Here is a 72,089-nt window from a genome sequence, read left to right on the forward strand (position 1 = left end):
TCAGTAAATGCAAAAAAGGTAAAGAACATTGATAGGAATGTGCACATAGTGTGGGTTTGTTTGGTGCTACTCAGTACTTTGTATCTTTAATTGAATATTATAGTATGTTTAAAAACCCATCTGTAATAATAAGTGACCATATCTAAATTCAATTTTTTTTTCTAGCTATGTCTAGTGATTTTATTATAAATACATGTAATCAACTGCATGTTATGTGCCGTTTCAATGTTTAGATTTAAAAAAGTATAAATTCTAAAAGTATGAATTGCTATTGAATATAAACCTTTCATAGATACCAGGACTAAATTTGGTATACGCCAGACGCGCGTTTCTACCACAAAAGACCCATCAGTGACGCTCGAAGATCAACATTTAAAATAAAACATTGTCACTGTTTAACATATACCACATATATTGCAGATTAATTTTTAATACACTGCCTAATCTGTAGGCTAAACGTAATTTGTTGTTTTTTTGTGAATAACTAGTTAATGTTTACTTTTTAAGATAAGTAACGTTTATACATTTTCTATGACTCTCCAAAGTCATTATTATCTTTCTTTCACAAACGATTGTGTTGCATTTGAGTTTGTAAATTTAAACATTGGAAAAATGTTTGCCTCTCCATTCAATATAATATGTAGGTATGAGTCTGTTTTTTTCAGGACTCTAGCTGCTATTGCCTATCTCATCCTCATCAACCTAAAATCAATGGTGATATAAATGACTGCAGGATGCAATGTACCAACGCCAGCTACACTCCTTGTAGCTCCGGTCGGTCAGCCCTGGTGTTTACATTTGTTGAAGGTAAACATCAATATGATTGAAGTTGCATTTCAGTCACTCATTTTTTATTTAATTTTACTCTTTTGATTTTTATCAATTTAACTCGATACTCAACATCTTCAACACCGTTGAAATTAATTTAATGTTGTTCTTCAATAGTTACATGTATACTTTTTATTTTATTTGCAGATTTAAGCACGAACCCAACAAAAAAGTACATAGAAAACGAGTGTCTTACAACAACCAAAGACAAAAGCAAGTTTGTTGTCAGTGACTGCAATGAAGACAATTTATATGGATGTAACAATAATTCATGTGAGGTCTATGTATTATTATTATTTATCGTAATAGTAATATAACCTTGCGTATTCAACAATCTTGAACATTCTTGGTTTTCACATTTTTGTGATTGTTATTGGGACAGGTTAATCCAAATTGGACGCACCATATTAATAAACTTTCCTTTAAATGAGAAATGCCAGTCTCCTCTAGTATTTGTGGACTATAAGTCACCGATTACATCATCAGATCAGTCGTCATTGCTTTAGTACTTACATAATTCATGACTTATATTCCTAATTAATATGTCGATAAATTGAGAAACTATTTTTAAACTTAGGTCCAACTCCATTACTCAAGGTTGATCTACGATGAATTTAGTAATACTTTTAATAGTCATTTGTTGGATAATCCATGTCTTTGTACGTCTTTTGACATCAAATATTGTGTTCTGATCGCCCCTGAAAAGAATTTTTAACGCGATGAGATGGTATGGACGAATTTTCATTTGTGGAAAATACCAAGATAATATCATTAGAAAAGTAACGCGTCACGCGTCTTCAATTGAAAAGTATTACATATTGTTAGTGAGTCAGTTTGAGGTTTTTAAAGAAATGGCACTCATGTTCATTTTCTGTGTTACATACTTCTGTTTGTAAAACCCATCATCGTATCAACGATTGTATGGAGTTGATAATAAATGAATGAATATGATTGAATTTAAAATTTGTTTGATAGTTTGATACATTGTATATACATTTGATTCTTTAATGCTTATTGTAGTTGTTACAATAAAACTATCTTGGTATGCATATCAAGAAAAATGCTTGGAAGACAAAAGTTTCATACTGTACCAAAAAGATACAATACCAAAAAAGGCTGCTGCAGAAAAATATTATTGGACTCCGATTTTTAGAACACATACAGTTGTTACTGGTAATTTTGAAATATATTTGTTGTATAGTTTTGCATACTATTGTCTAATATGTTACTAAGGCAGTTGCTTATTTCTGACCTGATCTGTTTGATATATATCATAATTCAGCTAGCTGAACCTTCCATGACAGTTGTGTATGGTTTATTTATAAACACATATTTGAGAGGGCAAATAAATTGAACGTATTTTGGTAACGTGACAAAGACAGGGGACAATCAGTCAAAATCTGTTTAAGCATATACACATAAATACAAACATAACTGAATTCAAAAATTGAAACAAACGATGGGAATAGAGTACTCAAATTATTCTTCTATATTTTTCTTTCTCAATCTTCTGTGAATAAACAATGCCTATCATTCTTTTTTTTTATTTTTATTTCTAAATCTACTGTGGATAAATATGCCAAACCATTCTTAGATATATTTTTTTCTCTCAATCTATTGTGAATAAAATATTCAAATCAAACTCCGATATTTTTCTGTCAATCATAATGCAATGGTTGTCAGTGCTGCCATTAACATGTAATTATCATAAATAAAAATATTTTTTTGGATTAATCTTTTGATTTTTTTAGTGGTGATTACAGTTGTTGTGATGCAAATTTTATGCACCATTCTGTTAAGGACGACACCAATCGATGTAGGAGAAAAAAAAACTTAAATCAAATAGGGTTTTTTTTGGAAGGGGGGGGGGGGTGAAACTTCTGCAAGTTTTGTATATCTAAAATCGATTTTTACATATATCCCTATTGGTCATAAATTTTTGTCAAATTACGTTATGAGGGTGGGGAGCAGTGAATAAACTATGTGAATCCATTTCTTTTTATCCTACATTAAACTTTCGATGTCGTGTCTTAGACCGATAATATTTTTTTTGATGAATATGAAGTAATATAACATAAATAGATTGTTAAGTATAAAACACGAATCATGATTATTATCAGTTTTTTCATAGCTTAAAAAAATCACGATTTTCAGTGAAGGAAACAAGATTCTGCTCATCTGTCGTGTGGCTCATGGCATATAAAAATGCGATGATAATAATATTTTCAAATGTGCAGGTAAACTTACCAAAGAAGATGGAGAATCGTGTCTTGCAGTGTCGACAGTGGAAACGAACAATTATTTAACTGTGGAAAATTGTACTACTAGGTTGCCATTCTTATGTTCAGAAAAAGGTAAGTGCTTTTTGAATTTCCTACCATGTTTCGAAATTGTTAGCCCAACTTTTGTATGTTAAGTGTTATTACTGTTAGTCTTATATAATCCATTTATAGGCACTGCTAATTCAATTTATTTAATTATTTGTTTTGTTAATCATCAATTTACAATTAAAACGCTGCGTTAAGCTAGCAGTGACTATTTCGAAATTGAAATAAACTTGCGTTTTATCTTGATATAATGATTCAAACCAGTAATTGATATGCAGATAATGTACGGATCATGACTTTTATATTCCCCTTAATAAATTTTCTATGACTAAAAAAAATATAAAGAAGAAAGTTTACAATTATGTATACTTATGATATTTAATTAAATATATCAATTGTAAATCATGACTATTTAGTAGTGTCAACGTATTTGTATTATAGAAATGATGTTTTTTTTATGAAACTGAAATCCATTTGAGATAATGTAGACAAAAAGTTATTTAAAATAACTTAGAAGTATTTCCTCAAATTGTAACATTACGTTTTTTCGTTCATTATGTCGTGCCGTTTTATGTCAGAGTTATTACGAAGAAGTATCAGGGAAATTTAAGCAATAACAAACGTGCTATTACTATGGTTTTGTAATCAGTAGATCAAATTCATAAAATCTATTACCGTAAACCAACTGATTTTCGCGGATACTTTATTTCGCGTTTTCCTCTTTCTTGTCGACTTCACGATTTTCTAATTGACTTGATGTAGTTTGGTAAGGATAGATGCAAGATTTATATATTCGCGACGGTTTATTTTCGCGTTATTTTTTCTACTCGCGAAAGTCGCGAAAATTAATCGCTCGCGAAAATAAGTTGGTTTACAGTGTATTACCATACACATACACATTCATGGTCCGTCTTTTGCACTAATTCATTAAGATGGTGTAGGTGTACTGATCAATATTTGAGTCTGAGATGTTAAATTTTAATTTCTTAGTTGTAATTGGCTTCAAACTTAACTAAGAGTATTCTCTGTGTATTTTTGTGACTGGGATGTATTAGTACCTTGCTACTGCCTCTCTGTGTTTCTTTTCTTAGAAGTATTTTTTTCTTGAAAGTATTTTCATCTGATTTTTATATATAGTTTGTACTTCTGTTGTACTGTTACACCACTATCCAATGTTAGGGAAGAGCTGGCGCCTTCAAAATAGTTAAACTACGCGCAACATTCTGTAAGTGCTTTTCCCAAGTCGGGAACATTGGTCAGTGGTTGTGGTTTGTTTCGTTATATCATATTTGTTTTTTGTTCATTATTCTGTACGTAAAGTAGTGACATTTTGTCATATCGGGTGTTTTGGAAGGCCGTACGTTGAACTTTAGTTTTAATACATGTGTCATTTGTTCTCTTGTAGAAATTAGTCTCATTGGTTTGTCATACTACATCTTGTTATATGTCTATGTATTCCCGTAAAAATTATTGCAGCTTTACTTTGTCGCGAGGGCTCTTTATATTTGATGTGTTTTCCTCGGTTTTTGATTTTAAACCGGCAGAGCATTTATTCAACGAACCAATACTCATACACTATATACATTTCGAATCAGCATACAATAACCTTAACACCAGATGTCGTCTTCTTTATATCGGAAGTCGGATTTCATCTCCCTTTTTTAAAGAAAAAATTTCTATAAACCATATATTTTCGAATCAGTGGGAATAAAGCTATCTATAGCGTAAATGACATTTTGTTAATTAACAGTAGGAAATTATCTCCCATACACACAAGGAAAGGTATATAAAGCATATATTTTAAAAATCGATGCAAAGAAAGTTATCATATAAGTCTTGAAATAATATATGCCTCCAATGTTGAGTACAAATATATATACAACCATATATTTTCAGAATCGATAAAAAGAAACATATGACTGTACAACAATAGAAGCTTTGAAAAAACCACAAATAGGTTCTCATTAACTATCTACAAATATAATGTTGAAAGACCTTCAATTCATCACGGAGCATTTTTTTTTATATACATATACATTTCTTTGAACATTATATGCACGAAATATGATTAGAAATTGGTTCAAAACAAGATTTAAACTAATTTGTTGGGGAACAGATGTTCGTGTAAGGAACAGACAATATAAAGAGATAATGAAATAAACTTTCTTCATATATTATATCCATGCAAAATGTAGTTTAAGTGTTTTTAAAGTGTTTCTTATGTTTTTAGTTAAAAGAAACGCATTCGATAACAGTACACCCAATAAAAGTCCACGCTTCGTAACTCTTCCTTTAGCTGGTAAGTTGTTATGCAGGTGTATACAAAATGGCAAAGGGGATTATTGAATGATAATCGAATACAATGAAAACAACTACTTGGTTGGGTTTAGCGTCATATTTAAAAAAAAAACAAAAAAAAACCAATGATTTCTAAAAGAACGAAATCTAGTTAGTGAAATGATATAAATAAACTTGATTTTTTTTAAAAAGACGTTAATTAGCTTCAGAATTGAATTAACAACCATATAAACAAATTAATTGAATCCAGTGGTACTTTTCAGTTTTAAGGTAGCTGAGGTTCAGTTTATGAACGAAAGAATATTTGAATACCTTGGCAAAATGTAGATTATAACATTAAGTTTTTAATATTGTAAAAAGTACGAGTCATTAGGCTATTTTTTAACCAACATGTCATGCACAATTGTTAGATTTAGTATATATTATACATAACCACTTTTGTAAGAATAGAAAAAAATATAAACAACAGATCCTGATAGAAGATTATCACAAGATAGCTTATTGCTTAAAGAAATGATAAAAAGGAATCAAAAACAAAAAGACAATCTGTTCTTTGGATAATTCGTATAAGTATCTTCATAGGATATATTCATAATTAATAATTGAAAGAGAAAAAATACTTTTGTTTGTAATCACATTCCACGTAGCTGTCCTCCTGCAGATTAAAGGTTGATGTATACGTGAGCTCTGCAGTGTATTCAATATATTTTGTAACAGTGGATACAGCGACATAAATATTCTTCAAATAGTTGATGATTTGAAAGACAAAATTTTAAGATTTTTTTTACTTGTAGATTGACTACTGTAGTAATCAGTCTTTCACCATTAACAATTAGAATTGCTAAAAGTCAACTACCGTATTTCATTCTCTAATTTAAGTGTCGCTTCTGCGAATACAATCGCAAATCGAACCGTAATTTGAATTAGTATAATTTATAATTTCATTTAGGAGGATGGTGCTTCTTGTCTCAGTATGGCCTGAAGATGCATGTTCCCTAAAAGATAATTTAATGTTATAGTCAATTCCACTTGAAAGTATTCAAATATATCTAAAGGAAAACAAACCATTATGTTTTTAATTCTACCTCGTTATTCATTCTCAGTTACAAAAATAACTATATTGTGTTTTTTTCTAGTGATTATTGCTGCTGGGATTTTCATCGTACTGCTCGTGATGATTATTATATATTTATTCTTCAAAATGTGAGTATTATAACGACAGATTAAGGATTATTATATAGAATCAGTTTTTTGTTTGAACTAATAATGATAATAAACAAAAAATAGAAAAAGGTTAGCCGACACCAAACACATTGCATATTCGGAAAAAGGGACAAATAAGATAATTTCGAATCCTCTAGGTTTGAGGATTTGACACTTAATTATGATTTAATTCAATGTCATGTTTTTGTGGAATGAAAGAAAAGTTTGATTGAATGCACATAGCATGATATTCATGGTATTTGTATTAACTATTGATGATGAGAATATTAGATATTTGGCTGGTCCAAGTAGTATATACTTTAAAAACCGCTAAACCGCATATAGCTTCAATGAATACAATTTCATTCTTTGAGAAATGTGAGAAAACGTTAGGCTTGACTTAAGGTTCATGTCAAGAAGGTGTTAATCATTTCTTAATTGTCGATTGTATACATGTTTGAGAATAGTTTAATATACTCCTAATTGTATCAACCAAGTTTAAACATCCTATTTTTAACGTTTTGCATTCGTCATTGAAAAAATGCCCTCCAATTTGAATTTGTTCCTAATAATAATCAACATATGGTCTTTATATTCAGGTTACTTAGCAAAGACACTGCACAAGTAAAGAATGCTTTAAGTGTAGATAATACATGGATATAGTGTTCTTCAATGTTAACTTCAGCATGTTTGTTTTTACGTGTTATTTTTTTATATCAGGAAAAAGAGAAGAGAACCTTTTTTAAATTATTCAAATGAAATGAAAGATGGATTCCCACGCGCTTCACTACCACCCAATAAAGTAGGACTCCGCGATACTTACATTGATGCAAGTGACGCTCCCAAAAGACCTGGAGCTGGAAGTTACAATGATGTTTACGATGATGTACACAAAGGTTTTATCATCAAAGAATAACTTATATGACAACCTACTTCTTAAGAATATTGACGTTTCAATAGGGAATGTTTAACTTTTCCAGTTATATATACTAACCATCAAGACAAATAAGTATCTCGTAATGTTTTTAAAATTATTTTTGTTGTTTGTTGTTGTCATTTTAGGTTGTATTTCTGTAAATATTGACAATACATTTTCCCATAGGAACCCCCTTTACGGCTAAAGTTGTACCATTTTTACTATGAAGTTTTGAAAAAAAAATCATATACTAGAATGCAAAGTTCATATGCATTACCTTTTTTTCAAATGTCAAAATACAGGGCTATGTGGATTATTTTCAACGTGCATATGCTCCGAACTGCTGAAAGAGTTTAAAATAACACAGAATTTCTTAAATATCCCTACTTCGACTGTAGGGTTACCATAGATTTTAATATAAACAATATTCACATGTATATTTTCTGGCAACTTTCCCAAGTTATGTTATTCTGAGATGCAATCTACACATCAGAAAAGGAACCAGTATGTAAACAAAATTATTTTTCTTTGAATATTCTAAATCTCCCCCCAAAAAGCGTGGTTTGAGAAACATCTGTATTTACAAAGTGCAACCTATAATTGTTATCAAAGGTCAAAAGATAATAAATAATAACTAATAATTAGATCATTAAATATTGTTTTATTGGTATTAATACTAATTGGTTATCATCAGTTAATTAAAAGAAATATAAATGTTATTTTTATATGCATGAATCTTCAATCGGTCGATACCATTAGCTTGGCATTGTAAAAGGTCATGTTTATCTCTGACTGTTAATGACGTCTTTACACTAAATTAATTGGATTTTGGATATGTGCTGATTGATAATTTAGATGCATGATTTTTTGGAGTCTTTCAACTGACGCTGTCAATAACTGCGAGTACTATCGGATCATTACTTAGTGTCTTATTTGCTGTTAGATATCCAAGTACCCGGCCACGTCCACTCGGTATTTTTGTTAGATGTATTTCTATTTGTATCCATCTGATGCGTTTAACCTTTTTTCAACTGTTTTTTTTAAGTTCGTTCTTATGTTGTACTGCTACATCACTGTCCTAGGTTAGGGGAGGTTTGGGATCCCGCTTACAGGTTTAACCTAGCCACATTCTCTCTATATGTGCCTGTCCCAAGTCAGGAGCCTGTAATTCAGTGGTTTGTCGTTTATTGGTGTGTTACATATTTGTTTTTCGCTCATTTTTTACACTGAATTTCGTTCATTTTTTACACTAAATTAATTGGATTTTAGATGTTTCCTAGTAGTATGTATTCCAGAATCATTTTGGATGTGTCCTAGGTTAGGGAGGTTTAGGATCCCGCTGACAGGTTTAACCCCGCCACATTCTCTCTATATGTGCCTGTCCCAAGTCAGGAGCCTGTAATTCAGTGGTTGTCGTTTATTGGTGTGTAACATATTTGTTTTTCATTCATTTTTTATATGTAAACTAGGCCGTTAGTTTTCTCGTTTGAATTGTTTAACTTTTGGCTTTTCGAGGCCTTTTAAACATGTTTTGATTCGAGCATCACTGATGAGTCTTTTTTTGGACGAAACGCGCGTCTGGCGTAATTTAAATTTTAATCCTGGTATCTATGATGAGTTTATTTTATAGCTGACTTTACAGTATGGGCTTTGTTCATTGTTGAAGGCCGCACGGTAACCTACAGTTTTTCAGCTAATTTCTCTGTCATTTGATCTCCTGTGGAAAGTAATCTTATTGCCAATTATACCATATCTTCGTTCTTATATTTGTTTTCTAATGAATATGCAATGTAAATGACCAAATAAGAAACGAGAAATATCTTGTGGTTTTATGTTCAAACTCGTCTAAATTAGCATCAATGTCATTGTATTTAATATTTTAGAAACTATTTTACATTATTTCGCTTTAAGAGTTTTTATTAACATTTACCTGATCTGATTTTTCCGATATCTTATAGAATGCTTATCAGTTAAATAAAACTATAAATATGTTCATTGTCTTATTTCTATGTAATTGGGTTTAAAAAAGAAATACAGTTTTTTTAAATGAAAGATACTAGTAATAAGAATAGAAGTTATTAATACTATTTGATTTCGTACCAGGAAAACATGAAATGTCAAGTATACCTCAATGAGACAGCAATGATATCTTTATGGCAACATACATTCTTAAAACAGAAAGGTATAGAAATAAGACGATGTGATATGAGTGCCAATGAGGCAACTACTCTCCAAGCAAGTCACAGTGTGTAAAAAAATAACCATTATAGATCGAAGTACGGTTGTGAACACGGAGTTTTGGTTCACACCGAACACCAAGCTATAAAGAGCCAACAAATTACTAGTGTTAAACAATTCAAACAGGAAAACAAATGTGCCTGTTCCAAGTCAGGAGCATGTAATTCAGTGCTTGTCTTTTGTTAATGTGTTACATATTTGATTTTCTTTCATTTCTTGTACATAAATAAGGCCGTTAGTTTTCTCGTTTGAATTGTTGTCTCATTGGCAATCATACCACATCTTTTTCTTTTACATATCATCTAAGAGAAACACTTATGAACAAGATACATAATTCACTTCAATTAAATGTTCATGACTTTATCAAAAACAAATCAGTGAACAACTCCCCCTCTAAAAACAATATGGATGCTGCAACTTTATGGGTTGTATACTAAGTTTGATGAAATCTAATATGGAGTTACGGAGGAGTCGCGAATCTATAAAGGGTACCCTAGATTTAAATATGTTTTAAAGGATGCAAAAACAATATGAGTTATATAATTTATGATCTATGATACTAAATCCGTAAGGATGGAATTATGATTGAGTTTCATATGATGAAGACCTGAACTTGCAATCAATTAAATTGCGGTCTGGAGCTGACGTTTCAGTAACTGCTAATATTCCTTTATTAATTTATGTATCATAGTCATCGGACTCGGACTCTTTTAAATTGAGTTTTACTCTGCGCATCACTGTGTGTTTCTTTTTTTCTAAATTGACTAGATGTATAGGTTTGAGATCTAACAAAAACATGCACCCGACTGCATTTTTGCGCCTATACTAATTCAGGAGGGTTTGGCCTTTGTTAGTCTAGTATGTTTGTTTAATTTTAGTTCATTAATATGTTTTGGAGTTTAGTATGACGGCCATTTCCACTAAACTAGTACATTTCTTTATTCAGGGCCATCGCTGAGGCCTACATCTAGGTGCAGGATTTTCTTGTTGCGTTGAAGACCGAATGGTGGCCATTGGCTGTTATCTGCAAATGATCGGGTTGTCGTCTCTTTGACATAATCCCTATTTCCATTCAAAATTTTATTATAAAGTTATACTTACCAACAAATACGTTTCTATTACAAATTTGTAAAACTGCAATATTTTTGGGCCAAAAAGGGGTTTTATTGGTCTTACTTCTTTGACTTGGGTTTTCTTTGATGAATTTGGATATTTTTATTTCATGTATCATGTGTATTGGCTGTTTCTTTATATATATTTTTCATTTCATGTACTAGTATCATGTGTATTGGCTGTTTCTTTATATAACTGTTATCCTTTGAACTTCTCATACTCTGCCCGATTTAATTTATATTATTTGCACGTACCGGTTACTAATCAAAGTAATGTTTTAGTAAAACGAATAATAATGGAACACAATAATAGAAACAGTAAATCTGCTGATGCACAGTGTTAACCAAACCAGTATGCTTTCATAGATATAAGAAGATGTGGTGTGAGTGCCAATTAAACAACTCTCCATCCAAATAATAATTTAAAAAGTAAACCATTATAGGTTAAAGTACGGCCTTCAACACGGAGCCTTGGCTCACACCGAACAACAAGCTATAAGGGGCCCCACAATTACTAGTGTAAAACCATTCAAACGGGAAAACCAACGGTTTAATCTATATAAATGTTCACATATAATAGTTTATGATTGTGAATCTTGAAATCAGCAACACCAGCAAATATGTAGAATTTTATTTGAATAAAATACACAAGGAAATATAACATATTTCGCTTTTCCATAAATAGACACTACAATAACATCCTTTTCCTATTTGAAATTCAAGTGATTATTAAATATGTTTCCGATTACACTATGGAATGAAACTCGATCAGTCATGAAATATTGAACAATAGGAACACGTGTATATACACTTCCCATTTTTGACATTCCGTTGGCAGAACAATAAATATGTCTGAAAACAAGTTTTATCATTTGTCCCTGGATTTTTACTTGCCTTAAGCAGCATGATGGGTGCCAATGGGACAAAAGGATATGTTTCGATTTTACTGCAGTTTTCTATATTGAATGTTTTATTTCAGTTCTTGGGTGTTCAATATGTAACTGTTCTCTTTCTAATAATATAAATTCGGTCATGAACTAAATATATCATTTGTGCTTTCCGGATATTAGTTAAAGTAATGCTTTCTCGGTAAAACGAAAAACATTTAAAACTATTTGCTTTGATGGAGTGCAAAAGCACTTGTATGAATAACCAATAGTTGTGTACGATTAAAATCAAATCATAGGAGAGGAGATTGTTACCCTTCTGGAGTGCCTAAAATCATCCTTGTTTTTGTTTGTGTCTGTCGTCTGTAATTTGAATATTGTTAGCAATGTGAATGGCTTATAATTGTTTCATTAAAACAACAGAGGCAGTGAAGTTAACAAAAATTTGCAAATTGAATACATCTTGAAATAAAGAGAAAACTATAGAAAACAGAAAAATGTTGATTTTTTTTTATTATTCTGTACAAACGTTACTCATGCTTTAGTTACAGTTTGTACTCAATCAAAGGTTCTCAGTTCAACATTCCAAAGTCAAGTATTAAAATAAATTGTATGGCCAGTCGCATGTTCTTATTGCTTGGTTCCAGACAAGACTCCCATAACATGACATTTTCACAGGTCTCCCCCATACACATTGATAGTAAACATGCTTGTCGCATGAATCTGCATAGAATGCTTCATGATTACATGGCGTTGGACCTAAAATGATGTCTAATGTAATAATATGTTGATGCATTTCTAATCATTACTGGAATACATCCACGGGTATTAAATAACATTATGTTAATTTTTTTTTTAAATTGCGATTTCAAATTAATAAGAACATAGATACAAATAGTAATAAACTAAAAAAGTAACATTAAATATTTAAGAATTGACCTTTACACTTTACATGGTCTGTCTGAATATTAATTAATATTTTCAATAATTCTGATAGTAAAGTGCTTTGATTTGTTGACACATTTTATGAATCTTTTATTGATTGATGTTTGAACTCTTGTTTTCTTTAGGTATGTGATGCTGTGTTCATGTCTGATCCGCATAATTATATTATTACATTGAATAGCACTTGGCCAAACAGATGATGCGATTAAATTTTTGTTGACACTGGTTAAAAGTTAAAGACGAACTGTGTCAATGCTTTCAACTTCAATTCAAATATAGATTCCAGAAAAGATAAACCTAATCTAGGATGCCAAAATACACCTTCAAACTAGGAAGAGCATATGTATGACGACAATATATTCAGTTGTACTTTGCGAGTTGTTGCAAGAAGGCACATATTGACAAAAACAAAACACTGCATAAATGCACCTGCTGGTATATGTATAAAAAATGTATCATTAGAATGAGTGGAGTTGTATGCGCGTGTAGTCACATGCTAATGATTTGTAAAAAAAACTACATTCTAATACAAATATAATGGTCTATAAATTAGATTAAGCTTTAAAAGCTAATGAAAAGAATATATATAACGATTACGCTTACCATTCATGCCACATTTACTAGTTTGCTTAGTTATTGGTGATTGAGTTGTCTGTCTGGGTGGTTTGGTTGTTCGTTTTGCAGGCACCTTGGGAGTAACTACAATAAGAAACAATTTTGCTCTTCAAAAGCTTTGAAATTTTACAAAGTATTGAATTTGCTATTGTTTATGATAGTAACACGTCACCTCTTTCTATCAAAATTAACATTACGGACAAGAAGACGTTAATACAAACACTGGCAGAAATTCAAAGTAACATCTAACAGGGATATCCGTAATTACAGTTCCGGACATCAGTTTAACCCCAGTGATGACAGAAATGTGTAGATAATATCAAATGTGAAGCTCGAATCGTTCTAGATCAATCTTGCTATGTTTGGGAAAATCTAATCTATTTACTAGTACCAATCAGGTATCAATATCGGTGTTGTATTATTCATGGCTCTTACTAATATTACTCGGTTTGACTCAATATTTTTGATAATAAGGACTGCAACCGATGCTTAATCCTGTACATGCATTTGAACACAGTCTATCTAAGGACGATATTATTTATTTTCCATGGTATGCGACTACTTATCATTGTTACACTTTTTTTTATATTTTCTATTGTATCAAAAATATTGATGAAGAGTTAAATAGTGATCTTTTTTTCTTAGGCAAATAATCTCCAACCATAACTTGGAAAAAAAATAATGTATAAATTGTGTGCGTTGACTGCGCTTTACTGGGTTATCCTTTATTAGCAATAGTCAAACAAAGAAAAATAAAAAGTAAAATGTAGGGAGCTTTATATATATGACAAAAAAAAACTAAAAATTAAATGGTAATTTCAGCTGAGGTCAGCTTTCCACGACGGAGTATGAACCTTATTTCCCAGTGAGTTATTAATTTTTCAAAGGGGAATTTAATCAATGAAAATATATTATTTGACGCAAATTTGCCACTGCTGGTTTGAATTTACAAATATATATATTTCTGAACATCTGGGTATTTTTATTCCTAAAATGAAAAGGATCACTAGTCGTACATGAAGTCTAAATGATGTATTTATAATTACCTGGTTTAGGATGAGGACGAAATCCTGATGTTTTAAGTTGATGTGTTACAGCTGATATCAATGGGTAATTGCCTTCTTGACATGCATTCCCTGTGAAGTCGTCCAAATCAAGAGCCCAAAACATAGCACCTCCTAGTCCTTTCTCTTTGATATACTGAGCCTGAAAATTGTTATTTTTCAATTATGATATTGTTTATTTGTAAATTCCTTTCTCAAAAGAGGAATTCGTATGATCACATTCGTTTTAAGGGAAGGGGAATTGTCACTGTTTATGTACGAGTATTACCATCTTATATCGCGTATCTAAAAGAAAAATAAACAATCGGGAAAAAAGAACGACAAAAATGCAAAGTTAGTTTATATTCAACCTACATAAAAACCATTTATTAATTACTCATCCATTGTTACGGTAGCGGCTTTGTTAAAAATGTTCATTTTGAATCATTTTAATATATTGATAAGTCATGTTTTTGTGAGAGAAAAAAAAACAATTTACCGACTGCCTTATACAAAGTTGGCAATTAACAGATTTTTATGTTTTTGTATGCGACAAAACGTCTGACATGATTCTTACTCACTTTAATCGTAACACTTCGAACATTGTCGTATCCCACCCACTGATCTCCAGAATATGCATATGGAACTTTATGTTCATCATTCCATACTGTTGTCCATCCGCTTGAACAAATCTGAAATATAAAGGATGACTGTCCTCATGTTGTTTTTGACTTTCCTATTGTATATTTATCTGAAATGTTGTTCCAGGTGAATATATTTTTTGCTGATTTGTTTTCACTACATTTGCCACATTAACCTTCCATTCAGTAAAATCAGTAATAATATGATTATAGAATATGAATCTACGTATCTATTTGAATACCTCTGACGATTCTTAAAGATCATATATTCGTTGTACAAAGTTATATCAAAGGTTACAGATTTATAATTCAATACGCCAGACGCGCGTTTCGTATACATCAGACTCATCAGTGACGCTCACATCAAAATAGTTATAAAGTCAAACACGTACAAAGTTGAAGAGCATTAAGGACTCAAAATTGATGCTGCAATATAGAATACGTGCAGCCGTTAGTAATAGAGTAAAATGCAATAATTAGTTAGTTCATAATGAATCTGCAAAGGATTGTTAGTAATTCAAAGCTTGTCTTATTGTATAATTGAGACAATTGTTTAAAATGTTGATGTGTTTCAGTGATTGTAACAACACATTTGAGCTTATTCATAATAATGTACGTCCCAATCCAGGTTATTTTTAATACATATATCAACAACATATATTTCAAATTTATGCTAGCAAATACAACAATCTGTAGGTCACATGTCAATTCTTGATTTTAGCATTTTGATTGATATGAAAAAAAGGAGATATGACCAACAACCACTACAGTCGACTCGACGTAGTGAAGTCCAGTATTAATACAATTAATAAAGACTTGTAACACAGTGAGGTTGGGTTTTTTTTCACACACATTATCCTTAGTTCAAAATACACGTACCTCAAAATGTAAAAAAATACATTTACAAAAATGTAGGTTTTATGATGTGCAAATCATATATTTATTCTATTTGTTGATTAATTTTTTTTTAATGAAATATATCGTGAAGAGTAAAAACCTCATAGTAGCTTAGAAATCCCTTTCCCCGAGTATATTTTCCCGGAGAACCTCCACCAGAAGTTGCTGCACCGAATCCATTATTTGAGGAACTCGACAACCTAAATGATCTACCAAAAGTGCTAATGCCAAGAACAAGTTTTTCTTTTGGAGTTCCATTATCTATCCAATATTGTACAGCCCAGTCCTATAATATAAAAGAAAAAAAAATTCCAAAAAAAGAATCAAGTTGTTGTTACTTACACATGATGTTCTACCAACAATCTGTCTACATACCTTTCTGATATTTAAAAAAAAAATTGTAGTTACAGCTATGTTAAAGTTTGAATTAAGGGGACAACTGCTATTATAAGAGGATGATAATTTTCACTGTTATTCCAAAAAATACATACAATTTAGAATTCATTTCAACAGATTTTTTTAAAGTTTATAATTCGGTCGCATCACAATTGATTTATATATTTACTAAAAGTAAAATTAATATCTGTTTTTACAGTATGTTCTTATGGAAGTATCTTGAGATAAAAAAAAATATAATGAGCAGATGTTATATCTAACGTAATTTGATAAAAAGTCAACTTGAATTTGTTGAATGTTCTATCGGCATATCATTGATCTTCATTCTTGTTTAAATTATTTCAACTCTGTTTGTTAAACCATAACTTTATCGGAGTAAACAAAAATTTAAAAAAATCTGCCATTAAATTATTTGTTGTTGTATTATTATATCACTGCACATACCTGATTAAGCGTTCGTTCGGCACCTGTTTCGTCCTGTCTAGGATAAAGTGGACTTATGTGGCCGGTTTTCCTATCATCTTGACCATGAAAATCATACGCCATTAAATTGATAAAGTCCAAATCCCTGTAATGGAGTAAAATTCAGAATTCTTTTCATCAATTTATTGGTATTAAATTATAAGCTATAAACTTCTTATGAATACTGCATGTGAGCTATAGGATTCCATTATTATAGGAAACAGATTCGAAAGATCCAAAAAACGTTATAACAATCCCGTCTTCTTTTTTAACGAATGTGACCTACCTTATTAGACAAGTTACCGGGTTTATACTAACATGAGCAACATGACGGGTGCCACATTTGGGGCATTATCTGCTTACCCTTTTTGGAACCCCTGTTTTGTGGTAGGGTTCGTGTTGCTATTACCTTAGTTTTATATGTGTTTTGTGCATACCCAATCCCCTTCTATGTGTTATATTGCGAGAAGTATATAAAAAGATACATAGAAGATTTTTTTTCCGGCTTGAAACAGAAACAAATATTTTTTTTAAATAAACTATTGTGTAAATAGATAAATTCATTTTGATTAAATTATGCACATACATATTATATTGTATTAAATTGCTGCAATGCAAATATGTTTCATGGAGAAACCTTTAAATGCTAATGAAATTATGAAAATATTTGAAAAAGTGCCATATATCAAGAGGTGCTTGTTAATATTATGGTTTGTAAAATCAAATAGCAACATTGCTCAGGTCAAAGGTTATTTCAAAAGGGGATGTCCATAAAAATTGACAAAATCAAACGCTATCAATTAATGGAACAAGTGAAAAACAACTGCTATATTCCTGACTTGTAAACTTTAATGCGGCTTTGGAACAAAGGTATTGTCTTTCCCATGCTAATTCCTTGACATCGTGTTGCCTTGTTTATCATTCATTGAGAATATTTTGAAATAGGGCCTTTTAAAATATAAAGTTATGGTAGATAGATCGACCATGCTGCATTTTTAAACATTTCCATTTCATAAAGACAGAGATTCAAAACAAGAAAAAGTTCAGCGATATTAAGTTTTCGTCAGATAAAAAAACCAAGTATAAGAGAAATATTGAATGTTTCTCATTAAAAGCGATTCAACTTACCCCACTATTTTAGAAATCTCGTAAGCTGAATCTATTTTTTCTTTTCCAGCGGCAACGGCTGCAGTTAATAATAATCTTTCTCTTCCAGTTGATTGAGCCTCATTTTCAAACTTCATTCTCAGAATCTGTAAAACATCAGTTTCACCTTAACATATATGAATCGAACAGTTGGTTAGAAGAAATACAGAGGTAAATAAAATTGAGAATGGAAACTGGGAATGTGTCAAAGAGACAACAACCCGACCAAATAAAAAACAACAGCAGAAGGTCACCAACAGATCTTCAATGTAGCGAGAAATTCCCGCACCCGGAGGAGAGGTAAAGCCTATATGTCCGCTGTATAAGTTAACCTACAGGGGTATATATATAAAAAAAAATCCGCTGAACATTTTAATCGCGTTCTATTGTTAAAAATCAATGATCACATTTAGTGTTTAATACACAGCTATACATTCAATGACATTTTTCTGATAAAGTTTGTGGTTTGTGCTTTTTGAAAAATTCATAGGGTTAAAGTAATTATTTTGACAACATTATATGATAATAAAATGAGCCAAACTAATTTTTGCTAAATTGCTTTGTACCACCTTAAATCATGATTAGACAGATACCGATAATTGTAAGGAAATAATCTAGTGTAAGCTTGTTAAAAAATAAATGAACGGTACAGTAAAATCTTTAAAGACAAAGGTAAAGGAAAAATGATAACTATTTTAAGGTAGATAAATAATTGACTTGGTGAACACAAACCACTATTATTAACTATATAATAATAATACATACATTAACAAGTTTTGTAAACCTTTGTTTATCTTCGGGTGGACTTCCTCTATTTCCTGGATATTCCCAATCTAAATCTAACCCATCAAAATTATTCTTTCTGAGGAAGTCAATGGAATTTCTAACAAACGTTTCAATATCGTTTTCATTTTTAACCATGGCTGTAAATGGCCTAGTTCCATGGTTCCATCCTCCAATGGCAAGCAGAATTTTCAAATCTGGATTCTTTGCTTTTACTGCCATTGTCCTTTCATACATGCCTGTTTCAATCAAATTATAATTTGCAATTTCCATATGACATAATTTAAGAATACATTGATACATTGTTGTCTACCCTATGGTCGGGTTGTTGTCGCTTTGACACACTCCCCATTTCCTTTCTCAATTTTATTATTAACATAGAATTAGGCTTTTTTGAAACTTATTAACATCATTTAAATGATAAAGTTCGTTGAATAAATTTCCGTTACAAAAAGTATATCTAACAGTGCCATAAAAGCGGGATGTTTTGGCTAGTCACGGACCAGGTTCAACACTCCATTTTATTTCTTCAAACGTCCTGTACCAAATCAGGATAATGGCCATTGTTATATTATAGTTCGTTTCTGTGTTAAATTTTAACTTTGTGTTTCTGTTTTGTCGAAGTTCTCTTATATTTGATGTGTTTTACTTTCAGATTTAGTGTGTAACCCGGTTTTATTATTTTTCTCAATCGATTTATAAATTTCGAACAGCGGTATACTAATGATGCCTTTATTTATGTAAAGGTACTAAAAAGGGATGCAACTCTCTCTTTGGGATATATAACTTATTCTTCGCTTTCATCGGCATTTTACACATTTGGGTTTCAAATTTTTGTCTCAAACGTTCTCGATAAAGGTCTTTTACTGACGAAAAGTTCATAAAAAGTGTTGTCTCAATTTAGACAACGATAAGTAGTTTAACTGTTCTGATTATCGTCCGTTTTTTATACTCGTACATGTTTCATATTTTTGGTTTGCCAAACATCTTTTTAAAGGACGTACCTGGTGTATCTGGGCGCAGGACATTTTAGGGGAAAATTTTGAAATACTAGGGGACATTTTAGCGCCGACATTAGAGCTCAATTTAGCCCTGGATTATTCCGTTCACCTGTATTTTCGATAGCTCATTTTAGCGAAAACTTACCGGTGGAATAATACTCACTTAGCATTGGTCAGGGGTGTCGTAGAATTCAAAGCGAGAAAATAATGGTTCTGCGTCGTTCCGTGCCAATTATAATGAGCAATTTTATTGTTGTTACACAGCTATTTGGATTTTTCTTGATAGTATTATCAAATTGCAAACAACAACATATATAAAGATACGATGCATAGACGACTGTGCTACACAATCTAGACACGATAAAGAGAAAGAACAGTTTATGATTTAATTCAACAGTATTGTACAGTTGGTATATTCAGAGCTCATTACGTACCTTCTCTAGGATATATATTCCAGGCTAGAACGGACTTTTAGCATTTGATTTAATCTTTTAGTTCTATAGTTTGATGAACATCATATGTTTTATAATGTACTTTCTCGAGTAATTTAAAGCTTTTTTATTTATTGTACATTATAATGGGTTAAAGATATTCGCTAAAATGGGCATTGACAATTTTAATTTTCGTTAAAATGGAATAAAAATAAGGCGCCAAAATTGGTTCTATTTTGGCACTGAAACGTCCGATTTCTTTCGCTCAAATGTCCTCCGCCGATATATGTTACTACAGGAGCACACGTTTTGTGCGAACTGAAATAATTTCATAATTATTTGTCTATGCTGTACTTTTTACCTTTTGACCATGATGTGTTTTCGTCATTCTCTTCATACGGCTTGATCATAAGTCCACTAACTTTTCCGAAAGAATACATAATATGCGTACAGAGAAATGGGTCAATACTTTCTGGGAAAAATTTATAAGGATTCGGCCGGTACTGTGACCAGTTTGTGTAATAGCAAACTCTTTTGTACTCTGCCATTGCCTCACCTGTGAAAATGTAAGACAAAACAGAATTAAGCGCTTAAAACAGATGGAATATATGTTTCTCTTAATTCTTCTTTTATGGCAATTTTATAATTTGGTAAACAATCGGGTTTCTATAATATACGGTACACTTCGTGTTTTTTTGTGTGTATTTAATTGGATGTTTATTCATGCACGCATACAATACCGGGTCACTTGATATCGTTTTCGGTAATATCGGACCACATTGCGAAAGCTTTGGTTTAAGTGCTACCTGCTGTGGAAAAAAATGATTTTTGTTTGTTATTTGTGGCATTGCCCTACAAAAAAAATTGTATAGTGTTTTATTCAAACCTGAAATTTCCACAATAACTATACGAAATAAACTAGGTCCTTAGCGTCTTATATCGTTTTGTCCAATTTTGTTTTCCGAATCCGCTCACACCCTATCAGTTGAAAAATGAAGTATCGAAAATGAGTATCGCATTATATAAATTGCTTTCAGACGCAAACCCTTCTTTATCAAATTATAGAGCACAAGTTACAGGAATTATGTGTAAAAATTGTTATTTAGAAAAATAGAAATCAGTGGAGCCGAGAAAAAAGAATCGAAAACAAAGAAATAAAACCTTACCAATTCCGTTCAGTACGAAAACTGCAATGAGGAGAGCCAGCATGCTATTCCTTTTGATCATCTAAAAAAAAAAGAGTTGTATGTGAGGGTTTCAGCAAATAATAACACGTTCCATTATCCGTAAAAAAAAATCTGCTACTCTTGTTTTTTACTTTTTGTACAGATATAAGGAACTCTCTAGTTTTATCCATGCAGTGCCAATAAAACATTTGCATGCTAACCCCTATTGTTTTTTTTTCTTCATAATTTTATATTTATACTAGAAACTACAGAAGAGTATTAGCTCCACAAAACGTGTTCCTATGTTTGCCTTGTAACGCAAACTTTTGTTTTATTTGATTTCGTATTTAAGATTCAAAGAAAACAGCAGTTATAAATGGGGGAGGCTGTATATATTAAAATTTATCACCTTTGTAGTTATTGCAAAGTAAAATGCTTGAATAATTAGAACATTGCATTGACTAATAAAGAACAGAATAATATAAGAAGATGTAAAATATGTGTACCAATAGGAAAAGTCTCCATCTTAGTCACTATTCGTAAAAGTAAACCATCATAGGTCTAAGTACGGTCATCAACACGGAGCATTGGCTCACACCGACTTTCTATCAAAGAACCTTTATCATATTCTTAATTTAAATTTTTTTTTTAAATGTTCCATAAATAATTCATTTTAAAGCAGAAAATCATTTTGTCTATTTGACTTAGAAATTTCACAATTGTATGACATTATTTTTTATCTTTCAATTTAAATATGCCTATATATGTCCCAAGTCAGGAGCCCCTGACCTTTGGTTAGTCTTGTACTATTTTGAAATTAGTATGGCGTTCATTGTCACTGAACTAGTATATATTTGTTTAGGGCCCATCTGAAGGACGCCTTCGGGTGCGGGAATTTCTCGCTACATTGAAGACCTATTGGTGACCTTCTGCTGTTGTTTTTTGTATGGTCGGGTTGTTTTCTCTTTTTTTAATTTTACTATATATTATACTATATCTATTTTCTTGTTAAATTATATACTTTTCTGATGATCAAATCAGTCTTAATTTATGTATAATTGCACTTTTTATCCAGGAATAAATCACATCCGAAATCAATGACAGACGGACATTAATACAAAACTGAATGAATAATTGAAATTAAGATATTTGCGTTATAGCGCAAAGGTTTGCGTTATAACACAAACATATGAAGAAACATTTTAAAAAAAAAGTTGTGTGGCGCTAATACGCTCCGTATGAAACAGCAATCCTTATTGCTTGTTCATAGTTTTTGAAATGCAAAGGTTTCAATGTTCAATTTACGTAAAATCAAGAGAAAAAAAATTTCCTTAAAATTTTCAATTAATTGTATCCAAAAACAAGGACACTTGGTTTTAAAAAATGTCTGCAATTTCTACAGAATTCGTAATGCATAACAGTTCTTCACACACAAAAAAACACATTTAAAATAGAGTTTGTTCATTGGACTCAAAAGTTTTGTTTAATATTTAAGACCGTCTTAACCTTGTTTGTTGAAAAACAATATTTGCATCTTTAATCTGTTAAACAGTATTTTGATTTTACTTTATTGTTTTGATTATTTCTTTATTCCTGTAATCGGTGTTTCTTTTATGGATAACGCATCCAATTTGAAAGAAAAGAAATTATTGCAGCGAAATCCACTGTAATGTCCAGTCGTCCGTTTGTTACGATTTTCTGACGTTCTTATGCACCTTTGATTATTAACTACTCATAACCAGCGAAAACAGAGTCTAAGCCAAAAAGTAGGGATTTCCCTATTGCAGTTTGAAGGTGTATTCTTGTAGAAATCAAGAAATTGAATATTTGATTCAATAAGTTACATGTATCTAATGATTATATCTTATTTCTAAAAAGTATTGAAATTTGAATATTAAAAAAACATAAAAATTGTCCTACCGTGAACAGTGTAGGTTGGTTTGTGTCGAAAAGAACTCTGGAGTCTTTCTTAAATACCTAAAAATACGTCCCAAATGCAGGACCACGTATACAGATATGATAACGTTTGTTTTTTTGTGTTTTTTTTGTCTAAAAATATCTTAATTGCACTTTTTTCTTTGCTGTAATTACAAATTACTCGACCTTCAGCAGTTAGCCGAACATTCTTGTGAATTAGTCACTAAATAATAATGGAAATTACCAAGTGAATTAATATTTTGACGTAATCAAACCTTTTTTGTTAAGTATACAGTCACATGATAACGAAAAATGTACAGTTTTGTCCGTTTTTGTTTCTAAGGATTAGAACTTTATGATCACTGACCTTACTCTTTTGTAAAGAACCGTTTGAGGTGGTACGATAGAATTTACTGGCCCGTAAGGGATAATGATACCCTTTTAGAATTTTCACCACTTTCTCACACTACCAACATTTCTACATTCACAGTTAACTGAATTACTTTCATATTACTATTCAGAAATAAATTTAAATGTGTATCATGACCTTTCATTTTTTTACTATTTTTTAAAACCTACGGCCACTAGTGCTTTTAGGTCTTTTGTCGTCCAGTGAATAAATCATTCTCAAAAATTCTCAAAAATACATTTTCATCTGTATGTAAAATTATTTAATTTTTTTCTACACCCTATTCATCTCTTAGTTTGGGAAAACTATATGCGCATATGTTTTTGGAGACAACCATTGTACTTTCGCTGTCAGTAAACTTGCTGTTTTCATTAATTTCCACGTGAAATCTAATGCATACATGATGAGATATTACACACAACAAAACATTATATCTGAAATTAATATATTTCTAGCTATATTCATAATTTTTTGTTTACCTTTTATGTCTGTTTGTTTTGTTCACACATTGTTGTCAAAATAATGAAATAGTATGCGACTGCCATACAATTAAAGTTTGAGCAAGCTATGAAACCAGGTTTAATTAACCATTTTCTACAAAAGAAATGCCTTTACCAAGTCAGGAATATGACAGTCGTTATCCATTCGTTTGGTGTGTTTTAGCTTTTGATTTTGCCATTTGATTAGAGACTTTCCGTTTTGAATTTTTCTCGGAGTCAGTATTTTTGTGATTACTTTTTTTCTAAAAAGATCATTATTTAAAATTTTCAACTCGACATTATACAGACAGTGAATTATGAATGCCAAATAATTAGAATAGATAAGCTTCTCTTAAGGGAGTACAAAGGACTGTCTTTTGAAATACTGCAAAATAGTTACTTTCTTTTGCAGCCATACACGAATTATTAATTCATATATTTCATATAATTTTCCTTAGCACAAATATGACATATACTTTTCCTTAGCACAAACATGACACACACATTGATCTTTAACACAAACATGACATATCCTTTTGAAGGAGTGTTTTCAGGAGGAACTCCAGTTGCTATTAAACAAAAGAAATGGAACTCTTTATTAGAGACGGTAAAAGGCTTATTCCGTTAATGTGTTTATGTTGGCTATAAAAGTTTAATGAATGTGCATATTTAGTCTATTGTGGTCGGTGCAAGTACATGTGGATTTTTATTTTTTTTTATTGTGAGGCATCAATTTGCTTCAGTTTCTATATATAAATAATACTTGTCTAATGAGTAAAGACAACAGAGTTGGTGTGTTCGAATAACATTTTTTTACTAAAAGTACTTGACGACACACTTTACAAGTGAATCTTTTACTTCAAAAAAGCATCAATTTTTTGTCAGTTTTAGTCTGCCCTTCTACGAAATATCTAATTAGAATTCTTCTTTTAATTTTTGAACTTTCGAAACCTCCCTTTAATAACCGATCAGATAATAGTTTTAAGTTCACAAAAGAAAGGATAAAAGTACATAACATGAAGCGCAGTAGCACGTATTTAATATTGAGAATGGAAATTGGGAATGTGTCAAAGAGACAACAACCCGACCAAAGAAAAAAAAAAAAAAACAACAGCAGAAGGTCACCAACAGGTCTTCAATATAGCGAGAAATTCCCGCACCCGGTTCAAGAGAAGTCTTAGTCTGATGTCAGCTCCAGACTTCAATAAAACTGACTGAAAGATTATGATTTCATCATATGAACATCAGGCACAATCCTTCCCGTTAGGAGTTTAGTATCATACCATCATAACATATATGAGAAAAACATAACCCGTGTCATGCCAACAAATGGTTTTTTTTTTTAATGAATGTGTTTAGTTCCGATGCAAAGACCCTATAAGTAAATCAATATTAACGCCAAAATATGCAATCTTTAATGACCCGACAACAGTTTCGTAACTATATCCCTTCTTAATAAGTTTATTCAAAAGTTTTATTAGTTTCTGAGGGGAATACTGACACCGTTGTGCTTTATAAAGAATATTTCCATAAAAAAATGGATGTGAAATACCTGAACGTATAAGAAGGCTGCATATTGAGCTTTATTTACGAATGATGTCCTTATACCGATGATACAATTTAGTAAATGTTTTGACTAGCTTGTGATATCGAAAACCCTGGTGTTATAATTTTTCAGTTATACATAAATTTGTCTTTTTAAATACAACTGGCATATCAAGATCGAAATGATGCTATGTGAATAAATATATCCGTTTTTAAAAACTAGATTCACAGCGCGTCATCACTATTATGGCTTCCATTTCTCGCTAATGAAAAATAGATGGCGTAATGGGGAGATAATTGTAACAAAGTAGAATCTTTACTGTTTATACTCTCATTCAAAACATAGCTCACATGTCAGTCCTTGAATGTTTTTATCAATAACTGCTTTTGCAAATCAAAAAGTTGACATTTAAAGTCTATTAAAAAAAATATAGAAGTGCACTTATTTCATCAATAAATCGTTTAGCAAATTATAAATCTGACATCTACAGTCCAAGGATAAATTTTAAAAAGTGCATTTTTATACATTTTAACAAATCTGACAATATAAGTGACACTAGAGGACAAGTGGTATGATGTTTCAATTCTTTAAAGCTTAATAATTATACAATAAACATATGTTCGCCTTGATACCTCTTTAAAACTGAAAATGTTGTGGCTGGTGACATTTACATAATGTAATAAATGAATGTAGTGTTCTATATATAAATTGTTAGCTAGTCTGAATTAATAAGAAATCAGCTACATTAGGAGTTATATAAAAGAGCAAATTACATTCAATTTTTCCACCTGACACAAGCTTTAACTTCAATTTCTAGAGCACAGCAACAATTGATAAACATTTCACAATAAATATCCGATATTATTCCATAGCAATATAATATTTCCCACAGAAAGTACCAAAAATTAGCGTGCAATAAATTCCAATATTGCACTATTGCAATAAATCTTCCGAATTCATGACGTCATCAACGACAAAATCGCAGTATAAACCAATTTTTACTTTCAAATATTATATTGATATACAATATAAATTAATTTCATGAATATTGTCACTCGCAGAACATATATAGCACTCGCAAGCTCTTGTAATATAAGTTAAATTCTACTCGCGACATTATTCCCTAATATTCATGCAATAACCCTATAGTATTAAATTATTTAGCTTTTACAAAATATGAAAAATAATTAATTTTGAAAAAATTGTCAAATGATCATCAAGTTTCTTATTTGTTTTCTTCTTGATTAATAATATTAATTTGCGTATTGTTATTCGTTTACTTTTCTACATTGGCTACAGGTATAGGGGGAGGGTTGAGATCATATAAACATGTTTAACCCTGCCGCAATTTTGCCCCTAACCCAAGTCAGGAGCCTCTGGCCTTTGTTAGATTAGTATGATTTTTAACTTTTGTTTCTTTTGTATAATTCGGAGTTTAGTATGACGTCCATAATCACTGAACTGGTATACATATTTTGAAGGGGCAAGCTGAAAGACGCCTCTGGTGCGGGAGTTCTCGTTACATTGAAAACCCATTGGTGTCCTTCGGCTGTTGTATGCTCTATGGTCGGGTTGTTGTTGTTGTTGTTGTTGTTACTTTGACACATTTCCAATTTCCTTTCTTGATTTTACATGTAACATTTCCATCTAAACACGCTACTAATAATTTATGTATTTTGTTTGGTTCTAGGATGATTCTTAAAAAGAATACTATACAGAGGTTTATTTTCTGATACTGTGGATTCGTAGCTACCAATTTTCAAGGATTAAGGAAAAAAATGTATTTTTGATGAAAATGTGATTACTTGGTTTTTCAAAAATGCATGCAATCTGATAGAAGGTCTGTACTTCATCGATATTACCCAATAAATCCACGAAAATCGGTATCCCACGAAAAACAATCCACAGTATCTAATTGGTGCAAATTTATATGGCACAATTTATTTGCAAGGGTTTTTCATCTTATTCTTAACACTTATTCTAAAATAAAGGCAAGAAGATTTTTGTTGATTTGTTAAATTAACAAAAGTAAACTGCTTACAAAATAAACCATATACAAGACAATAACTACGGATTCATCATTATTCGAGAGATACCATTTTTGTGGATTTCATGAGTAAAGCTGAACCAAGAATTTTAATGGTCAATGAAGGATTAAACTTTCTATATACTTAAATGCAAAGTTCGCCAAAACAACAAAATCAAATATCCACCTAAATATAATCTTTTGTAAATCAACGGAAATATGTAGCCACAGGTATTGAATCTATAGTAACTTAACTGTTTACGATATATAAAAGTTGATTTACTTATTGGGTAAGCGACTGTTTTGATCAATTTTGTATAATACTTTCATTTTTTTTAAATCGAGGAACATAATTTAGATTAAACATTCTATTCAAATTAACACAAACAGTAATACTCAATATTTTGAAGATACAGGAACCCAAACATGATTTGTCTAAATGCAAAACCAAAATATACGATTGATTAATTTTTGTTTGCTTAGTTACCCATAGTGTCTGTATTGTCAGAATTTACAATTGCTGTGAATGAGATGGACTTTAGTTCCATACAACTTGCAGTACCTTATGTCAAATCTATACCCCAAACAAAACAGAGTTGCAGTATACCCAACGTTCCACGTATTTTATCTATCCAAGGGTTAAGGGCAATAAAAAAAAACGTTGTTTGTGTTCTTTAAAATTTTATATAAATATTTTAGAGAAATAAAAGCGTGAGTGCAAATGCTAAGCAATTTCCTAAAGAGTTAATATTTCCAAGGGGCACAACTCTTGTAAAAATATTTGATCAGCACTGATTTAAAAAATAGTCCGAGACATTGCTGAAATAAATCTTTGACAAAGGATTCATAAACATCTGGTAATAAGTTTACCCGGGAGAGCGCTACAATGCAATTTTTCATTTAATTTGTGAAGCTTTATGTAAATGTAGAAACTTTTGATTTATCTGTTATGATAATCATCTTTTTAGTTTCAAAATAAAATGTAGCTATGTTATTAAAGGCAAATGTAGTATACCCCTTTTTAATAGTCATTAATCGATTTAACTGATATAAATCTGGGTCAAGAACAAAAACACATCAACTATAAGAGGAAAACAACGTTACAACAGAAACACTGAACTGATACAAAAACAAACATCAAAATACATTGAAACGGACTAAGTGTTTGGTATGACGATACTTTTCACCTCTGTTCTCGTACTATGAACAACAAAATTATTTATTTTGTAAAACAATATTTCTGTACTCCATTTTTACCTAACAAAAAATATATTTAAAAGTATTTACCTGTGTATGCTATTTTATTTGGCGGCATTTTGTTCAAGGTAATGGCTGTCTTTCTGAATTTTACATCTCACTCCCTTTTATTCGATTAATTGTGTACTTACATTGTGTCATAGATTTATTCGTTCAGTATATATTTACTTTATTTTAGAGAAATAAAAGCGTGAGTGCAAATGCTAAGCAATTTCCTAAAGAGTTAATATTTCCAAGGGGCACAACTCTTGTAAAAATATTTGATCAGCACTGATTTAAAAAATAGTCCGAGACATTGCTGAAATAAATCTTTGACAAAGGATTCATAAACATCTGGTAATAAGTTTACCCGGGAGAGCGCTACAATGCAATTTTTCATTTAATTTGTGAAGCTTTATGTAAATGTAGAAACTTTTGATTTATCTGTTATGATAATCATCTTTTTAGTTTCAAAATAAAATGTAGCTATGTTATTAAAGGCAAATGTAGTATACCCCTTTTTAATAGTCATTAATCGATTTAACTGATATAAATCTGGGTCAAGAACAAAAACACATCAACTATAAGAGGAAAACAACGTTACAACAGAAACACTGAACTGATACAAAAACAAACATCAAAATACATTGAAACGGACTAAGTGTTTGGTATGACGATACTTTTCACCTCTGTTCTCGTACTATGAACAACAAAATTATTTATTTTGTAAAACAATATTTCTGTACTCCATTTTTACCTAACAAAAAATATATTTAAAAGTATTTACCTGTGTATGCTATTTTATTTGGCGGCATTTTGTTCAAGGTAATGGCTGTCTTTCTGAATTTTACATCTCACTCCCTTTTATTCGATTAATTGTGTACTTACATTGTGTCATAGATTTATTCGTTCAGTATATATTTACTTTGTTGAATATGTTTTTTGATTGAGTTGAGCCATTTCAATTGATATTTTATAGTGTGTCTTTCTATGTTGGGATTTTACACTTTTGTTTCAGGTAAGGGTGAAGATAGGCGTCATTTAAATCGTTTATACATGCTGAATTTGTTTGCACCTGTCCTAACTCAGGAACCTGTTGTTCAGTGGTTGTCGTTTTGTTATTAGTATGACAATTATTAATACATTCATTCGCATATATATCTTCATAAAATGAATGTCGATCTTCTCACAAAAATTGTTGAAAATGTGAGTACAGTACAACCTTTATGATTTAAAAAAGAAAAATAGAATAGGTAAGTATATAGGCGAATGTACTAGATTTATTTATGATCTGATGGAAAAGATGGAGAAAGACGACATTCCTGGACTTCAACTTTTAGTCGCTTTTGAAAAAGCTTTCGACACGATCGGTTGGTCTTTTATACTAGTCTTTGCAGTTTTATGGCTTTGACCATACATTTATAAGTTGGATTAAGGCATGTTGTGATGCCTCTAGTGCAGTGTTAAACAACGGATATATTTCAGCAATTCTTTTTATTGAAAAGAGGGGTTCGTCAAGGGATCTTCTGTCACCTTATCTATTTATTTTAGTTTTGGAACTACTATTAAAAATGACCCTGGTGTTGCTGGGGTAACAATTAATGACTCTGAATTTTTATTAAGTCAATATGCTGATGATTCTTCCTAAGTCCCTGATGCCATATGGATTGGGTTAAAAAAGGGTAGTATGGAAAAACTTTTTCAAGAAAAAAACTGTGATGGCGGTCTTAGGATGCCTAATGTTTACTATTTTTGCTATATTGTAAAAATGTCTTGGCTGTATAAATGACTCCCAAAATGACTCTCCTTGGAAAGTTTTGCTGCTTAGTTGTACACAAAAAGGGGGGGGCAACATTTTACCTTTAAGCCAGGAAGGATTGCTTTATTTAGCAAAAGAAGTCAATCTCTTTTGGCATGATATCCTGGTAAATTTTTCAAAATTGAAAAATAAATTGAAAGTTGAAAACAATACCGATTTTCTGGCCCATTCCATATGGCTAAATCCAAACATCAAAATGGATGAAAAGATGATTTTGAATGGTACATATATTGCAAAATTGTATATTTTTTATCATTGATCTGGTGTCAGATAATGATACATTATTCTCATATAAAGAATTTGAGAAAAAATATAATATCAATACTAATTTTGTAGAGTTTTATGGTATTTTAAGCGATATTCCAAATAGATGGAAAAGTAGGATAGAAGGTAGTTCTAAACTTGATAATATTGAAAATATATTAGTAGATAAAGTAAAAAAACAGAATTAAAATCTTGCAATTTTTTCTATAATTTATTTCTGAAGGATAATAAAGTATTATCACTATCTTCCCATAACAAATGGGAAATGGACTTAAATATACAGATTTAAAGATTGGAATGTTATTTATTCCATGCCCTTCATTATAACCAAAAATTCATTTTTACAAAATTTTCAATTCAAGATTGTTCATTTTCCATTGTTCATTGCCACTTTTTCTAGCCTTCGGGAACAACTTCGGGAAGGGTTCTAATTTTTTTGCGTCCGATTTTGAGGGTTCGTATTGAGTTCGTATCACGATCCTCACCATCGTTATGTCACCGGGAATGCATCTTTAAACATCGTATTGCATTCGTGTTTTCGTCGTTTCCATCGGGCAGTTTTGACATTACGATATCTACACGAATGAATCACGAAGCTACCCGAGGGTCTTACGTTGGCAACAAGACTTCGTGAAGACCTCGTAATCCCGTCGTGTTGCCATCGAATAAAAGTATGAAGGCGACAAGATGGAACTACGACGGCAATAAACCCAGCTAAATGTAAGTTAATTTTCGCGCTAAAATACATTTAAAGTGCCATATGCGCGATATGCACTGGTCAGTCTAATACGACAGTTAAGAAAGACGTTCACAAAACATGGAGCTCATATCATATGATTCTTTGAGAACAAGAAGGGCGACAGAGTTGTTTTTATTAATTCAAATGGAACAAGAAGAGCAGCTATTACAGGCTCAGGACTTACTTTTACAAGTAAAATACATTTTTTTGGTCAATTTTTCCTATCAAGTAACTTAATGAAAATTATAAACGCGCCTCGTACACCAACACTGCAGGTACATGTATATAGGGAAACCAACTTTTTCTTCATTATTCTGATTTTTTATGTATCTTCTGAGTTGTTGTCACACGCATGTTTACTCCATAACCATTTTGTTTTCTATATGTCATATTTTTCCGCATTTGTTGCTTTCCCCACATCCTTCCTTCTGTCTATATTATTATGATATTGTCCTGGAAAGAGCTCTTTTTGAATAAAAGAGATCAACGAACCCATTACCTTACCTTTAAGATAGATCAATATACATGGGCATAATTATGGGTGATTATTCAGACTAGTGCACACATTTTACAGTTCAAACAAGGCAATGCCGAGCGTGACATCCCCTCGTATGTAACGTTTGGGGACAAATATGGACAGTATATTTGTATATGACTCATGCAGAAAATGATTAATTCTTTTGAAGAAATCAACCAAACATACAGTAACTGGAAATACCTTTAATATTGTCATTAGCACTAGCAGGTAAAAAAATGAGCAACCAATTTCCTGTGTATTATGCTATTTCAAGGAGAAAACGTACAAAATGTCAAATCATTACAAGGAGGAACAATATACCAAGTGTGGTTAAAATCTTTTGAAGCACATAAGTTTTATAGTGTCTACAAGGGTTATATTGCCTTGTATTACAACTGCCACTTTGACCTTGATCTTTGAACTTTAAAGTCAAGAGCGCTCTAGATATTCCTAACGAGTAACACCATACCAAGTTTTGAGCATTTTGGTTTTGGAGTGTCCATAACAATTTTATCTACACGCAACTTACATGTAGTAGGCGAGGGGATAATAAACTAAGTTTATAAGAATTAGACAAAAAGATCGATTTCCCGCCATGCATCGTAAACTGTACACGACGTCTTTTAAACATCGTATGGCCATCGCGACATCATTGGTATCCATCGTGTAGCCTTCGTGATCCTTCGTGTAGGCTTCTGCTGAGATATGAAGCTTGAATACCCGTCTTCGGTTAACCTTTGTATGTCCATCTTTTGTTATCGTATATAATTTCGGCACCATCGTATTGACTTCGTTATTCATCGTACTGGCTTCGGTCACTTTTTGGTATTTTAACAACATCGGGACCAACTTCGTACGAACTTACAATTTTCTCATTCGGGTGTCCATCGTATATAAAAATCGAGACAGTGTGACGCGGGCATAAAAGTTAAGTGACAAGTATGACGGACTGGATATAACACGAAATAATGTAACATCTATGTCTTCATCGCATATTTTCAATATTAGAAAAACAAACATGTTTGATAAAAAGTTTTAACACGTTATAACAATGTATCTTATTAAACTTAAAGTGATTAAAAAGAAGTTATCGACAAAATTGTTATAAGAGTTAAAGGAAATAATTTCGAAGTGATTAAAATAAACTCAGGCAATAGAGGGAAAAAATAAAAATAAAGGTGCATAGATGCCGCAAATTCTAACTTGTTTTGCTTTGTTTTGATCTTCGTTTGATTGAAACATGACAAAAGTTTGCTTTGAAAAGGGTAAAACCACAAACATACTGAACTCCGAGGAAAATTCAAAAAGGAAATCCCCAATTAATTAGGCGTAATGAAACAGCTTCTAGAAAGGTTATTGACTTTTTTTCCTGAATTAACTTTTATAGTATATAATTTTTCTTTATGTCATTGACAAATTCAAACTGCATTTTTTTGTCAACATGTAAAAAATAAAACAGTACAAATATCAAATTTCAAGGAAAATTCTGGATAGAAAGTTCTCTAGCAAATAACGAAATCAAAAGCTTAAACACATCAAATGAATGGACCAAAGATATTTAAATAGAAAGAAATTACACTTGAGTACGCAATTTTATATTTCTTATGATAGATGAGATAGAAAAATAAATTATCGCGATTTAATAATTATACCGCTGATATAACACGGGCGACGGGAGATATCTGAAATGCACTATTGAAACAGCAATGATAGCTATAAGACACGATAAAGTCTCCCACAAAAGAGTTTCAAGCTCAATTTGTCACGGATCTAGTGAAGTTTTTGACTTTAAACAGAAGCTAAGATTGTCTGTCATAAACACCAAATTTTCCAAATACGTTTTTAACATGAAAAAAGATAACTCCTTTCTTTGAACAAGAACATGTGGCAGGTAACAACATTGACGGTACCAATTATTTTGCAAAAGATGTGCATTTAGGTTTAACTGGTTTTATGTAAGGCCCGCTGGAACAGGCACAATATAATGACTAATAGGTCGAGTAAAGCTCACATAGTACATCTTCGCTAGCCAAGGGTTACGATCCACTCCTGCTCTCTTCGCCCTTGGCGGATTGAGCCAACATTTGTTATAACAATGTTGCGCCATCTATCGGAAGACAAAAATCACGCCCATTCCGAATGCATTATTCTTGACCAATGGTAGCACTTGAATTCTTCAGTTTGGAGGTAAAAACACGGTAGCGTCTGATTTCTACGCACTTGGTAAAGCCGGAAATGAAAGTATACGTCAACATTCATGCATGTGTGCATGAAACATACACTGGAATTCTATTGGTTGATTAAAAACATTCAAGTTGTCACGATATAGTCGTATGTTTCGGGATGTACAAACTTATTGCACAATAAACACGTTGTAATTGTTTACAAACACTTTCTTCGTTTACACGTGATCATATTATATGCGCTTTATGATTGGATGCAGCGATTTTTGACTGCACCCAATCAAAATCCTTACCTTGCGTCTTCAAAGTTTATCTCAATCCGCCAAGGGTGAAGAGAGCGGGAGTGGATCGTAACCATTGGCTAGCGAAGATGACATAGTATTACTCTCCAGAAAAACAAATGCTCGTATAACAAAGTCTTTGAATTAATAAGCGACCCCAGTCCCTCCTCACTCCAAAACATGAACCTAGTATGATATGGTTAATTGTCTGAGAAATTTTGAAAAACTTTGATATGGAGTTAAGGAAGAATTGCGGGTTCACAATGGGTGTCCCAGATACAATAATGGCATAATCCAAGACTGCTCAAAGAAAGTTCGAATGTGAGTTTCGGACAATACAAAATTCTAAGTCATGCCAAAATGAAACCGAAAAATTTTTGAATTAAAAAATGAAAAACGAGGACAAGTTCATCTGCAAAAAAATCAAAATTTGAACAAATTCTGTTTAACACTTTAGTAGCGTTTGCGGAAACAAAGGGAACACAAAGACGAACAAATCGACTTCGACTTCGACAACACTGTATACACCCGCTCTATAAAAATATTCAGTTTTATTTAAAACAAAATACAAAAGAAAGTATTACAAACCCCTGCTATAGATAGACATTACAGTTACATCATTTTTCAGTTTAACAATCAAGTGTTCAATGCACTTTGAAATGAGATTTGGCCAACCATGAAATATATTGAACAGGTACGATAACACTATTCATTTCCTCTATTTGCTATTCCGTTGGCAGAGAAAAAAAAGATGTATGAAAACAAGTATAAACATTTGTCCCCGAATTTAAATTTTTAATGGTGTTGTGTGTGTTACATTTTAATGTTGTGTCGTTGTTCTCTTCTTATATTTAATGCGTTTCCAACAGTTTTGAACAGCGGTATTCTACTGTTGCCTTTATTGAATCTTGAAATCAGCAACACCAGAAAATACGTATAATTTTATTTAAACAAAATACTCAAGGAAATATTAAACATTTCCCCTGCTATTTATAGGCAATGCTATAACATCCTTCTCCGGTTTAAACTTCAAGTGATCATTGAGTGTATCTTTCCGATCACACTTTGGATTGAAACTCAATCAGTCATAAATATTGAACAATAGGCATAACGTGTCTATTCACTTCCATTAGACATGTCGTTGTCTGAAACAGTAATAAGCAAGTGTGAAAACAAGTTTTATCCTTTGACCCCGGATTTTAATTTGTCATGAGCAGCATGATGGCTGTCGATGGGATAAAAGTTTGGATTTTACTGCAGTTTCCTTTGTTGAATATTTTTTTATTTCAGGTCTTGGGTGTTTACTATGTAACTGTTCTCTTTCTAATGAAATCCGTTCGGTCATGAACTAAATATATTATTTGTACTTTCTGATTATAATTTAAAGTAATGTTTTACTCGGTAAGACGAGACACATTTAACTATTTGCTATGATAGAGTGTAAAAGCACCGGTATGAATAATTGATAGTTTTTGCACGATATACATCAGATCAGAGGAGAGGAGACTGTTAAATTTCTGAAGTGCCTAAAATAGTCTTTGATTTTTTTGTCTGTCGTCTGTAATTTGAACATTGTTTTCGATATGAATGGCTTCTAATTGTTTCATTCAAAAAGACAAAGGCAAAGAAGTAATGAGCAACTGTTATTCTGAGTTCGTTCTTATTATGAAGAAAGTTTTGACCGTGTTGCGTTGGTTTTATTCATAAAACATAAGTTCCATATTTTCAATGAAACAATTATCCACCAAAGTTCACATGAAATGAATAAAAGCAATTTTAAATGCCCTGTACTAATTCAGGTAAATGGTCATTGTTATAGTATAGTTCGTCTCTGTGTAGGTTACATTTGAACATTGTGTTTCTGTTGTGTCGTTTGTCTCCTTTGATATTTGAGTGTGAATTTGCATTGCTATAAGACGTTTCACGGTACTTATCTATCTTTAATCATTCGTTTAGTTTTGATGTTATATTTTTTATTTTCGTCGGATATTGTCTAATACTTAATTCGATTCGTTGTTCTCCTCTTATATTCGATGCGTTTTCCTCAGTTTTAGTTTGTAACCCGGATTTGGTGTTATTTTCTATCGATTTATGAGTTTTGAACAGCGGTATACTACTGATATAGACAACTGTACGGCCTTCAACAATAAGAAACACTAAAATCGTATTGTCACCTATAAAGAATGATGACGTAAAAAAATTGAAACAATTTAAGTGAGAAAACGAATTCAAGAATTTATTTTTAACATGAAAAAAAAATACAAGTTGAATACATCTTGAAATATAGAACAAAATATAGAAAACAGAAAAATTTTCAAATTATTTTTATTATTCTGTACAGAAGTTACTCATGCTTCAGTTACAGTTTGTACTTAATCAAATGTTCTCAATCTAACATTCCAAAGTCAAGTATTAAAATAACTTCATGGCCAGTCGCATGTTTTTATTGCTTGGTTCCATACTAGACTCCCCGAACATGGCATGTTCACAGGTTTCTTCCACACACATTGATAGTATGCATGCTTGTTGCATGTATCTGCATAGAATTCTCCATGTTTACATGGCGTTGGACCTAAAAATGAAAGTGCAACAAAATATTGATGTAGTTTTAATCATAATTTGAATTAATCCACGGACATTAAATAATATTATGTTATCTTTTTTTTTAAATGGCGTTTTCAAAATAAGAACATACAAATAGTAATAATTTAATAATCTAAAAAAGTAACGTTTAATATTTACGATTATACACTGTGTATATGCTAGGTTATTTTTAGACACATTTTATAAAATATTCAGTCGTATTTTGCGATTTGTTGCAAGATGGCAGTACTTTTATCCATCTGATGAGTAAAGCCTTTTTCAACTGCTTTTTATATTTGTTCTTATGTTGTACGGTTACACCACTGTTCCAGGATAGAGGTTGGGATCCCGCTAACATTTTAACTCCGACACAATCTGTATGTATGTGCCTATCCTAAGTCAAGTGCCTGTAATTAAGTAGTTGTCGTTTGTTTATATGTTACATACTAAGTATTTGTTTTTCGTTCATTTTTTTGTACATATATAGTGCCGTTAGCTTTTCTAGTTTGAAATGTTTTACATTACCATTTCCTGGTCTTTTATAGGTGACTATGCGGTATGTGCTTTGCTCATTGTTGAAGGCCGTACGGTGACCTATAGTTGTTAATGTCTGTGTCTTGTGGAGAGTTTTTCATTGGCAATCATACCCCATCTTCTTTTTTATATATACAGATTGACAAAACACACTACATTAATGTATTTGCTGGTATATATATATCATTATGATGAGTGGAGATGTTACATGTGTATGCACATGCTAATGATTTGTAAAACACTACATTCTAATAATGATATAACGGTCAATAAGGTAAAGTAGGTTTATAAAGCTGACGAAAAGACCATAAATAACAATTACGCTTACCTTCCATGTCACATTTACCAGATCGTCGAGTTACCGCTGGTTTAGTTGACTCTCTGAGTGTTGTGGTTGTTACTACAATTACCAATATTTTTGCCGTAAATAAGTTTTTGTCTATTTTTGCTCTTCAAAATTATTGAAATATTGGATTTCGATTTAGGTCAGTAAATTTATGAGTTGCAGTTTTTGATAACTTTAACATAAAGCTGTTAACAGGTTTCAAGGTATAGGACATTTTGACAAAATTTTTAATTGCCTATAGTTTTATATAGTACAACGTCAATTCTTTCGTGCAAAATTAATATTTTCAGACGCAAACACTACTTATCAATTCATAGAGCACAAGCAATTATGTGTAAAAATCGTTATTTAGGAAAATAAAAATCAGTGGAGCCGAGTTGAAAGAATACAAATAAAAATAAAAATAAACATTACCAATTCCGTTCAATACGAAAACTGCAATGAGGAGAGCAAGCATTCTATTCATTTTGATCATCTACAAATATAAAAAATAGTTGTATAGTTTCAACAACCCATATGTTTTTCTTTATAATTTTTTAACCTTTACTTGAAATAGCAATCCTTATTATTTTTTCATTGTTTTTTTTAAAATGAAAGGTTTCAATGTTTAATTTATGAAAAATCAACAGAAAAACATTTCCCTCCAAATTTTCAATTAATTGTATTCAAAAACAATGACACTTGGTTCAAAAAATGTTTGCAATTTCTACAGAATACGGAATGCATTAGTTTTGAAAAACCATTTAAAATAGAGTGTGTTCACTGGACTAAAAGTTTTGTTTAATATTTAAGACCGTCTTAACCTTATTTGTTGAAAAACAATATTGCATCTTTAATCTGTACAGTATTTTGATTTTACTGTATTATTAAAATAATGTTTTTATTCGTCAAATCATTGATTCTTTTATGGATAACGAATCCAATTTTAAAAGAAAAAAAATAATTACGGCAAAATCCACTGGAATGGTCAGTCGTCCATTTGTTCCGATATTCTGACGTTCTTATGCTACTTTGATTATCAACTTCTCATAACCAGTGGACATATAGTCCTAGCCAAAAAGTAGTGATTTCCTTATTGCAGTTTGAAGCTGTATTCTTGTAGCAATTCAGAAAATCAATATTTGATTCAAAAATTAAATTTATTTATTGTATTGTATTTCTGATAAGTATTGTTTAACAAATTTCAAGATTTGTTTAACAATCCCCTGATTAAAAAAATATAAAGATTTTCTTACCGTGAACAGTGTAGGTTGGATTATGTCGAGGAGAACGCTGTGTGGCTTCTTAAATACCTAAAATATACGCCCCACATGCAGTACCACGTATACAGATAAAATTACGTTCTTTTTTTCTTCTAAAAATATCTTTATTGCACTTTTTTCTTTGCAATTAGCCGAACAATCTCGTGAATTACCATGGAAAATACACAGTGAATTAATTGAATTAATATTTTTAAGTATTCAAACCTTTTTGTTAGGTATATAGTCACATGTTTACGGGAAATGTACAGTTTTGTCCGGTTTTGTTTCTAAGGATTAGAAGTTTATGATCATTGACCTGAATCTTTTGTGAAGAACTGTTTAAGGTGGCAAGATAGTATATCCTGGTCCGTAAGGGATAATTGCTGACTTCTTTAGAATTTTCACCACTTTCTAACACTGCCAAAAATTCTACTTTCACAGTTAACTGAAGTACTTTTATTTTATTATTCAAAAAATGAATTTGAATGTGTAGCGTGACCGTTTACTTGTTTTGCTATTTTCAAGAACCTAAGGCTTTTATGTCTTTTATCGTGCAGTGAATACATTTTTTTTTAATTTTAAAAAAATCATCTCTATGTTAAATAAAATTTCATATTTTTCTACACCCTATTCGACCCTCAGTTTGGGAAAGTATGTTCAGTAGATACTGTTCAGATACATTGACTAAGAAAGAGTACACAAAAGAATATCTAATGCATCCTTGAAGAGATATTACACACAACAAAAAGTATGTCTGAAAATAGTAAATTTCTAGATATTCATGATCTTTTGTTTAAACATTTTGTAACATTTTTACCTATTATATCTGTTTGTTTAGTTCACACATCGTTGTTTATATAATGAACTTTTATGCGACCTTCATACAATTGATAGGTAAAGCTAGCTATAAAACCAGGTCTAACTAACCATTTTCTACTTAAGAATATACTTTCTTTTGCTTTATATTGGTGGTGTTTTGTACACTTTTTATGCGGGACTATATATATAATAATATATTGCGTTTGTGTGTTTTGGGGCAGAAGATAGACACACCTAGCTTTAATTTAGACGTGTATATTATCTATTTATTATATACATGAATCGTTACTCGTAAAGATCCAGCGCCCTCGTGAGAGAGATCGTTGACTACTAATTATACGTTTTGATATTCATTTATACTCTATAAGTTGTTATAAGAACATTAAATCTAAAGTGAAATATATTGGTCAACAGAGTAGATGCGTTCAAAAAACAAGTTTTTACTAAGAGTACTTGACAAAACACTTTACAAGTGAATCTTTAAAACGCAATACTCCAAAAAAGCATTTATTTTGTGTCACCTTTAGTCCCCACTTCCACTAAATATCTTATTAGAATTTATTTTTTAAATTTTATAATTGTACAAGCGTTGCTGTTTTCGTTTAAAATTATATATAATTTCAAGGTTGTTACAGTTAAATCAGAATAGATTGATAGGACGGATTTTTTAAAAATCATAATCATAATGATGAAAGATAATAGTATATATATATATATCCGAAAGATTTATCGATATAACATCTAATGCTTCCTTGTGTTTCATATAGGTGATGTTTTGTATTTATGTTTTATGCGTTTATTATATATATATATAAAAAAAAACATCAATTTTTGCGTCAGTTTTACAGGAGTAGATTACCTTAGCCGTATTTGGCACAACTTTTTGGAATTTTGGGTCATCAATGCTCTTAAACTTTGTATTTGTTTTGCTTTTTAACTGTTTTGATCTGAGAGTCACTGATGAGTCTTATGTAGATGAAACGCGCGTCTGGCGTATTAAATTATAAGCCTGGTTCCTTTGATAACTTTTTAGTCTGCCCTTCCACTAAATATCTAATTAAATTTTTTTTATTTTTTTTGAACTTTCAAAAATTCCCTTTCTCACAATCTCACAATCTGACAATAGTTTTAAGTTGACAAAAAAATAATTAAGGTACATTAGATGAATCTCAGTAGCTAGAAGATATATTTGCCTTTAAAAATTCGACTGACATATAAAGATCGTAAGGATGCTATGTGGATAAATTTATCATTTTTCAAGAGCTAAATTCTTAGCGCGTCATCACTATTATAGCTTCCATTTCTCGGTTACGAAAAATAGATGTCGTAATGGGGAGATAATTTTAACAAAGTAGAATCTTGCCATTTAAAACATAGCTTATATATCAGTCATTGAAATATTTATTAAGAAATGCTTTAGCATTAAGTTAAGTTGACATTTAGAGTCTATTGAAAAAATTCAGAAGTGCGATTATTTCATCAATCAGTAGTTTAGCAAATCATAAGGTTAACATCTAAAGTCCAAGGATATGTTTTTTCGCATTTCAACAAATCTGGCAATATAAGTGACACTAGAGGACAAATTTCCATCATAAAACTCTTGATAAATATATAATAAACATATGTTCGCCTTGATACCTCTTTAAAACTGAAAATGATGTGGCTAGTGACATTTGAATAATACTATTAGTGTATATGGCGTTCTATATATAAACTGCTAGTTAGTCCGAATCAATTAGAAGTGACCAATATAAGAACTTATCAGTTAAGAGCAAATTTAAAATGTCTGTACCAAGTCAGGAATATGACAGTTGTTTGTCCATTCGTTTTATGTATTATTTGATTTTGCCACTTGATTAGGAACTTACCGATTGATTTTTTCTCGGAGTTCAGTAATTTTTTAATTTTACTTTTTACATTCATTTGTTTCTCCTAACACAAACTTAAACTGGAATTTCTGAGGCACAAACACAATTGGAAATATTTCACGATAAGAATTCTATAGTATTAAATTATTGAGCTTTTACAAAATACAAAAAATTATTAATTTTGAAAAAAAAATGTCAAACAAACATCAAACCTCTTATTTGTTTTCTTCTTCTTCTTCTGCATTTAGCATTGTGATTTTTTTAAGCGATAATAGTGTGATTGTTTTCTAAGTGATAATAGTTTTTTTTAAAGATAATTTTCAAGTAAACACACTACTAATAATGTATGTAGTATTTTTTTTTGGGGGGGGAGGGGTTCTAAGATGAGTCATTATAAGAATACTATAAAGAGGTTTATTTACTGATAATGTGGATTTTTTTATTTTCGTAGGTACCAATTTTTCGTGTATTAAGGAAAAATTGTATTTCATGAAAATGTGATTTCTTGGTTTTTCGAAAATCAACAATCCGATAAAACAATTTGTACTTCATCGAGATTTAAAATTGGATTATCTGTTCCCAAGAATTCGACAAAAACTAGTATCCAACGAATTTTAACAATTCAAAGTCTTTGTACTTGATTGGCTATATACATATTTTTATATGCGTATTAATGATGAGTCCTATGTAGACGAAACGTGCGTCTGGTGTACTAAATTATATTGTACCTTTGATAACTATATAATAGTTTGCAAATTATTTGCAGGGTCTTTTCGTCTTGTTCTTGTCCCGTTTTCTGAAATTCAGGCAATAACATTTTTTGTGCTTTTCTTTAAATTAGCAAAATTAAACTGCTTACAACATTAACAACATTCAAGACAACAAAACAATAAAGATACTACGGATTCATCATATTTTGAGAGATATCATTGGTTGTGGATTTTATGAGTAAAGTTAAACAACGAATTTAAATGGTCAATGATGGATAACTTTTTATTGGCTTGAATGCAAATTTTGCAAAAACAATAATATCAAATATCCACCAAAATACAATATTTATTCAATCCACGTAAATAGGTAGCCACAAATATTGAATTCCAAACAAAACATCCATTGTTTACAGTACTTGTTGTAGTTCAGTTAAAATTTGTTTAACTGTAAAATTATTTCTGTTTCCTCATCAAAACAGTAATTTAATAAACTTATTAACCTATTATTTCTGTTTCACAATCAAACACTTTTCCTGTCCTTCTTTTTCTTGAAAATTACAAAAAAAACAAGACAATATTGTATATCCAAAATTTGCTAAGATATACATATGGATAAAGACACATTATGCATATGCATAAAGGCATAATATACATATACATAAAGTCACAAGATAAGCAGAGTAAACTAATGCACTAAATATGGACATAGCAGTCCTGAAATAAATTGTTTACTTGAGAATTTCCTTTCATTCAGTGATAACATGAAATCCTTTTATGGAAAATTCTCAAGACATGTTATTCTTTCTATTTGAGCAGTTCATAGATAGAATTCATAAAAGGTATGGTTCAAAGTTAATTCTGGTTCGTTTATGATTAGCCACTGCTTGAGGAGTTTCTATCGAAACTTATTGGTCCTAAGCTGAAATAGAATATGGCATTGAATTCAAAATATCATTAAGTGAATTGGTTTTTTTTGGGGGGGTTTCTTTTTTATAAAAAAAAAAAATGTCATGGATTGACAGGCATTGTCTTATGTGGCACATAATAAAGCAAGCTATATAGATAAGCATAATAAAGAAAATGAAAGTTATAAAAAGATAATAATAATACGATAAGATATCACATAATAAAATATATGGACGAAGTATAATATTTACATTAAATAAAATAGTGATAATTGTAATTACAGTTCAAGCACATTTATAAATTAATAATTCGTATTTAAATGACTTAATCTCAGGGGCTCCAGTACATGTTTATGTTTTTGCACTCATATTTTTTTTAGGAAAGATGCCTTTCCAAAATTGAATTTTCTTTGATGAAATTTTTATCTCCCTTCATATGAGGTTTTTCTTGCATCTGAGATTTGTTGATGAAGTACTTTAAGAATTTGCTAGTAATATGACTTTATTTTTTATATATAAAATTGAGTTTATAGTTATCATAGAGGCCAAACATGACTGTATCCACATTTAGTGGAATTTTAATATGTATTGTGTCATAATTCCAAGCATTCTGATGGTGCCAAATGTCTGCTACAATATGACCCCGAGTATCTGAAAAAAAAATCAAAGGTAAGAGTAGCGAACGTTCTTAAATCCCCATTTCCATAACCAATTTCTATTCTCAAATTTTATTACTACAAAGACTTGTATTTACGTATGCTTGCATGATTATCAATATTTTTTGGTGAAATGCCCCGGTAAGATTAAACTTTGTTTTATTTTATGTTTATTATTAGTAGATACTATTCATATTACCTGTTGATGGTGAACATAGAAAAGAATGCAAATACTTGCATCAAAATGATTGACCATTTACACTATAAAGATTTTATCGAAACCTTTATTCCATTTAATAAAGACGTGTTAATGAAGAATTTATCACAGTGATAATCAACATGTGGTCTTTATATTCAGGTTACTTACCAAAGACACTGAACAAGTAAGTAATCATTTAAGTGTAGATAATACATGGATATAATGTCTTCAATGTTAATTTCAGCCTTTTTTTTTTTATTTTATTTTTATGTTTCTATATCAGGAAAAAAAGTCCGCGCGTTTCATACCGCCCAATAAAGTAGGTATGCGCGGTAATTGCATTGATGCCAGTGATGCTCCCACTAGACCTTGAGCTTGAAGTTGCAATGATGTTTATGATGATATGCACGAGGTTTTTTTTTTTATCAAAGAGTAACTCATATGACAACCTACGTTTTAGAATGTGGATGAAAAAAAATATGATCTTTATATACAATAATTTTGTATGTAGTATGTTTTCATTTTTTCAGTTATATTTACTAAACACCAGACACACATTGATGGCTTATAAAGCTTAATAAATAATATTTGTTGCTTTTATTATTACCTATGAAATGATGTTAATTTTTGTCACTTGATATCTGGCTGACATTGGTTTACAGATGAATTTCAAAAGGAGAAAGACAGAGTATATTGACATGGATGGGTTAGCGGTTCCAGGTATGTATGCATCTTTCGTTATGCGAACTCGCAATAAATGTAGGCGAACATGAAATGTAAATCACCAACAAAAATATTTGACACAATTTTTCTGAGGTTCAAATAATAATTTAAATATTTTTCAGCTTAGCCGTAACGTTTCCCAATCTTTTATCGTAACTGTAGTTAAATGAAGTGTACCCAATAAATCATGGCCATTTCACTATCAGAGGTTGCATTTAATGATAATGTTATGATAAACAAAGCAAATTTTCCATATGAACACCTGTTACGGCTAAATTATACCACTTTTACTATGAAAGTTCTTAAAAAATACATCTTAGAAAAGAAAGCTGAAATGCATACTATTGAATTTTGAAGGTCAAAATAAAGAACTGTGAGACATATTTAAACATTTATATGCCCCAGATCAAGAGTTTACACTTATACTAAATTCTCCACTACCTTTCCTTCACTTTTTGTCTTTCTCGGAATTCAAGGCGGTCGTTATTTTTGTTTATTTATACTAAAAAAATGCCCAAGACATGTCTCTATGAGATGATGGATAGAGATCATATCTGGGAACCAGTATATAAACAAAACAAATAAAATATAAGTATTATATACACAAAGAAAAAAGTATTGCAACACTTTGATTTTTTAAACCTTGAAAAATTAGCCTCTTATTTTCGATAGAATATGATGAAATATTTGTAAAATAATATTGAAACATAGTTAATGATAACCTTGGCATTAAAATGAATAAACAAAATGTAAGAAAAAAATGTTTTATCTAACCACAATTTAAAAAAAGTATTTTTTGTGCAAACTTTTACTGTAGTCAAACTTTAAAATGTCCGACATTTGAAAATTAATCTTAAAACGATTGTTGACATCATGGTAGATCGTTATACGCCAGAAAATCAGTACTTGGTGTAGCCTCCGTTCAAACGGATAACCGCCTCGTAATGTCTTGTGATCCCTGCCACCAGTCAACTTATTTGTTGCTGAGTTAACCACAACTATTCCTGATGAAGGACATTGTTTATTTCATGAAGTGTTTGAACTGGCGTGTCCTTTCGCGCACTTTACGCCAAATAGTGTCCCGTCTGTCCCATTTATCCTCGATATAGTTCAAATTCGGGCTACGATCGGGCAAAGGAAGATAAACCGAATTCCGTTGGAACAATGATTTTTCCTCCACGATGCTTATTTCCATCTTTGGCGAGCTCTGCAATACATTGGATACGGTCCCCGAAATGGTCTTATCGCACGATAACCAGGAGCGACGAGTCGATCTCTAACAGTTCTTGTTTAAAGGCTCCTGTATGGCCACCACTCTCTTTTAAGGATTGTATTGTTTCCAATGGGTTTCCTTCTGACCAACCTTCATTATGCTTGATTTTCACTGGCAGATGTTATAGGTGGTCTTCTTGACTTCGGAAGGTCTTAATCATCGTTTGTTATCTAATGTTTTTCTCAAATCGACTCATAGTGAAATGGTGATACAACTGTCACAGCGACATACCTGATTCTCTTATGCTGATAATCTGCCATCTTGCTGCAGTTAAGAGTTGTGGAGGACCCATTACAAGGTGGCAATCACATAACTTTATAAACTTGGTTATCTTAAGTGTGGAAAACTATGAGGATAAAAACATCTGTGTTATTGTTTACGGGTGCAGCAGCTGCATGCCATTGTGCGGCTAAGAACTCATCGAGTCGATATTTATTGATTAAACTCAGGTGAGATTTGAATAATGTAAAACTAGTTCTATTTCAACAAATTATATCACTAAAAGATAAATTTCAATTTCAATTCGTTGTTGCAATACTTTTTTTCCATGTGAATATATTATCCACGAAAGAGACGTGGTTTGTAAAACAGTTTTTTTTTTTACAAAGTGTAACATAGAAGGATGTTTACTTTTTCCTGAAATTTATTTTATAGAAAATGAATCATATAAGTAATTTGTTATGTCATTTGCAAAATCAAACTGCATGTCTTTACTTGTCAACATGTAAATAGTAAGACGACAAAAAAAATCCAAGGAAAATCTTAACGGAAAGTCCCTTAACAAATCGTAAAATCAAAAGCTTAAACACAACAAATGAATGGACCAAAGATAATTAAATAGGATTACACTTACAGATTTATGAGTTTGACTGTCCCTTTGGTATCTTTCGTCCCTCTTTTACACTTGAATGTTTGCAATTTCATTTTTGATATGATAGAATGTTAAGTATTTTATAATAATACCACTGATTTCTGAATGAGGGTACCAGGAGATATCGAGTAGTAACCAATAAGACACGATACAGTCTCCAACAAAAGAGTGGTACCTTCATAACGTATCAACATCACATTTTCACAACTTTGGAGAAGTCGTGACTTATTTAAACACAAACTAGAAAGGTCAGCCATCAACACCAAACTTTACAAATAGCAAACAGGTTTTTAAACATAAAATAAGAAAACCATTGTTTAGTTTTCATACTTTGAACAAGATTAAGAACATGTTATGTGTCAGGTAAAACATTAACGGTACATGTTTTTCTGCACAAGATGCGCATATCGATAAAACTCGATTTATGACATCCCCCCGCCATAACATGCGCAATATAACGACTTACAAATTATCTCTATGAGTGAAGCTCTAATAGTATTAATCGCCAAAAAATGCTCTTATAACATGATCTATGAATTTATAACCGATCTCAGTTCCTCATCACTCCTAAAAATTGGCATGATATAGTTAATTTTCTGAGAACATTTTAACAACTTTGATGTTGCGTTCAGGATGAGTTGCGGGTTCACAACAGGTGACCTGGAAATATCAATGGCGTAACCAAAGATTGCTCAAGGAAAGTCTCAGAGTTAAAAGGGTAAAATAACAAACCAATTGAGGTGCAAATTTACTTTACATGTGAATTTTTTATTCAGAGTTGGTTAAAAAAAAATGTTGTAATAAATGTGAATTTCGGATTTCTCTATCATGGCAAAATTATTAGATAAAAAAAATAAAAGAAGATATAAAGAACAAATGGACTCCCCGCTCTAATAAATATCCCAAAGTTTATTTAACAAAGTTCACAATGAATTCATACATATTTCACCTGCTATAGATAGACATTACAATAACATCCTTTTCGTGTTTGAATTTCAATTGATCGTTGAACATATTTCCGATTACCCTTTGAAATGAAACTAGGTCAATCATGAAATATATGAACAATAGGTACAACAATTTTTTTTACTTCCTTTATTTGACATTTTGTTGGCAGAAAAATAATCATGTCTAAAAATATGTATCAACATTTGTCCCAGATTTCAACTTTTAATGGTTATAAAAGGTATTGTGTGAATTTGACTAGAGTTTCCTTTGTTGAATTTGGATTTTTTTTTATTTCATGTAATGGCTGTTTTTTTTTATATGCAACTGTTTTACTTAAACCATTCATATTCGGCAAAAAATTATTAATCAGTATTATTTGTACGTACTGGCTACTTATTGAAGGTATGTTTTTGATAAGACGAATGTCTTTATCCACTATGATAGTATGCATAATCACTCGTATTGATAACTAATGGTTTTGACACACGATGAACGATTATCGTTAACGCAGTGGAGAAGAAGGTGCTACACTTCAGCTGCGCCTGACCTTGTTTTTTTAAACGATTTGTTATCGTCCATTTTAAGTTTTTTTTGTAACATGTTGTTCGTGTTTCTCCTTTCTACTGTGACGTTTTCTTTCTTCTTTTGACTTTTGGCTAATGTCCTGGGCTTTTTCATTACAAAACCAAGACGCAAGCAAGACAACAGTATTGTTTTTCTAATAAGGAAGCAACGTGTGGCCGTGTTGCTTTGAGATCAATAATGGACTCAATGTGACATTCAGGAGAATTTAATGTGAACATGAAAAATACATGGATAATCTAATATATATTGAAATAAAGAGAAAACTATAGAAAAAAGAAAAATGTTAAAGCAATGTTTAATTCATTTTATGATATAGGTCTATTATTCTTTTAACAGTTTTTGGCCAGTCACATCGTTTTCCTGCTTGGTCCCATACAAGAATCCAATTACAACGTTGTTTCACAGGTCTACCGTGTACACACTGATAGAAGACATTCTTGTCGCATGTATCTGCATAGTATGCTCCATTTTTACATGGTGTAGGACCTAAAAAATGAAGGAAATGTATTTGTACAAGCTTTTGGTATAAATTTAATTAGTACTCAAACGAACCCCTGGCAGAATGTAAAAATCATGATTTCTTTAAAACATTGGAATCATCAATTAAATAAGATCAGAGATAAAGTTAATATAACTTGTACCAAACGAAATAAGTTAACTGTATATGTTAACAACATTGTACATAGTATGCTTAGTGATGGTATCATTGACTATTTTTTTGTAATTTTAGACTTTTTTTCAGTCAATATAAAAAAGAAGATGTGGTATGATTGCCAATGAGACAACTATGCACAAAAGACCAAAATGACAAAAACATTAACAATTATAGGTCACCGTACGGCCTTCAACAATGAGCAAAGCCCATACCGCATATAGTCAGCTATAAAAGGCCCCGATAAGACAATGTAAAACAATTCAAGCGAGAAAACTAACGGCCTTATCTATGTAAAAAATGAACGAAACACAAATATGTAACACATAAACAAACGACAACCACTGAATTACAGGCTCCTGACTTGGGACAGGCACATACCTAAATAATGTGGCGGGGTTAAACATGTTAACGGGATCCCAACCCTCCCCCTCATCTGGGACAGTGGTATAACAGTACAACATAAGAACGAACTATAAAATCAGTTGAAAAAAAGCATTCAAGTTTGATGTTGTGTTGTGCAGTTACTGTTTATAATGGTTTTGGTGCTTCAATATTTATTATTGATGATCTTTTCCATAAAGCATGAAAATGAAAGTACATTATGTTATAAATAAATTGCATAGCATAAATTGATTTCACTTCATAGGTACGGATGAACTACTGCCAATAAAGACGAACAAGTTTCATTTTACAGCTTATAATGCAAAAATATGTGTCGATAGGAAATATCCAAACGGACATTGCAATGTGACAAAGGTTACAAAATTGTTAAGAATAATTCATCAAAAGTACTTGAAGCGAATATTTCTATATTAAGATTTCCTATGTTTCTATTTTATTTGTCATTAAAAGTTTTAATATGAACAAAAGCAGACTTGATGCAGCAAACAGGTATTCATCAATGACAGATACGATCAAGACAGGATATGTCTTTCGCTTGGTTGATGAAGAAATGACTAAATGAAAATTTTCTGATTTTTATATAAGTTACAAATTTATATCACTGCGTTCTCGATGAAATGACCAAATAAACAAGTTCTCGGTCAAATGATCAATTAAACAAGTTCTCGGTGAAATGATCAAATAAACAATCACAATTTATGTTATTCAAGTATCCTGTCTCTATTAACCTCCTATTTAAATATCATTCAAATAATGCTAAATCCTGAAACAAAATGTAAGCCAAACTACAGTTAAAAGATACATCTCAAAATGCATTAAATATTATAAGTTTGACCACAGATTACTTGAGATGCATTTTTATCCGTTGTTGCTGAAAGATTCAGATTGACAGAACACACTGCACATATATCTTCTGTTTTATGTACCATTAGAATGAGATAAATATATGTAGTGATATTGTTTATGATCTGTAAAAGACTGTTGGGGTGAAGGTGTGTAGATTCTTACAAAAAAAGTAACAGGTAATAAAGTATTATAAGTATTGGAAGCCTAATTGAGAGATCATGCCTTGAAGTTAGAAAACATTCGAGTCTGTTTGTTGTACTCATACCCAACATAAAACAATCAAAAGGCTGTATTTCATGTTCCGAGCACTGAACAAAAAGTTCAATGACTTAAAAACCCATATCTATTATAAATGCTAACCATCTAATCCACATTTAACAGATTGTTGAGCAATCGTTGTTGTAGTTGTTTTTGTTGTTTTCGTTGTTAGTCTGGGTGTTGTGGTCGTCCTGGTAGTTGTTGTAGTTGCTTTGGTAGTTGTAGGGCGAGCTGTAAAAGGACCAACAGTAGGTCTTATTGGAGTAGGATCTGCCGACTCTGAAACAACGTCGTTAATTTTTGACAACAATGGAAATTTGCCATCACCACAATTATCAGCAAAGTCGTCCATTCCTAAATCATCAATCATTACTCCAAGCAAGTTCTCTTGCAAAATGTATTCAACCTGAAATGAAATGACAACAAGTTCTATTCAATTAACGTTAAGTACTTTTTATAAGTTCATTTTGAAAATTTTACGATTTTCCTAATGGGCCTTGTTTTTGTGTCATACATTAAACTTTTTATAATTAGAGCTATCTACATAATCCCTGTGGTTGTTCATGCATTATATGTACATACGTATTGATAAGTAAAAACTCGCATGTTTTGGCGTTTTAACCATTTTTTCATCACTCATGCTTAATAGAATATGCAATTTCATTAAATTCACAGTTTACAGGTGGTAGATAAATACGTTAGAAGATATGTAAAACTTAATGAATTAAAGATTTAATAATATAAAAAAAAAACGCAGCTTGAAAATGCCTGCCGAAGAAAGAAATAATGTATAAGTAAAAGACTTATTAATACGTTTTCAATAGAAATCTTTACCATTGCTAAAAAACAACAAACGAAATGTCCTTTATCAGATTTTCTTTCCAATTTTGTTCGCTTGAATAAATTCATGAGCAATACTACTAACATTTCTTTTTATTTAGTTAAAGGATTATGCACCACCTACAAAGCTGAAGACAAATACATCATAGTTTACCTTTCTTATAGTAATAAAAATCAACAGTGCTATGGGTAAAACATAAAAGATATTTTTGGGAAATGGTCACTACTCTCAATAAAACGTTATGTGGAATAAAACTGATAATCCGATTGGAAAACCCTGAAAAATCGCTTGGCCAAAATTTAGAAGAGGAAATTCCGGTCTGTTTTCAACACAACCGACTCCTCAGAATTATAGGAAGGGAGACGCCAAATATATCAATTGTTTAATTATAGAGAAATAATTATACTGGATTAAATATGGAAATGTTAGAACTAGTTTATCGCCACACAATTTCCTATCCATTTTCGTTATATATAGTGATTTTCTATGATTGGATGAATTATTTGTCATTCTTCATGTGACTTTTAAGCATTTTTGTTGTTTTGAGGGTAAAATTTTGTATTACAATTTTAATAACGCTGCTTGTTAATCAATGATTTTTTCTATACAATGAACAAAAACTAGCAATAGCAATTTAAAGAAGATTTTTTTTAGAAGAATTGCAGAGGGGAAAACGTAGTTTCACAGCTCTTACCTTTTGTTGTACGCTGCTCGTATCATCATAGCCAACCCACTGATTATAATAATATGCATGGGGTACGCCTTGTGTGGTGTCCATAACTTGTGTCCAGTAACTACCAATATTCCTGCAAACCTAAGAAAATACGTATCTTTAGCTATCAATATGATCTAATATGAAATGACAAGTTATGTGCAGGATAAAGTAATGAGTTTTATATATGATGTGAAATATCACAAACTTAGTGCTATTATGTTTGATTAAATATTAAAGTAAGGAGATGTGATATGATTGCCAGTGAGACTTTACGCAAAAGTTCAAATAAAGAGGATGTAAGCAATTAAGGGCAACCGTAAGTCATTTAACAATGAGGGCAAATTAACGGTCTAATCTATTCCAAAAAACTAACAACATCACTTTAAAATATAATGTGTGCTATTCCGTTTGAAATAAGTGACAGAAAAAATATACAGCATTGCTTCCGAACCAAATACTTGTATATATGGACACATTTAGGTCAGAATTTGACTAGTGTTAACGAAATTCCTTACTTAATAATTAACATAAAAAATGTCCTGTACCAAGTCAGGAATCTGGCCATTATAGTCCGTTTCTGTGTGTGTTACATTTTATTGTTGTGTCGTTGTTCTCCTCTTATATTTAATGCGTTTCCCTCGATTTTAGTTTCTCACCCCGATTTTGTTTTTTGTCCATAGATTTTCGAGTTTTGAACAGCGTTATACTACTGTTGCCTTTACTGGAAAAACATAGATAACGCTCATTGAAATCCAAAACGTCACTTCAAACACGAGTATAAGGAACCATTATCAAAGGTACCAGGACTATAATTTAGTACGCCATACGCGCGTTTCGTCTACATAAGACTCATCAGTGACGGTCATATCAAAATATTTATAAACAAGTACAAAGTTGAAGAGCAGGATTCCAAATTCAAAAAAGGTGTGCCAAATAGGGATAAGGTAATCTTTGCCTCGGATAAAAGAATTCTTAGTTTTTCGAAAAATTCAAAGTTTTGTAAACAGAAGATTTATAAAATGACCACATTCTTGATATTCATGTCAACACCGAAGTGTTGACATTTGAGCTGGGGATACCCTCGGGGACCAGCAGTGGCATCGACTCAGTGGTGTAAATCGTTATCAAAGTTATCAGGATTATAATTTAGTACGCCAGACGCACGTTTCGTCTACATAAGACTCATCAGTGACGCTCATATCAAAATATTTATAAAGCCAAACAAGTACAAAGTTGAAGAGTATTGCGGGTTAAAAATTCCAAAAAGTTGGGATATATTAACATCGTAAGATGGAGCAAAAGGAACACCACCTGTGTACTTTTTAAAGCAATCTAATGGTAACTAATCAGTTCTACAAAGCAATAGCGTTCGAAATCCTTTTTACAGTAGTTGTATTAACAGGATCGTATCTTACATTAAAACTAAACATAGACAGAATCGCTAGTAAACAGGTTCAAGTACGAATAATTACTTCATAATAGGCTAGTTTTCCTTGCTGAAGGCTCCATTGTCCCTCCTTTCCTAAACCAAATGCAGTGGCTCCTACCATATGTGTTCCCGGTGAAGTTTCGTATGTATTGCCATAAGCAGGTATTCCCACTACCAGTTTGTTTCTTGGTAAACCAGCATTTAGCCACACATTTATGGATGTTTTCTTAATAAAAAAGCAGATCATATTTATAAACAATGTCGCATTATTAACAAACTCTTGCATATCAATAAAAATATACTACGCATTATTAATACGCATTATTAACATGCTTATTCTAATCACGCCTGATTACTACTAGTACTTTATTCTGTAACAGAAGCGAGACGAAAGACACCAAAGGGACATTCAAATTTATAAGTAAAAATTAAACTGACAACACCACGATAATGTTAAAAAAAAGACTGAGAAACACGAACCCCATCGAAGCCGAGGGTGAATTCAGGTGCATCAGAAAGGAAGAAGATCCTGCTTTTATCGTTTTAAAAAGAGTTAAGGTTTATGTACCCTTCTGTAGCCATTTTTGTACGAATTTTTCGAACCTCAATTGTATCAAAACTACAGATATAATGAATAATAGAGATAGGCCATTTAGTACATATTCCAAAGGGAAAATTGATGCAAAGCATTATTTTTTACTGTTTCATTGCATTTGATAGTAAAAAGAGGACTTTGTGGCCAATAAATCAAGATTTTTATAGAAAATCCACAGCCTTTAATACAGAGATTTTTGTTATAAAATTTGAAACATAAATTACTCACTTGATTTTCTATGATGTGCTTATGTTTATTTTTTACAAAAAGTTCTAAGAAACCTGTAAATTCCAAAACACCTCGTGCTGAGTCGAGCGCACCCTTAAAGGTGTACTTGATTTTGGCCATATCTATATTTGTTTTAACCAATAACTACAGTAATAAACTTGTTATATAACATTTATTAACGAAATCAATGCTATCACTGCATGCAATAATCCTATATCTATCTGTCATCAAATTGCCAAACATGAGAGTACAAGGATAAAGGCTGTGGATTTTCTATAAAAATCTTGATTTATTTGCCACAAAATTCTCTTTTTCTATTAAATGCAATGAAACAGTAAAAAATAATGCTTTGCTTCAAGTTTCCCCTTGGAATATGAACAAAATTGCCTATCTCTATTATTCATTATATCTGTAGTTTTGATACATTTGAAGTTTGAAAAGTTCGTACAAAAATGGCTACAGAAGGGTACATAAACCTTAACAAAGGTGTAAATAAGGTTTGTCGGATGTAAAATAAAGTCTTTCAAGATTGTCATAACGTTCATTACAGTATAGTTTAATACGTTTCAAGTTGAAATAATCATTTTATTCAGAAAGGATTATACAATATAAATAAAAACAAACTTACTTTACATGTCATACAAAACGTATAAAAAGACATTTAAAAGCTAAACAGCTATACTACTCCATGAAAAAAATGGCTCTTGACAATTCATTAGAACTTACCACATTCAGATTATTTGTGAACAAATTTGTATTATCGGCATCTAGAGCACTTCCATGAACAATGGTATTTTTATAATTTCTGTTAAAGTTGAATGCTTCTAGATTGACAAAGTTCAGATATCTGTAAAAAAATATATATATAGACTTGTATAAACTAGATGTGATACTATAGAAATTTGTAAAAAAGACCTTATCGTCATCAATTTGCCGTAAATTTTCAAGTTGGAGTTTAAAACAAATGAGATTTATTCGCTCACTAATTAAATGTACCTCTAGCTGGTTTGCCTATACACTATGCCTACATCAAGGGTCTTACTTCATGTTAAATTTATTTAACTAACTGATCAAACTGTGTTGCTAAATGTCGCATGAAAGTGTGATTAAAGGGAGATAAATGTTATAAATCAGTGAGACAAGGATAAAAACAATCTCCAATGCAGAGTTGTCGGTCCTCCCTCTCTCTCTCTCTCTCTCTCTCTCTCTCTCTCTCTCTCTCTCTCTCTCTCTCTCTCTCTCTCTCTCTCTCTCTCTCTCTCTCTCTCTCTCTCTCTCTCTCTCAGAAAGTATCGATAACTCTGCACGGGAGATTAGAATAAAGAGAAATTGTCTACAAAAATATAAAAACCTCAATACTGACAGCCGTCACCGATATTTCCGTGTGCTAACAGTATGTCAGGCTGGTGTATATGTTTCCTACACCTGATATTATACAACCTCTATATATCTTACATGTGAATTAAGAAAACACTACTTACTGACTCAAAGAAACAACATCGTATCGAGAAGTAACATCATCTTCAAACGGTGGTACTCGTGCTGATATAATCAAGGGACGTCGACTCATGATGGTTGTATCCATATCAAATATTTTGCGTATTGACTTAAAAAAATAAAAGATAGCAAATAGAATCATATAAAAGTGATTGGCAAATACATTATAATCATAGTCGCACGTTCTCTTTGTATAAAAATGCATTTTAACTCTATCGGGCATAGTCGCGATAGACTGGTAAGGAAAATATATATACATAGAAAAATAAGTATAAGTATAGAAGTATAATTATATTATGTAAGGTTAAATGATGTTGCTTTCAAATTGACAATTTGTTGTTCTAGAAAAACCTCAGTATAAAAGGGCTTAAAAAAATAAATAAACATTTTTTTTTCTCAGAATTGCTTATAATCGTTTTATTATTCCGTTAATAATTCATCTGAGCTGTAAAAATAAATATTCTTCCTTAAGGGGAGAATTTATAATATTTACACTACATTGTGTATATCTTGATAGCTTGATGATGGCAACAAATCTACTACATGTATATGAATAAATTAGCAATTAAGGTTGTTAATTAGTATTTTAAACATACATTATATTTCTAAAGTGGCCACTGTGAGGACATGAATTATAGTCCTTTGACCAAACTTTATCAAAAGCATTCATAACGAAAGCATAAAAACCTTAAATGTAGATTGTTTTTAATATTATAAAAGTGGTACGAAAGGTACCAGAGAGACATTGAAACTCATAGATCGAAAATAAGACATTTAAGAAAAAATTTCAAAACAAAGATTGATACGAAAATTAGAAATGAAATGTTTATTTAACTGATATGACGTTTTTGAATGATATAACTAAATCATGTACATCTTAAAATAAATGTAGATATGTGTGATCATATAAAGTGGGAGGCAAAAACCAGTTTATAAAGTTTTGTGTAGGATAAAGTACTATTTATGAAGCTATATATGTAAATTAATGCATAGACTTTTTTCATGTCCCACTCCAAATATTTTGCTAGTTTGGGAACTCCGCCCACCCCTCCCTTTCCTCTTTTCAAATCAGGATCCTCATATATATAGAATACATTTATATTTGTACGTTTTTATATTGTACACACCTTAATGAGGTCTGTAAATTTGGCCTTGTTACCAGACGAACCTTGGAAATCAAACATCAGATCAATGCCGTCAAAATCATACTTTCTGACAAACAGCAGTACGTTTACAATGAATTCTTCCATAGCTTCAGCAGTTTGTGCCATTTGACTAAATGGGTCTACCATTTCTGAGTTTATTCCAAGAAGAATCTTTAAATCAGGCTTAGCCATTCTAAGCCAAAAAACTTCGGCATACTGACCTTAAATTAAAAAAGTTACATTGTTAGTTATGAAAACAAATCAGGAATGTCGCTAAGACACCAATAGGTAGGTATGTAAACATAGATTATGATTGATTATGATCGTTAATTTGAAACAGATAAGTAATGCATAATAATGTACCATTCATAGAATAATAGAATAACTCAGAACATTCTAAAATCTTTCTCCCAAATCAGTGATAATCTAAGCCAGATTCATTACTTTTCAGAACTAATTACATTTCCCTCTTACAGACTCTAAGTTCTATTGTATCTCTACGAAGTCAAAGCAGGTAACGACCAATTGACATAGTTGAAGGTCTTCCAGAACAACAGTAATGATTTCAGTTATGGACACAGTATCAGTTACAGTAGTTTTTCCTGGAAATTCTGATTTCCTTCTTCGTGAAAGCATACTTTCTATGTTGGTTGTGTACTGGTTAGTATTTTAGTTCTAGATACATTATTTTTCAATAGTTGTTTTTGGCTTAATTTGAACTATATTTCAGTAACTGTGAGTACTCTCAGAGATGTACTTTGTATTTATTTGTGTTTTTGTAAGTTTTTTTTTGTTTTTTTTTGCTTTGTACCAACCAGATAAGTTAAGTCTTTTTCAACCGATTTTTACAGTTTGTCCTTATGTTGGGCTGTAACACTACTGTCCCATGTTAAGGAGAGAGTTTGGCGCGAGGGAAGAAGTTTATGTACCTGTAACTCAGTAGTTGTCTGTAATTGCTATATATCATATTTGTATTTCGTTTATTTTTTTTAAACATAATTCAATTCGTTGGTTTCCTTCTTAATTATTTCGGGATCGTCTTGAGCTTGCTATGTGGTACGGGTTTTGCTAATTGTTGAAGGTCGTATAGTGACATAAAGTTGATCACATACGTCATTTTGGCCTTTGGTTGTGAGTTGTCTCATTGGCTATCTTAAAATTGAGAATGAAAATGGGTAATGTGTTACAGACACAACAACCCGACCAGAGAGCAAACAACAGCCGAATGCCACTAATTGGTCTCCCACACAAGTCGTGGCGTTTAGCTACAAAAACATACAATAGGTACTTAAATTATATACAAACATTACTTCTGAACGCTAGTATGACAACATAAGTAACCCTTTATAAATCTGACAGAGGCTGACTTTCAAAATGTTCTCTGTAACAGAAAAATCTAAGTATCCCATTACTTAGTTAAATATGAAATAATGTAAGTCCTAAATGAATTCCTATTTTGTAATTGGTCAGCTCATCGAAGTTTTAATTAAAAAAAAAACATTTGCCAAAAGGCACATAATACTTATTAAATTATATTATTCAAATGCAAAATGAAAAACAATGTTACATTTTGGTTAAGATAGTATTATGATCATTACTTTATTTAGAAGCCTTAGAGTGCCATTCAAAAATTGAATTACAATTTGTGCGCAAAAGATAGTATGACATGTGCACAGATAAGTAACTCGTGCGCACATGCTGTAATTTTATTTTCCAGGGCTTCCGTATTACTTACCACTATTTCCTAGATCATTGGTTTCTGTAGGCTTGATATCAGTTCCTACTATTTTAGCTGATTTATAGATTATATGAGTACACAGGTTAGCATCTATTTGGTCTGCTTTAAAAGTATACGGACTTTTGATATATTGTCCCTGGTTGTCGAAATAGCATACTTTGTGAAAACCTGTAAATTAAACCAATAAATAAGTTTTAAAATGTTATATCGATGAAATAATGCTGACAGAACTATATTTTATCTCAGTAAAACTTTTTTCTAGCAGCTAATTTTTTTTCTAAAGCTAGTACACTCGCCATAAATAGATATCAACATTTTGTACATTTTTTTCGATGACATTTTACATTTTCCATATAAATTTCAAAGTAGCAAAACGTTTTGATAAAAGAGGGACAATCCAAATTTTGAAGAAAAGAAATAAATAAATCTGATGACTCTTGTATGGAAGTGTCACGCTTTCTGTTTACGAAAGAACCAGAACAACAACCCTTCAAAGGTTCTTATCCAACATATCATCCAGTTCCTGTATTAGTTACACTCCCTCATCCCGAGTGACACGAAACACATATAAATATGGGTTTCATTGTGAATGTGTTCTCGTACCGACCGTGCAAGGGCTGTATAGCCAGTCAAGGTCGTTAAAAACTTCCATTTTGTTGTGTTCTCGTCCTGTAGAATCTACATGCAATTAACATGTGTTACTGGACGTTAAACAGTCGACATTACCCTTTTGGTAGAGTCGATTTATTCATTAATGCCTAACAAATTATAGAAAATTATAATTTTTCCGGAAGGACTCAAAAAAATTTTTCTGTCGAATATCAAATAACATAAGCAAGATATGTAACTTTGATTATGCCCATGAATAATAGTCGTACATAAAGATGTCGGGGTTTGTTTTTATTAATTTTTTTAATAAGCAGTGGTTTCAATAAAAACAAATTCTAAAATTAATGCATTAAATTATTACCCGTCGGAGCAGTTACTGGTTTTGGCGGTGGTGAGTCATTATTTGTGAGTTCTTTTGTTACTGCTGATAACAAAGGATAAGCGCCGTCATCGCATTCATCCCCTATGAAGTCGTCCAAATCCAGGGCCCAAAACATAGCACCTCCTAGTCCTTTCTCTTTGATATACTTTGCCTGAAATTGTTATTTGTCAATTAAGATTGCTTATTTGTAAAAGCCTTTCGTATTATTAAATGTACGAGAATTACTATATATATATATGAATCTAAAAATTACTTTAAAAACTATATAAAAAAAAAAAAAAAATAAAAAATAAAAAAATGCGTATTTCAACCTACAACAACAAAAAACAAAAACGAAACATTCTTCAAATAAACATCCAAGATTTCGATCTTGAAATAGAGTATTTTTAATCATTGTATCGTTGAAAAAAACACACTTTGTATAAGGCAGTTGTAAAATTATGTTTATCAAATCTACTTTTGGCTATGAACAGATTTTGATGTTTATGTACGATGCACATGTTGATCTAGTTAGATTGTTAGAAAAATGTTGATCCAGTTATCTTGGTGCCATTCGTTTTATTAAGTTATTGTCCTCCACAACTTATGGTATCAATCACACAAAATATGGGAGTTGTAGACATGGAAATTGCATAGCATCATATTGCAGTGTTTAGTTTTTCCTGGAAGGAAATGCTTGGTGTTTTGTGAAAGATTCGGTTACTGCCATGCGCCTTATTTTTTATATATTTTTTTGGCATTTACATGTGTATGTATAACTTTTCTAATATGTTCCTTACTCACTTTTAGTGTTACACTTCGAACATCGTCGTATCCCACCCACTGATCTCCAGAATATGCATATGGCACTTTATGCTCATCATTCCATGCTTTTGTCCATCCGTTTGAACAAATCTAGAATTTGAAATAAACATTTTTCGTATGATTTTACTAATTATCTTATTTGTATATCTATACAAAATGTTAATACAGTTGATAACTTTTATTTTGCTGTTGTTTTTTTATTCACAACATTTTTCAAAGTACGTTTGAATTCATAAAAATGTCTGAACATCAATACCAAAGTGTGCAAAAAGTACGAAACTACGTAACTGCTTGAATTGCTAACGATCGTGTCTCACTGCAGCTTTGATGACGCTACTGTATGAAACAACCAGCGGCGATATTAGAGTGCAGGATGCAGTGATGTGTTTTTCCCTTATGAAATAAGCATTATTTGCACATTTGGTTAAAAGGGGATAAGTGCTCATAAAACAAATAAAACTCGCGTGTCCTACGATACGAACCTCTTCAATGGTTGCCTAGTGCCTTGAGTGAATTTTTTAAGTTTGTTTGTTTTTGATTGATTGATTTCTGATCCTGAGTACAATAATCGTGTTCGAAATTATCAAACCCACAATAATTGGATTTTGACGTATCAACTTAGCTATTCTTTGCTCAATAAAATTTATGTTTAATGTAAACATCATCAAATACTAATACAACCCCAGCTCATGATGGCAACAACATATGTAAAATGTTGTGTCAAGCCAAGTATTTGACTGTGTACTTGTTGTTTATATACACGAAAAGGAAATATACGGAAATTTGAGTTGATTGTTTATGAGACAACTTACCACCAGAGACCAAATTTTTGCAATATTTGTGTCGAGGAAAATTATAGCAAACTATATGGAAATGGCTTTTATCATTGTTGAAGGCCGTCGTGTGGCCTATAATTGCTTACTGCCACCTCATTTCAACTCTGGCGGATAATTGCCTCTTTAGCAATTATACCAGATATCCTGATTTCAATATTTTGCTGTATATTGAAAAAGAATTAAAAAAATATAGGAAATATATATTGTAAAACAATAACCTCATAGTAGCTTAGAAAGCCATCTTCTTTTGTATATTTTCCTGGAGATCCTGCACCAGCAGTTGCTGCACCAAATCCATTGTTTGCGGAATTTGCCAACTTAAATGATCTACCATAAGTTCCAATTCCTAGAATAAGTTTTTCTTTAGGTGTTCCTTGATCTACCCAGTTTTGAGCAGACCAGTCCTAAAAATTATAATAAAGATTTTTTTATTTATAAAAAAAAAATCAATCAAAAAATGGTTACTGACAAATCATGTCCTACCAACAAATCATGCCCTACCAACAATCTAAATTCCCATCTTATATGGCTTTAAATCAAATTACCTGCAATACTGTTTATGTTGCTGTAACGAGATAAACCTACTGTAAAAAGCAATGGATGATTTTCACTTAAATTCATTAGAAAATAGATTTTAATATTTATAATCAAACCAAACCTTTTTTTAAGCTACTAACGTAATATCATTATTAAATCTTATGGGTTTTTTAAATTTATTTTAAAACTGCAAGTAACATTTATGCCTTCTTTAAGAGAATGTCGGAGTTGAAACACTGTTTACCCTTTGCGATACAAAAAGATCTTACGAGTTGGTGAGGCTAAAATTGTATGATAAAAACTAAATTACTTTACTTTTCCATTGGTTGTTTGTTATATCAGTACATCGCTGATTTGGACTATTTAGCAATCATTATTTCTGATGCTCTGATCAATAAAATTTTAATTTATTGGAGAGGAAAACACAACACTTAACTCTCATTTGTTTACAGATATGTTCCAAATTCGTTTTTCTGTTATTTGTAGAATTTTATTTTTAAACATATACAGTCCTTACCGAATTTAGTGTTCGTTCGTCTCCTGTTTCGTCGTTTCTAGGATACAGTGGACTGTTGTGACCAGTTGTCTTTTCCCATGAACCATGAAGGTCATACGCCATTAAATTGATGAAATCTAGATCACTGTTATTGTATAAATATTTAAATTTCCTTTTCATAAATACATTTGGAATAAAAAATAATTAAGCACTACTAACATCAACTCGATCTTTATTAGCGTATGAACCATATGATTCAATTATTCTGTAAAGAAATTACAGAACAAGGGAATCGAAGCAATTAATTTCCAACACAATGTATATAAGAAGATGTGGTATGAGTGCCAATGAGACTACTCTCCTTCCAATCCGTACTGTATAGAAAATGTAACAATAATAGGTCAAAACAAGTTTTGTGTGGCTTTGGAACAAATTAATTTTCTTTTGATTTGTGTTGACCTATTATAATCTTGATTTTCTTCCATTGAGAACATAGAGAAACATTTGTATTGTCAAACTGAGATACCTGACAAGAAAAAACGAAACATACTCAAGTTTCTTAAGATAAAAATAACATAAAAATGTACAGTATCTAATATGAAAGCAGTTTAACCTTACGCCGCTATTTTTGAGATTTCGTAAGCTGAATCTACTGTTCCCTTTCCAGCGGCAACGGCTGCAGTTAATAACAATCTTTCTCTTCCAGATGCTTGGGCCTCATTTTCGAACTCCATTCTCAGTATCTATAAAACATCGGTTTGTAATTTAATGGAAAGAAAGGAGTTGGACCGATTTCCGCTGGATCGGTTAATATAATATCAATATCAATCGATATCATTAAATTCAAACAATGTGTCGCTTTCAATAAATCGAGAAAAAAAGGCCGGAAAGTAAAGGTTGATGCCCAAAATGAATTAATTTGTATGCATGAATAAAACTTTAATTCTATCAGAAATTTGAATTGGTTAAGAACGTCCTTCGTAAATAGTTATCATACAGATAATTAAATTTGCTAGAATCTGTTAAAAAAATGTGTTTAGAATTTGATCTGTTTAGAAATAAGCCTTTATTTAGCTGGAACCTTTTGAATAGACAGAGCTATGATACTGAATTGAAGTAAAGATCGAAATTCCTTTTGAAAATGGTCCTAATGCAAATATATGTTTATTGTATTTCAGAAATTGTTAGTTAAAAAGAAGAGAAGGTAACTGATGTATTAAATTATACATGGTATCTTTGGCGATTTGTTGTAACCTAGTTCAAAGTAAAGATCAAATCTAAAATCCTGCTATTGGAAAATTTCAAATTGATATCATTTAGAGGGTTACAGTATACTCTGATGATAGATAAAACCATCAAAGCATTAAACTTCAATAAGACAAATATTGTGAATTGTAACAAAAACAGTTGTTATGCAGGCGTCATACTGTTCCTAAATTGACATCAGATGACCATACGAATATGGAATTTTTGATAACGTGCGAAGGTGTTCCCGAGCTTGGTCAATAGCTTAATGTAAGCAGAAACAAGTACCATAATACCACAAGATCACAGGATGGCACCGAACCACACACAAATGCAAAAAAAAATGTGGAGTTTTCGTAGTCGTGTGGCTTTCTTTAATCAATCGGACAACTCCTCGATTCCTTCGACATATTTTTGTGAGGAGAAAAAATGTTGGAATCTCAGCTGATCACACAAGGTAAAAACAAAGTTGATACGGTTTGACCAGTTGTTCTCATGATGGCCTTACGAATGGAAAAATTGACATACGAAGGAGTTAACTTTCAGATGTTTGTAAGAAAAAGTGTGGCATGCCAAACGATTTGGAAGCGCTGACGAAGTTGCTGATGATTCCTGAAAACTCAACCGGCGCTTATACGATGGCCAATTATGCTCTCACGAATAGCCCAATGTTTTTATGTTAGAGGCGAATTTGAACTTTTTTCTTTGCAGATTGTTTATCTTGTATAAATTTCGGGACAGGGCGAAGCCAGAGACGTAGAAAGCAGATGACCGGTACAGTGAAAAGCTTGAATACATCGGTCAGAATGATTTTGTTTTTTTGCCGAAGATAAAAGTTTGGCCTGTTTATACAAACTAGTATTATTAACTTCATTATAATAGTACATACATTAACAAGTTTTGTAAACCTTTGTTTATCTTCAGGTGGACTTCCTCTATTTCCCGGATATTCCCAATCCAAATCTAACCCGTCAAAATTATGCTTTCTGAGGAAATCTATGGAGTTTCCAGCAAACGTGTCAATATCATTTTCACTTTCAACCACGGCTGTAAATGGACCAGATCCTTGATTCCATCCTCCAATGGCAATTAGAATTTTCAAATCTTGATTCTTTGCTTTTGCTGCCATTGTCCTCTCATACATGGCTTTTGTAAATCAAATTACAATTCATTACGATTAATCATGAGAAGTAACAATGGCTTAAAACATCTGAACTTCGTGCTGAATATTAATTTACATTAGAAAGATGTATAACACAATATGTATATGCACTATTGACGTCCGTACAAAAGAACAATCAACTGTCAAAGGTTTTGATTTTAGCAAATAGTATCAAAGGAAATACATATTTACAATACAATTCAAGATAGGAAATTCAATTAGGATGTTAAAAAAACAAAACATATGTTCTCATTTCCTTATGCTAGTATGTCAATAATAAAGCTTCATTATCGCCTTTGCGTTTTGCGTTTGCAATTTCAAAGAGACATAACTTAGGAATGCAGTATTATTCAGTATTACCAATGTACTAAAAAGGGATGCAACTCCCTCTTTTACAAATATAGCCCTTCGCGTGTTTCGGCAATTATAGACCTACATCTTTGGATTTTGAATATTTGACTTCACCGTTTCTGATGAAGGTCTTTTCTTGTCGCATAAAATCCATAAAAGCCGAGGTTTTGTTTTCAATTGAGGCAACGATAATTGGTTTAGTTGTTCTTATTAGCTTCCGTTTTTACTTGTACATGTTTCATATTTTTGGTTTGCTGAACGTTTTTATATCAGACGCACCTGATGTATGTTATATAGATATAAGAAGATGTGGCGTGAGTTCCAATGAGACAATTCTCCATCCAAATAACAATTTTAAAAAGTAAACCATTATATGTCAAGGAAAGACTCTTGAAAAGACACGTAATGTGCGTACTGAACCTATTTCATAACATGTTTTTTTCTATACTGTACGTCTTACCGTTTTGACCTGCGTCATTCCATTCATATGGCTGGATATCGAGGCCGCTAACTTTTCCGAAGGCGTAGATAATATGCGTACAGAGAAATGGGTCAATATTTTCGGGGAAATACTTGAAAGGATCCGGTCGGTACTGTGCCCAATTTGTGTAATAACAAACTCTTTTGTACTCTGCTATGGCCTCACCTGTAACATTGTGATAGAAAGCAGAATTAAACGCTTAAAACAGATGGCAACTATGTTTTCTTTCCATACTACTTTAAAAAAAAAAGATTGGAATATTGGTTACAAAATTATCTTATATTCTAACATGACGCCCTTCAAACGCTTTGAGTACACACCCGTGGTAAAATATGAATTTACTGCAGTGGCTGTTCCGATCATACTCCCACTTCAGATGTTTTTTATGAATGAAGTACCCGACGTCATAACATGATTACTTTATAATTTAAGCATTTTACGGAAAAATACACGCTTCTGATACCGAAATCATCACAACAAGGAAACGTAAACAAACGATGCTCAAATGTGGTTTAAGCCCAATTTTTTTTTATACATAGAAGACATATATGTGAATTATCATTAAAATTCATCTAAATACGTTATTGTAAATAGTTTGAGCATGTCACTTATTCTGTTTGCTCCGTTGTTTACGCAAATCTGCGTTTATTCATGGGAACGGCAAATATTTGCCTCCACATAGAGCGCTTCGATAAAAAAAAAAAATGCCGTATTTGTCCTATTAGAATCGAAATAATTCATGGGGGCTTGAATATATCTACATTTTAGCACGAGTTGTCCCTTTATGACCCGTAGTAAAATCACGATATATTCAAGCCCCCATGAATTATTTCTTAATTATATATAATGATAGTTTATAACATCAGGTAATGAGAACAGTTGTGTAATTTTGCATTTGTATCTGAATCTCTATCCATGCAAACCCTTCCGGTCACTAGATATCCTTTATAGTTCACATTGCTCAAGCTTTGATTGAAGAGTTCTGCTGGTAACATATATTGATTTTTTTATTTTAAAATTGAGGGGCGGAGGGTATTTTTTTGTTGTTGTTAAAAAAGTTTTGACATTTAACAATAGTTGAACCAAATGAATTTCTCAATGTCCCATACCTTTTGACATTTGGCGTGACTGAGTCATGAACTATGAATCTTTTATTCAACTTTGTTTTCCCGAGTGCGTTTACACTTTAAAATATTCTAATGAAGCAGAAATTACCGATAATGAATCTCTTACATCTAAATATTTTCAAACGAAAACACTAAGAAGAACTTATCAATTTATAGGCTCAAGAAAAACAGAAAAAAAGTGTTTTCAAAAAAACGGAAATCAGTGCAGCGAATATTGAAAAAAAAATGTTTGACTATATACACCTGAAAAAAAGTATTGCAACACTTCCATTGAACACAATGTAAAATGACCTGATTGTAGAATGTGTATAATTTGTGTTTTAATGCGTCACTGATGAGTCTTATGTAGACGAAACGCGCGTCTGGCGTATTAAATTATAATCCTGGTACCTTTGATAACTATTTACGAAAACTATTAAATTGCGTATGTTTTAAAACTGAATTCATGGTCTTAACTTACTTTTCATCCTATTTTAATACTACATGGATGAGACATAACAGCTGCATGGAAATAATTTTTCACAAAAATTGCAAATTTTGCAGGACTTGTTTTTTTCCAACGTATTAGTTTTGCAATAAATACAGATTTTTTTTCATGCATTAAACTCATTCAAAACTGTTTGAGATGCCTAGTTTAACACACTTTTTCTGTATCAGATGTTTAGTTTGCTGTAAAAATAACTTTATAAAATCTCAGTATAGAAGACAAGACAAAACTCTAACGATTCATCCATCTAGTCTTTTAAAACAGTAAAACAAATATTTCCATTCAGCTGTTATGTCTCATCCATGTAGCATTAGTATTGGATGATTTCAGTTTAAAAACATAAGCGGATTTAAAGTATTTGGTAAAACGCAAATTATACACATTCTACAATCATTTCATTATAATTGTTTTCAATAGAAGTGTTGCAATACTTTTTCCAGGTGTATATACAAAACAAAATGTAAATAAAGACTTACCAATTCCGTTCAGTACGAAAACTGCAGTAAATAGAGCCTGAACACAATTCGTTGTGACCATCTACAAAACAAACATAAATAGAGTTGCATGTGCGGGTTTCAACAAATAATAACATTTTCCTTTACCATCCAAACATAACGTTTTACAAAATGTATGTGCTGTGTTATCTTTTCTCGAAGGATAACATTATTTATAAAATAATTTAAAGTCTTTCAAATAAAAAAAGTAACATTTTATAGTACACCTATTTCGGCAAATCGAAATTATGGTCACGTCTTGTTGGCTATTTTAACATTTTCTGGGTGTGCACTTCCTTGTTTGAAGAAATTTATTAAGAAGATCTGGTATGATTGCCAATACTGCAACTCTCAACTGGACGTAGAAATTAGCAACTATAGTTCACTGTACAGCCTTTAATCATTGCGCAAAACCCTTACTACAACTGCAAGTTATAACATACATCGACTTTATAGATGTAAAAAAATCAGCAAAATAAAACATTTATCAATTGGTTCAGAAAGTGTTTGCAGTTCTATGAAATATATTATATATTTTTGAGAAAAAAAATCAGAAACTCTCCAGAAGCAATTGAAAGGGTGAATGCAATTTAAAAGAATATTACTTAAATCATTGCAGCAAAACTAGCGTTGTCCGCTGGATTGTTTTATATTTGTTTACTTCAACTTTTTACTTGTTTGGCTTTATAAATATTTTGATATGAACGTCACTGATGAGTCTTATGTAGACGAAGCGCGCGTCTGGCGTACTAAATTATAATCCTGTTACCTTTGATAACTATTTACACCACTGGGTCGATGTCACTGCTGGTGGACGTTTCGTCCCCGAGGGTATCACCAGCCCAGTAGTCAACACTTTGGTGTTGACATGAATATCAATAATGTGGTCATTTTTATAAATTTCCTGTTTACAAAACTTTGAATTTTTCGAAAAACTAAGGATTTTTTTATTCCAGGCATAGATTACCTTTACCGTATTTGGCACAATTTTTGAAGAGCTTTGATCCTCAATGCTCTTCAACTTTTTACTATTTTGGCTTTATAAATATTTTGATATGAGCGTCACTGATGAGTCTTATGTAGACGAAACGCGCGTCTGGCGTACTAAATTATAATCCTGGTACCTTTGATAACTATTTACACCACTGGGTCGATGCCACTGCTGGTGGACGTTTCGTCCCCCAGGGGATCACCAGCCCAGTAGTCAACACTTTGGTGTTGACATGAATATCAATAATGTGGTCATTTTTGTAAATTTCCTGTTTACAAAACTTTGAATTTTTCGAAAAACTAAGGATTTTCTTATTCCAGGCATAGATTACCTTAGCCGTATTTGGCACAATTTTTGGGAATTTTGGATCCTCAATGCTCTTCAACTTTTTACTTGTTTGGCTTTATAAATATTTTGATATGAGCGTCACTGATGAGTCTTATGTAGACGAAACGCACGTCTTGCGTACTAAATTATAATCTTGGTACCTTTGATAACTAGTTAGACCAATTTGTGGGCAACTTCAACCACTCATCAATTTAAAATTACAAAAGTTCCAAATTGCAGTATTTTTGCAAATAAAAAACACACAAAAACACAACAATACAATTAAAATTTATGAAAAAAATAATAATATATTATTTTCTTTTAATAATTTAAACAAGTTTAACAAATTTCAATCTTTGTTTAACAAAATTCATGTTTTTAAACTATATTGTCTTACCGTTAACAGTATAGGTCTGTTGATCTAGAAAAAGCGAAATCTGGACTCATTCTTTCTTAAATATTTTAAATATACGCCCCCTACATGCCGGACAGCGTATAGATAACATCTACCTATAAAGATGAAATACAAAGCGGATTTGTTGTGTTCTCATTCTATGGACAGAGCCTATTTTTTAATTTTCGGTCACGCAAAAAAGGATATGTGTGAAATTAAATGTTTTATGAATTTCTTACTTCTTCTAACGACACTTTTTTTTTAACTTTGCTTTTGAAATTACGGTCAAATTTCAGTACATTAGTGGTAATAGTATATTCACCCTCAACACATCGTATACTTTGTACCTTTACATCAATATTATAAAAACATCAGGAAAGAAACATTGCAACTATTAGAATTCACTCAAAGCAAGCATTGACCTTGAAATAAAGGATGCCTACTTGTGCATCCATTGTTCTTTTTTTTTTTTTTTAGCCAAAGGGTATATTGATAAAATATTAGTTAACAAATGCATATTGGTGAAATGGTTAGTGTAGAATAAAAACCGAGTATAACAGAAAGCAACAGTAGAGAAAATAAAGAAATGAGAAATATAACATCCAGACATTTTAAAGTTGAAGAACAATGAGCCTTTTGTTGTCTAAGGTAAATTAAGTATTATTATCCTTTGTCTTAGGTTGAATGGTTTTTGACTGATAAGTACGTTAGTAGTATTCTACTCTTATGCATGGATCAGACAGAACTTTTTGTAAATGTTATCCTTACATTTTTTAAACTAGCAAAACAGAAATCGATTATTCAAAACACATCTTAATTATAAGATTCAATATAACGAATCGAAAAAACATAAAGGAGTTGATATGTACTCGGCTTCGCCATTGTCAATAATTTGTTAAGGGTAACAACTTGCTCGATCTTTTGTCCTCCTAGCAATGTGTTATTTATATGATATTGAGGAGCAGGTCCGGTAAGGACCAATTTCGGCCTCAAAGGAGTAAGTTCGGTAAGGGCCATATTTGGCCCTAATTATAAAGTTGATAGTTAGACGACAATAATTATTTTAAGTTGCCTTAAAGACATGTGGGAAAGTTAATCCAAACTGTTTTTGACAAAGTTTGATTCTAACACGTTGATTTTTACATCCCAAAATGGTCAAGATAAGGGATTTTGGTGAAATTTGACAAAATCAGCTGGATTTCAACTTAATAAAGGACCAGGAAACACAGAGCGCAAGCGTCGATAAGCTTTATATTCAAACAAGACATGTGAAATGTCTTCACAAACATTATTTTAAAAGATCTTTGTTGTCGACGTATGCGCTCTATGTTTCCTGTCCAATTATTTATGGAAATTTACTGATTTTTATCAAAACTTTTGACGTCATAATGAAACGCAGAAACGTAAAATTTTCAACAAAATGGCTTATATCTTAATTAGTCAATGTATTAGCTATAATTTATCGTGATATTGGTCAATAAATCCGAATTTGAAATTTACGCTAAAAAAGGGGGCCAATTTTGGACCTTATCGAACATACTCCTTTCAAGTTCATCTGACGACAGATTTTAGACACTTTTTAAACACTTACGTGTATATTTCAGTTGATTCGATAAGTTTACGTGAAAGATTTTAACTGATTCACTCATTAGAAACTCTCTGATTTCAGCTAAAATATGAAAAAAAATATCAAATATGCCCAAAAATGTCACTTTTCAGATGGTGTTTGTCAAAAATGAAAGTGGCCGCATCCGTGTTCATACGCAACCTTTAGATATGTTAAGTATTATCAAACAATACAAACTTTATTTCAATATTAAGAATGAACACGAATACATGACTCAATGATGCTAGTACCCGATATATGTGCATTGTATTGTAAATAAAAACAGCCACTATTTATGTAGCAGAAGTATTTTACTTTCCAAATAATAACTAAAAGTATTAATTTTAACAATTTTGTAAAACTGCTATATTTTGGGGCCAAAAAGGGACCTTACTGAAC

At 31.5% G+C, this 72,089-nt stretch overlaps 5 protein-coding genes across 5 annotated transcripts; 1 reads left to right on the plus strand and 4 right to left on the minus strand.

Annotated features, from left to right (window-relative positions):
- Positions 1–702: 702 nt before the first annotated feature.
- Positions 703–6,252, plus strand: LOC134726565 (uncharacterized). The gene is made up of 6 exons (XM_063590972.1): positions 703–807; positions 976–1,101; positions 1,849–2,001; positions 3,066–3,182; positions 5,386–5,454; positions 6,248–6,252. The coding sequence occupies exons 1-6, from the start codon at positions 735–737 to the stop codon at positions 6,250–6,252; spliced, it is 543 nt and encodes a 180-aa protein (XP_063447042.1). The 5' UTR covers positions 703–734.
- A 6,124-nt stretch (positions 6,253–12,376) lies between these two features.
- Positions 12,377–23,332, minus strand: LOC134725454 (chitotriosidase-1-like). Its single transcript, XM_063589276.1, has 11 exons — positions 23,256–23,332; positions 21,336–21,396; positions 20,531–20,725; positions 18,720–18,976; positions 17,937–18,061; positions 16,791–16,914; positions 16,051–16,236; positions 14,994–15,104; positions 14,416–14,575; positions 13,358–13,453; positions 12,377–12,568 (listed from the first exon to the last, which is right to left on the minus strand). The coding sequence occupies exons 2-11, from the start codon at positions 21,394–21,396 to the stop codon at positions 12,408–12,410; spliced, it is 1,476 nt and encodes a 491-aa protein (XP_063445346.1). The 5' UTR covers positions 23,256–23,332; the 3' UTR covers positions 12,377–12,407.
- A 13,727-nt stretch (positions 23,333–37,059) lies between these two features.
- Positions 37,060–39,612, minus strand: LOC134725456 (chitin-binding domain protein cbd-1-like). The gene is made up of 4 exons (XM_063589278.1): positions 39,450–39,612; positions 38,629–38,689; positions 38,197–38,268; positions 37,060–37,323 (listed from the first exon to the last, which is right to left on the minus strand). Exons 2-4 carry the CDS (start codon positions 38,687–38,689, stop codon positions 37,175–37,177), a joined length of 282 nt encoding a protein of 93 aa, XP_063445348.1. The 5' UTR covers positions 39,450–39,612; the 3' UTR covers positions 37,060–37,174.
- A 9,591-nt stretch (positions 39,613–49,203) lies between these two features.
- LOC134725455 (acidic mammalian chitinase-like) lies at positions 49,204–57,839 on the minus strand. The gene is made up of 7 exons (XM_063589277.1): positions 57,606–57,839; positions 56,463–56,587; positions 55,708–55,828; positions 54,202–54,384; positions 52,709–52,828; positions 51,276–51,579; positions 49,204–49,498 (listed from the first exon to the last, which is right to left on the minus strand). Exons 1-7 carry the CDS (start codon positions 57,813–57,815, stop codon positions 49,308–49,310), a joined length of 1,254 nt encoding a protein of 417 aa, XP_063445347.1. The 5' UTR covers positions 57,816–57,839; the 3' UTR covers positions 49,204–49,307.
- A 1,511-nt stretch (positions 57,840–59,350) lies between these two features.
- LOC134726566 (chitotriosidase-1-like) lies at positions 59,351–70,120 on the minus strand. The gene is made up of 10 exons (XM_063590973.1): positions 70,088–70,120; positions 68,355–68,415; positions 66,244–66,429; positions 65,160–65,416; positions 63,644–63,768; positions 63,047–63,170; positions 62,211–62,396; positions 61,136–61,246; positions 60,332–60,503; positions 59,351–59,529 (listed from the first exon to the last, which is right to left on the minus strand). The coding sequence occupies exons 2-10, from the start codon at positions 68,413–68,415 to the stop codon at positions 59,351–59,353; spliced, it is 1,401 nt and encodes a 466-aa protein (XP_063447043.1). The 5' UTR covers positions 70,088–70,120.
- Between the last annotated feature and the right edge of the window lie 1,969 nt (positions 70,121–72,089).

Source organism: Mytilus trossulus, chromosome 7, assembly GCF_036588685.1.
Source record: "Mytilus trossulus isolate FHL-02 chromosome 7, PNRI_Mtr1.1.1.hap1, whole genome shotgun sequence".
NCBI lineage: Eukaryota > Metazoa > Mollusca > Bivalvia > Mytilida > Mytilidae > Mytilus > Mytilus trossulus.

Bases quoted from the DNA above. Each gene is read 5' to 3' on its own strand.
- LOC134726565 (XM_063590972.1), top strand. From the start codon at position 735: ATGCAATGTACCAACGCCAGCTACACTCCTTGTAGCTCCGGTCGGTCA. The intron at 2,002-3,065 runs GTAATTTTGAAA...TCAAATGTGCAG, and splicing joins AACACATACAGTTGTTACTG to GTAAACTTACCAAAGAAGAT. The intron at 3,183-5,385 runs GTAAGTGCTTTT...TTATGTTTTTAG, and splicing joins ATTCTTATGTTCAGAAAAAG to TTAAAAGAAACGCATTCGAT.
- LOC134725454 (XM_063589276.1), bottom strand. From the start codon at position 21,396: ATGATCAAAAGGAATAGCATGCTGGCTCTCCTCATTGCAGTTTTCGTA. The intron at 18,977-20,530 runs GTAAAAAGTACA...TGATTGAAACAG, and splicing joins AAACACATCATGGTCAAAAG to GCATGTATGAAAGGACAATG. The intron at 18,062-18,719 runs GTATGTATTATT...GATGTTTTACAG, and splicing joins GGTTTACAAAACTTGTTAAT to ATTCTGAGAATGAAGTTTGA.
- LOC134725456 (XM_063589278.1), bottom strand. From the start codon at position 38,689: ATGATCAAAATGAATAGAATGCTTGCTCTCCTCATTGCAGTTTTCGTA. The intron at 38,269-38,628 runs GTAATGTTTATT...TGGTAATTGTAG, and splicing joins TTTCGTATTGAACGGAATTG to TAACAACCACAACACTCAGA. The intron at 37,324-38,196 runs GTAAGCGTAATT...TTTCATTTTTAG, and splicing joins TGGTAAATGTGACATGGAAG to GTCCAACGCCATGTAAACAT.
- LOC134725455 (XM_063589277.1), bottom strand. From the start codon at position 57,815: ATGGCTAAGCCTGATTTAAAGATTCTTCTTGGAATAAACTCAGAAATG. The intron at 56,588-57,605 runs GTGTGTACAATA...TATTTTTTTAAG, and splicing joins AATTTACAGACCTCATTAAG to TCAATACGCAAAATATTTGA. The intron at 52,829-54,201 runs GTAATTATTCGT...GTATTTTCTTAG, and splicing joins GAAAACTAGCCTATTATGAA to GTTTGCAGGAATATTGGTAG.
- LOC134726566 (XM_063590973.1), bottom strand. From the start codon at position 68,415: ATGGTCACAACGAATTGTGTTCAGGCTCTATTTACTGCAGTTTTCGTA. The intron at 66,430-68,354 runs GTAAGTCTTTAT...ACAATGTTACAG, and splicing joins TTTCGTACTGAACGGAATTG to GTGAGGCCATAGCAGAGTAC. The intron at 60,504-61,135 runs GTGAGTAAGGAA...TAACAATTTCAG, and splicing joins TTCGAAGTGTAACACTAAAA to GCAAAGTATATCAAAGAGAA.